General features: G+C 39.6%; 4 non-coding genes across 4 annotated transcripts; 1 reads left to right on the forward strand and 3 right to left on the reverse strand.

The window, feature by feature from the left end:
• Nucleotides 1–7,412: 7,412 nt before the first annotated feature.
• Nucleotides 7,413–7,520, reverse strand: LOC112761268 (small nucleolar RNA R71). Its single transcript, XR_003181670.1, has one exon. It is a non-coding gene; the product is annotated as a small nucleolar RNA R71 (small nucleolar RNA).
• Nucleotides 7,521–16,552: 9,032 nt separating this feature from the next.
• Nucleotides 16,553–16,660, reverse strand: LOC112761269 (small nucleolar RNA R71). Its single transcript, XR_003181671.1, has one exon. It is a non-coding gene; the product is annotated as a small nucleolar RNA R71 (small nucleolar RNA).
• Nucleotides 16,661–33,688: 17,028 nt separating this feature from the next.
• Nucleotides 33,689–33,796, forward strand: LOC112761709 (small nucleolar RNA R71). Its single transcript, XR_003182091.1, has one exon. It is a non-coding gene; the product is annotated as a small nucleolar RNA R71 (small nucleolar RNA).
• A 31,048-nt stretch (nucleotides 33,797–64,844) lies between these two features.
• Nucleotides 64,845–64,951, reverse strand: LOC112761574 (small nucleolar RNA R71). Its single transcript, XR_003181962.1, has one exon. It is a non-coding gene; the product is annotated as a small nucleolar RNA R71 (small nucleolar RNA).
• Between the last annotated feature and the right edge of the window lie 7,138 nt (nucleotides 64,952–72,089).

A 72,089-nucleotide genomic window follows, 5' to 3' on the forward strand; every position in this document is an offset into this window, starting at 1 on the left:
GAACTCAGACCAACTAGAATGTCACTTCAAATGGCTGACAGATCGCTCAAAATACCTAATGGAGTTGTGGAGAATTTGTTAGTGAAAGTAGGATAATTCATATTCCCTGCTAACTTTGTCATTTTAGACATGGAGGAAGAAGGACACAACTCAATCATCTTAGGGAGGTCTTTTCTAGCCACAGCAAGGGCTATAATTGATGTAGAGAAAGGTGAAATGACACTCAGAGTGTATAATGAAAAGATGATCATCAATGTCTTTAAAGCCATGCAATACCCTCCTGAGAAAAATAAGCATATAAGAGTGGAAATGGTGGAAGAAGTAGAGAGGGGATCACTTGAGGCCAATAACCAGGAGGAACAAGAAGTGGAAATAGAAGTGGAACAAGATTTCATGGAAGAGGAAGTGGTAGAAATTTCCTCTGAAGGCAAGACAGAGGAGAAGTCAAAACAAGAGTTAAAGCCTCTTTCCCCTCATCTCAAGTATGTATTTCTTGGAAAAGCAGAGGCCCTACCAGTGATCATAAATTCTTCCTTAAAAATAGAAGAAGAAACAAAGCTGATTGAAGTATTGAAAGCTCACAAGACAGCCTTGGGTTGGACAATTGATGATATCAAGGGCATAAGCCCTGCCATCTATATGCACAAAATTCTATTGGAGGAAGATTCAAGGCCTGTAGTTCAACCCAAAGAAGACTTAACCCAACCATGAAGGAGGTGGTTCAAAAAGAAGTGATGAAGCTACGGAATGCTGGAATCATATACCCAATCTCTGACAGCTCTTGGGTGAGCCCAGTACAAGTAGTGCTAAAGAAAGGTGGCATGACTGTCATCTTCAATGAGAAGAATGAACTCATTCCCATAAAGACCGTGACCGGGTGGAGAATTTGTATCGATTATAGAAGACTGAATGATGCTACAAGGAAAGATCACTTTCCTCTCCCATTCATCGACCAGATGCTGGAAAGATTGGCTGGCCATGCATACTATTGCTTTCTGGATGGATACTCTGGGTACAATCAAATAGTGGTAGATCCCAAGGATCAAGAAAAGACTTCCTTCACCTGTCCATTTGGAGTCTTTGCTTACAGAAGGATGCCCTTTGGGCTATGCAATGCCCCTGCAACTTTTTAAAGGTGTATGTTTTCTATATTTTCTGACATGGTGGAAATATTTTTAGAAGTCTTCATGGATAATTTTTCTGTCTTTGGCAATTCATTTAACACCTGCTTGCATAATTTAACTATTGTTTTGAAAAGATGCCAAGAAACTAATCTGGTATTGAATTGGGAGAAATGCCATTTCATGGTTCCTGAAGGGATAGTTCTTGAGCATAAGGTTTCAAGCAAAGGTATAGAAGTTGACAAAGCAAAAATAGAAATCATTGAAAAGCTTCCTATACCTGTTAATGTGAAAGCAGTGAGAAGTTTTCTTAGACATGCTGGTTTTTACAGGAGATTCATCAAAAATTTTTCAAAAATAGCAAAACCACTAAGCAACATGCTAGTGATTGATAATCCTTTCATCTTTGATGACAATTGCAAGCATGCCTTTGAAACTTTAAAAAGAAAACTCACTACAACACCGATCATCACACCCCCAGATTGGGAATTGCCTTTTGAACTTATGTGTGATGCAAGTGACTTTGCAATTGGTGCTGTATTGGGGCAAAAGAAAGACAAGCTGCATCATGTTATATACTATGCTAGCAAGGTGTTGAATGAAGCACAGAAAAATTATACCACCACCGAGAAAGAGCTCTTGGCAATTGTATATGCATTTGATAAATTTAGACAATACTTGATTGGTTTAAAGGTTATAGTATATACTGATCATGCTGCTCTCAAGTATCTCATGTCTAAACAATTTGACATTAAAGTGAAAGATAGGAAAGGGAATGAGAACCAAGTGGCAGACCATTTGTCAAGACTATCACAAGAAGCTAACCAAGCTCCACATTCAGTGAACGAAAGCTTTCTAGATGAACACCTTTTACAAATCCAACAAGCTCTCTGGTTTGCAGACATTGCAAACTACAAGGTTGGAAGGAAGATTCCCCAAGAATTCACCAAGCAACAAGTGAAGAAGCTGCTCAATGAGGCCAAAAAATTCTTATGGGATGAACCATTATTATTCAAGAGGTGTCCATATGGAATGATTAGGAAATGTGTTTCTGAGAGTGAGATGAGAGACATATTATGGCATTGTCATGGTTCAGCTTATGGTGGACATTTTGGGCAGAAAGAACAGCAGCCAAAGTACTTCAAAGTGGATTTTATTGGCCAACCATATTCAAAGATGCGAGAGAGTTTGTTCATCAATGCAATGAGTGCCAAAGAGCTGGAGGATTAACAAGAAGGAATGAGATGCCTCAGAACTACATCTTGGAGGTAGAACTCTTTGATCTTTGTGGCATAGACTTTATGGGCCCTTTTCCACCTTCATATTCTTTCAAATACATACTTGTAGTAGTAGAGTATGTCTCAAAGTGGGTGGAAGCCATAGCTACAACCACATGTGATGCACAAATTGTCCTTCAATTCCTTAAGAAGCACATTTTTACTAGATATGGAGTGCCTAAGGGTCTTGTCAGTGATGGTGGTAGTCATTTTTGCAATAAACAGATGGAGAAACTACTTCACAAATACGGGGTGATGTATAAAGTAGCTACACCATATCACCCACTGACCAATGGCCAAGCAGAGCTTGCAAATATGGAGTTGAAGCGGATTTTGGAGAAAACAGTGGGGAATACAATAAAGGATTGGGCCAGAAAATTAGAAGATGCTCTCTAGGCATATAGAACAGCATTCAAAACTCCTATTGGAAAGTCTCCTTTTTAGTTATTATATGGCAAGTCTTGTCACCTCCCTGTAGAACTTGAGCATAAAGCCTTCTGGGCCACTAAACTCCTCAACCTTGATTCTCAAGCAGTAGGAGAGAAGAGGCTACTGCAACTAAATGAGTTGGATGAGTTTAGACTGAAAGCCTATGAAAATGCTAAGATCTACAAGGAAAAAGATAAGAGATGGCATGAAAAAAGGATCTCAAAGAAGGAGTTCAAACCAGGACAGCAAGTACTCTTGTATAACTCCAGGCTCAAAGTTTTCCCTTGCAAACTAAAGTCCAAATAGACTGGCCCCTACTTGGTGACAAATGTTCTACCTTATGGAAGCCTTGAACTCCTAGATGAGTGATGAGCGGATAATTTATACGCTTTTTGACATTGTTTTTAGTATGTTTTTAGTAGGATCTAGTTACTTTTAGGGATGTTTTCATTAGTTTTTATGTTAAATTCACATTTCTGGACTTTACTATGAGTTTGTGTGTTTTTCTGTAATTTTAGGTATTTTCTGGCTGAAATTGAGGGACTTGAGCAAAAATCAGATTCAGAGGTTGAAGAAGGACTGCTGATGCTGTTGGATTCTGACCTCCCTGCACTCAAAGTGGAGTTTCTGGAGCTACAGAACTTGAAATGGCGCGCTTCCAATTGCGTTGGAAAGAAGACATCCAGGGATTTTCAGAAATATATAATAGTTCATACTTTGGCCAAGAATTGATGACGTAAACTGGCGTTCAACGCCAGCCTTCTGCCCAAATCTGGCGTCCAGCGCCAGAAAAGGATCCAAAACCAGAGTTGAATGCCCAAACTGGCACAGAAACTGGCGTTCAACTCCACAAATGGCCTCTGCACGTGCAACACTCAGGCTCAGCCCAAACACACACCAAGTGGGCCCTGAAAGTGGATTTATGCATCAATTACTTACTCATGTAAACCCTAGTAGCTAGTTTATTATAAATAGGACCTTTTACTATTGTATTAGGCATCTTTTGATCATCTTAGGATCTTAGGATCATCTTTGAACGCATTGTTCTTAGATCAAGGGGGCTGGCCATCTCGGCCATGCCTGGACCTTTCACTTATGTATTTTCAACGGTAGAGTTTCTGCACTCCATAGATTAAGGTGTGGAGCTCTGCTGTTCCTCAAAGATTAATGCAAAGCACTTCTGTTTTCTATTCAATTCATCTTATTTCACTTATAAGATATCCATTCGCACCAAAGAACGTGATGAAGGTGATGATTATGTGTGACGCTCATCATCCTTCTCCCTTATGAACGCGTGCCTGACAAACACTTCTGTTCTACATGAAATAAGCTAGAATGAGTATCTCTTAGATCTCCTAACCAGAATCTTCGTGGCGTAAGCTAGAATGATGGTGGCATTCAAGAGAATCCGGAAAGTCTAAACCTTGTCTGTGGTATTCCGAGTAGGATTCAATGATTGAATGACTGTGACGAGCTCCTAACTCGCGATTGCAGGGCGTTAGTGACAGACGCAAAAGGATAGTAAATCCTATTCCAGCATGATCGAGAACCGACAGATGAATAGCCGTGCCGTGACAGGGTGCGTGAGCATATTATTCACTGAGAGGATAAGATGAAGCCATTGGCAAGGGTGATGCCTCCAGACGATTAGCCGTGCCATGACAGGGCATTGGATCATTTTCCCGTGAGATGACCGAAAGTAGCCGTTGACAGTGGTGATGTATCACATAAAGCCAGCCATGGAAAGGAGTAAGACTGATTGGATGAAGATAGCAGGAAAGCAGAGGTTCAGAGGAACGAAAAGCATCTCCATTCGCTTATCTGAAATTTCTACCAATGATTTACATAAGTATCTCTATCCCTATTCTATTATTTATTATTCGAAAACATCTTCATTACTTTATATCTGCCTGACTGAGATTTACAAGGTGACCATAGCTTGCTTCATACCAACAATCTCCGTGGGATTCGACCCTTACTCATGTAAGGTATTACTTGGACGACCCAGTGCACTTGCTGGTTAGTTGTATCGAAGTTGTGACAATTATGTATTGAGATCAGCGCACCAAGTTGCTCACGTTGCCAGGGATTGTTTGAGCTTGGACATCACAATTTCGTGCACCAAGTTTTTGGCGCCGTTGCCGGGGATTGTTTGAGTTTGGACAACTGACGGTTCATCTTGTTGCTCAGATTAGGTAATTTTCTTTTTATTTTATTTTCAAAAATTTTCAAAAATATTTCTAAAATTTTCTCATCTGTTTTCGAAAAAAAAAATTATAAAAATGTTTTCAAAAATTTTATTAAAGATTTTTAAGAATGAATTCTAGTGTTTCATGAAGCATGTGAAGCCTGGCTGGCTGTAAAGCCATGTCTAAATTCTTTTGGACTGAGGCTTCCAAACCATCAGAGGTAAGTTACATACTTGATAAATGATGAGCAGCAATTTGTTATCAAGATCAATATACTCTGATGTTAAAATGCTGAAGCTTGGCTGGCCATTGGCCATGTCTAGTGTTTTGGACTGGAGCTTTCTTTGAAAGCTTGGCTGGCTAGTGAGCCATGTCTAATTCCTGGACTGAAGCTTTAGACTAAGAATGCAAGATTCCTGGAATTCATATTAAAAATTTTGGAATCCTTATTTTTCTTTTTTTTCAATTAATTCTTCGAAAAAAAATCCAAAAAATTAGAAAATCATAAAAATCAAAAATATTTCATGTTTCTTGTTTGAGTCTTGAGTCATATCATAAGTTTGGTGTCAATTGCATATGCATCTTGCATTTTTCGAAAATTTCATGCATTCATAGTGTTCTTCATGATCTTCAAGATGTTCTTGGTAAGTCTTCTTGTTTGATCTTGATGATTTTTTGTTTTGTGTCTTTTCATGTTTATCATATGCATTCTTGAATTCTTAGTGCGTAAGCATTAAAGAATTCTAAGTTTGGTGTCTTGCATGTTTTCTTTGCATTAAAGGTTTTTCAAAATTGTGTCTATGATGTTCATCTTGGCATTCAAAGTGTTCTTGGTGTTCATCTTGACATTCATAGCATTCTTGCATGCATCACATGTTTTGATCTAAAAATTTCATGCATTGCATCTTTTTAGTGTTTTTCTCTTGCATCATAAAAATTCAAAAATCAAAAAAATATCTTTCCGTTTTTCTCTCATCAAATTCGAAAATTGAGTTGACTTTTTCAAAAATTTTTAAAAATCAAATTGTTTCTCATAAGTCAAATCAAATTTTCAATTTGAAAATCTTATCTTTTTCAAAATCTTTTTCAAAAATCAAATCTTTTTCAAAATTTTTTGGTTATTTTCGAAAATTTCAAAAAAAAAAATATTTTTCTTATTTTTATATCAAATTTTTGAAAATAACATAATCAATTAATGTTTTGATTCAAAAAATTTGAAGTTTGTTACTTGCTTGTTAAGAAAGATTCAAACTTTAAATTCTAGAATCATATCTTGTGATTTCTTGTGAATCAAGTCATTAATTGAGATTTTAAAAATCAAATCTTTTTCAAAATTAGTTTCTAAAATATCTTCTTATCTTATCTTTTTCAAAAATATCTTTTCAAAATATCTTTTCTAACTTCCTAACTTCTTATCTTTTCAAAATTTGTTTCAACTAACTAACTAACTTTTTGATTGTTTCTTAACTTTTTCAAAACTACCTAACTAACTCTCTCTCTCTAATTTTCGAAAATATCTTCCCTCTTTTTCAAAATTTCTTTTTTAATTAACTAATTGTTTTTATTTTTATTTTTGATTTCAAAAAAATTTTCGAAAAAAATACTAAACATTTTTCAAAAACCATTTTCAAAAATCACTAACTCCTTTTCAAAAATAATTTTCGAAAATTCCCTCCTTCTCTCTCATCTTATTCTATTTATTTATTCATCTACTAACATCTCTTCCTCACATCATCACCAAATTCGAACCCCCTCCTCTATCTGTGTTCGAATTTCTTCTTCTTTTCTTCTACTAACAATAAGGATCCTCTTTACTGTGACATAGAGGATTCCTCTTCTTTTCTTTTTCTCTCCTCTTTCTTATGAGTAGGGACAGAGAAAAAGGCATTCTTGTTGAAGCTGATCTAGAACCTGAAAGGACTCTGAAGAAAAAATTAAGAGAAGCTAAATTACAACAATCCAGAGACAACTTGATTGAAAATTTCGAACAAGTAAAGGAGATGGCAGCCGAACCCAACAACAATGCAAGGAGAATGCTTGGTGACTTCACTGCACCTAATTCCAATTTACATGGAAGAAGCATCTCCATTCCTGCCATTGGAGCAAACAACTTTGAGCTGAAACCTCAGTTAGTTTCTCTGATGCAGCAGAACTGCAAGTTTCATGGACTTCCATCTGAAGATCCTTTTCAGTTCTTAACTGAATTCTTGCAGATATGTGATAGTGTTAAGACTAATGGAGTAGATCCTGAAGTCTACAGGCTCATGCTTTTCCCTTTTGCTGTAAGAGACAGAGCTAGATTATGGTTGGATTCTCAACCCAAAGACAGCCTGAACTCTTGGGATAAGCTGGTCACGGCTTTCTTAGCCAAGTACTTTCCTCCTCAAAAGCTGAGCAAGCTTAGAGCTGATGTTCAAACCTTCAGACAGAAAGAAGGTGAATCCCTCTATGAAGCTTGGGAAAGATATAAACAGTTGACCAAAAAGTGTCCTTCTGACATGCTTTCAGAATGGACCATCCTGGATATATTCTATGATGGTTTATCTGAGCTATCAAAGATGTCACTGGACACTTCTGCAGGTGGATCCATTCACCTAAAGAAAATGCCTGTAGAAGCTCAAGAACTCATTGACATGGTTGCTAATAACCAGTTCATGTACACTTCTGAAAGAAATCCTGTGAATAATGGGACGCCTATGAAGAAGGGAGTTCTTGAAGTTGATACTCTGAATGCCATATTGGCTCAGTATAAAATATTGACTCAGCAAGTCAATATGATCTCTCAGAGTCTGCATGGAATGCAAGCTGCATCCAACAGTACTCAAGAGGCATCTTCTGAAGAAGAAGCCTATGATCCTGAGAACCCTGCAATAGCAGAGGTGAATTACTTAGGTGAACCTTATGGAAACACCTATAACTCAACATGGAGAAATCATCCAAATTTCTCATGGAAGGATCAAAAGCCCCAACAAGGCTTTAATAATGGTGGAAAAAACAGGTTTAGCAATAGCAAGCCTTTTCCATCATCAACTCAGCAACAGACAGAGAACTCTGAACAAAATGCTTCTAATTTAGCAAATCTAGTCTCTGATCTATCTAAGGCCACTGTAAGTTTCATGAATGAAACAAGATCTTCCATTAGAAATCTGGAAGCACAAGTGGGCCAGCTGAGTAAAAGGATCACTGAAATCCCTCCTAGTACTCTCCCAAGCAATACAGAAGAGAATCCAAAAGGAGAGTGCAAGGCCATTGACATAAGCGCCATGGCCGAACCTGTGAGGAGAGGAGAGGACGTGAATCCCAAGGAGGAAGACCTCCTGGGACGTCCAGTGGTCAATAAGGAGCTTCCCTCTGAGGAACCAAAGGACTCTGAGGCTCATCTAGCGACCATAGAGATTCCATTGAACCTCTTTATGCCCTTCATGAGCTCTGATGAGTATTCCTCTTCTGAAGAGAATGAGGATGTTACTGAAGAGCAAACTGCCAAGTTTCTTGGTGCAATCATGAAGCTGAATGCCAAATTATTTGGCATTGATACTTGGGAAGTTGAACCTCCCTTGTTCATCAATGAACTAAGTGATCTGGATCAACTGACATTGCCTCAGAAGAGACAGGATCCTGGAAAGTTCATAATACCCTGCACCATAGGCACCATGATCTTTAAGGCTCTGTGTGACCTTGGTTCAGGAATAAACCTCATGCCCCTCTCTGTAATAGAGAAACTGGGAATCTATGGGGTGCAAGCTGCTAAAATCTCATTAGAGATGGCAGACAGCTCAAGAAAACAGGCATATGGACAAGTAGAGGACGTGTTAGTAAAGGTTGAAGGCCTTTACATCCCTGCTGATTTCATAGTCCTGGATACTGGAAAGGAAGAGGATGAATCCATCATCCTAGGAAGACCTTTCCTGGCCACAGCAAGAGCTGTGATTGATGCTGACAGAGGTGAAATATTCCTTCAATGGAATGAGAAGTCCCTTGTGTTTAAAACTCAAGGATCTCCCTCTGCAACCATGGAGAGGAAGCAGAAAAAGCTTCTCTCCAAGCAGAGTCAACCCGAGCCCCCACAGTCAAACTCTAAGTTTGGTGTTGGGAGGCCACAACCAAACTCTAAGTTTGGTGTTGAACTCCCATATCCAAACTCTAAGTTTGGTGTTGGAGAGTCTCAACAAAGCTCTGCACATCTGTGAGGCTCCATGAGAGCCCACTGTCAAGCTATTGACATTAAAGAAGCGCTTGTTGGGAGGCAACCCAATGTTTATCTAATTCTTATTTTTATTGTTTTTCATGTTTTCTTAGGTTCATGATCATGTGGAGTCACAAAATAAATATAAAAATTGAAAACGGAATCAAAAACAGCAGAAGAAAAATTACACCCTGGAGGAGCATCTGTCTGGCGTTCAGCGCCAGAACAGAGCATGGTTCTGGCGTTCAACGCCAGAAATGGCACACAGATGGGCGTTGAACGCCCAAAATGGCCACCAACCTGGCGCTGAACGCCCAGAGTTGAATACAAAGGCATTTTTACATGCCTAATGGGTGCAGGGATGTAAATCCTTGAACACCTCAGGATCTGTGGACCCCACAGGATCCCCACCTACCTCCACTCACTTCTTCTCACCACTCTCTTTCACACAACCCCATAAACACTCTTACCCAAAAACCCTTCACCAATCACCTCAAACTCTCTTCCCCATCACCTCTTCACCACTCACATCCACCCACTCTTCCCCATAAACCTACCTCATAAACTTCACCTACCTTCAAAATTCAAAACCAATTTCCCACCCAAACCCACCCATATGGCCGAACCTTAACCCCCCTCCCTTCCCTATATAAAGACCTCCAGTCTTCATCAAATTCACACAACACACCCCTCTACACTCCTCTTGGCCGAAACCACATCTCCCTCTCCCTCTCCATATTTCTTCTTCTTCTTCTTCTATTCTTTTGTTTATTGCTCGAGGGCGAGCAATATTCTAAGTTTGGTGTGGTAAAAGCATAAGCTTTTTGTTTTTCCATTACCATTGATGGCACCCAAGACCGGAGAATCCTCTAGAAGAGGGAAAGGGAAGATAAAAGCTTCCACATCCGAGTCATGGGAGATGGAAAGGTTCATCTCCAAAGCCCATCAAGACCACTTCTATGATGTTGTGGCCAAGAAGAAGGTGATCCCTGAGGTCCCTTTCAAACTCAAAAGAAATGAGTATCTGGATATCCCACATGAAATTCAAAGAAGAGGTTGGGAAGTTCTAACAAATCCCATCCAACAAGTCGGCATCCTAATGGTTCAAGAGTTCTATGCCATTGCATGGATCACCAAGAACCATGATCAAAGTAAGAACCCGGATCCAAAGAACTATGTTACAATAGTTCGGGGGAAATACTTAGATTTTAGTCCGGAAAATGTGAGGTTGGCGTTCAATTTGCCATACATGGAAGAGAACGCACGCCCCTACACAAGGAGAGTCAACTTTGATCAAAGGTTGGACCAAGTCCTTATGGACATATGTGTAGAAGGAGCTCAATGGAAGATTGACTCCAAAGGCAAGCCGGTTCAACTAAGAAGATTGGACCTCAAGCCTATAGCTAGAGGATGGTTGGAGTTTATTCAATGCTCAATCATTCCCACTAGCAACCGCTCTGAAGTTACTATAGACCGGGCCATCATGATCCATAGCATCATGATTGGAGAAGAGGTGGAAGTTCATGAGATTATACCTTAAGAACTCTACAAGGTGGCTGACAAGTCATCCACCATGGCAAGGTTAGCCTTTCCTCACCTCATTTGCCACCTATGCAATTCAGCTGGGATTGACATAGAGGGAGATATCCTCATTAAAGAGGAAAAGCCCATCACTAAGAAAAAGATGGAGCAAGCAAGAGAGCCCACTCATGGAGCTCAAGAGGCGTATGAAGCTCATCACCATGAGATCCCAGAAATGCCTCAAATGCACTTTCCTCCACAAAATTATTGGGAGCAAATCAACACCTCCCTAGGAGAATTGAGTTCCAATATGGGACAACTAAGGGTGGAACATCAAGAGCACTCCATCATGCTTCATGAGATAAGAGAAGATCAAAAAGCAATGAGGGAGGAGCAACAAAGACAAGGAAGAGACATAGAAGAGCTCAAGGACATAATTGGTTCCTCAAGAAGGAAACGCCACCATCACTAAGGTGGATTCATTCCTTGTTCTTGTTTCTTCTGTTTTTCGTTTCTATGTTATGTGCTTATCTATGTTTGTGTCTTCATTACATGATCATTAGTAGTTAGTAACTTTGTCTTAAAGTTATGAATGTCCTATGAATCCATCACCTCTCTTAAATGAAAAATGTTTTAATTCAAAAGAACAAGAAGTACACGAGTTTCAAATTTATCCTTGAACTTAGCTTAATTATATTGATGTGGTGACAATGCTTCTTGTTTTCTGAATGTATGCTTGAACAGTGCATATGTCTTTTGAAGTTGTTGTTTAAGAATGTTAAATATGTTGGCTCTTGAAAGAATGATGACTAGGAGACATGTTATTTGATAATCTGAAAAATCATAAAAACGATTCTTGAAGCAAGAAAAAGCAGTGAATACAAAAGCTTGCAGAAAAAAAAAGGGGGCGAAAAAAAATAGAAAAAAAAATAATAACAAAGAAAAAGAAAAAGCAAGCAGAAAAAGCCAATAACCCTTAAAACCAAAAGGCAAGGGCAAATAAAAAAGGGATCCCAAGGCTTTGAGCATCAGTGGATAGGAGGGCCTAAAGGAATAAAATCCTGGTCTAAGCGGCTAAACCAAGCTGTCCCTATCCATGTGCTTGTGGCGTGTAGGTGTCAAGTGAAAACTTGAGACTGAGTGGTTAAAGTCAAGGTCCAAAGCAAAAGAAGAGTGTGCTTAAGAACCCTGGACACCTCTAATTGGGGACTTTAGCAAAGCTGAGTCACAATCTGAAAAGGTTCACCCAATTATGTGTCTGTGGCATTTATGTATCCGGTGGTAATACTGGAAAACAAAGTGCTTAGGGCCACGGCCAAGACTCATATAGAAGCTGTGTTCAAGAATCATCATACTGAACTAGGAGAGTCAATAACACTATTCGAAATCTGAAGTTCCTATAGATGCCAATCATTCTGAACCTCAATGGATAAAGTGAGATGCCAAAACTATTCAAGAGTCAAAAAGCTATAAGTCCCGCTCATATGATTGCAGCTATGTTTCATTGATAGTTTGGAATTTTTAGTATATTCTCTTCTTTTTATCCTATTTGATTTTCAGTTGCTTGGGGACAAGCAACAATTTAAGTTTGGTGTTGTGATGAGTGGATAATTTATACGCTTTTTGACATTGTTTTTAGTATGTTTTTAGTAGGATCTAGTTACTTTTAGGGATGTTTTCATTAGTTTTTATGTTAAATTCACATTTCTGGACTTTACTATGAGTTTGTGTGTTTTTCTGTAATTTCAGGTATTTTCTGGCTGAAATTGAGGGACTTGAGCAAAAATCAGATTCAGAGGTTGAAGAAGGACTGCTGATGCTGTTGGATTCTGACCTCCCTGCACTCAAAGTGGATTTTCTGGAGCTACAGAACTCGAAATGGCGCGCTTCCAATTGCGTTGGAAAGTAGACATCCAGGGCTTTCCAGCAATATATAATAGTCCATACTGTGGCCAAGAACTGACGACGTAAACTGGCGTTCAACGCCAGCCTTCTGCCCAAATCTGGCGTCCAGCGCCAGAAAAGGATCCAAAACCAGAGTTGAACGCCCAAACTGGCACAGAAACTGGCGTTCAACTCCACAAATGGCCTCTTCACGTGCAACACTCAGGCTCAGCCCAAACACACACCAAGTGGGCCCCGGAAGTGGATTTATGCATCAATTACTTACTCATGTAAACCCTAGTAGCTAGTTTATTATAAATAGGACCTTTTACTATTGTATTAGGCATCTTTTGATCATCTTAGGATCTTAGGATCATCTTTGAACGCATTGTTCTTAGATCAAGGGGGCTGGCCATCTTGGCCATGCCTGGACCTTTCACTTATGTATTTTCAACGGTAGAGTTTCTGCACTCCATAGATTAAGGTGTGGAGCTCTGCTGTTCCTCAAAGATTAATGCAAAGCACTTCTGTTTTCTATTCAATTCATCTTATTTCACTTCTAAGATATCCATTCGAACTAAAGAACGTGATGAAGGTGATGATTATGTGTGACGCTCATCATCCTTCTCCCTTATGAACGCGTGCCTGACAAACACTTCTGTTCTACATGAAATAAGCTAGAATGAGTATCTCTTAGATCTCCTAACCAGAATCTTCGTGGCGTAAGCTAGAATGATGGCGGCATTCAAGAGAATCCGGAAAGTCTAAACCTTGTCTGTGGTATTCCGAGTAGGATTCAATGATTGAATGACTGTGACGAGCTCCTAACTCGCGATTGCAGGGCGTTAGTGACAGACGCAAAAGGATAGTAAATCCTATTCCAGCATGATCGAGAACCGACAGATGAATAGCTGTGCCGTGACAGGGTGCGTGAGCATATTATTCACTGAGAGGATAAGATGAAGCCATTGGCAAGGGTGATGCCTCCAGACGATTAGCCGTGCCGTGACAGGGCATTGGATCATTTTCCCGTGAGATGACCGAAAGTAGCCGTTGACAGTGGTGATGTATCACATAAAGCCAGCCATGGAAAGGAGTAAGACTGATTGGATGAAGATAGCAGGAAAGCAGAGGTTCAGAGGAACGAAAAGCATCTCCATTCGCTTATCTGAAATTTCTACCAATGATTTACATAAATATCTCTATCCCTATTCTATTATTTATTATTCGAAAACATCTTCATTACTTTATATCTGCCTGACTGAGATTTACAAGGTGACCATAGCTTGCTTCATACCAACAATCTCCGTGGGATTCGACCCTTACTCACGTAAGGTATTACTTGGACGACCCAGTGCACTTGCTGGTTTGTTGTATCGAAGTTGTGACAATTATGTATTGAGATCAGCGCACCAAGTTGCTCACGTTGCCAGGGATTGTTTGAGCCTGGACATCACAATTTTGTGCACCAAGTTTTTGGCGCCTTTGCCGGGGATTGTTTGAGTTTGGACAACTGACGGTTCATCTTGTTGCTCAGATTATGTAATTTTCTTTTTATTTTATTTTCAAAAATTTTTCAAAAATATTTCTAAAATTTTCTCATCTGTTTTCGAAAAAAAAAAAATTATAAAAATGTTTTCAAAAATTTTATTAAAGATTTTTAAGAATGAATTCTAGTGTTTCATGAAGCATGTGAAGCCTGGCTAGCTGTAAAGCCATGTCTAAATTCTTTTGGACTGAGGCTTCCAAACCATCAGAGGTAAGTTACATACTTGATAAATGATGAGCAGCAATTTGTTATCAAGATCAATATACTCTGATGTTAAAATGCTGAAGCTTGGCTGGCCATTGGCCATGTCTAGTGTTTTGGACTGGAGCTTTCTTTGAAAGCTTGGCTGGCTAGTGAGCCATGTCTAATTCCTGGACTGAAGCTTTAGACTAAGAATGCAAGATTCCTGGAATTCATATTAAAAATTTTGGAATCCTTATTTTTCTTTTTTTCAATTAATTCTTCGAAAAAAAATCCAAAAAAATTAGAAAATCATAAAAATCAAAAATATTTCATGTTTCTTGTTTGAGTCTTGAGTCATATCATAAGTTTGGTGTCAATTGCATATGCATCTTGCATTTTTCGAAAATTTCATGCATTCATAGTGTTCTTCATGATCTTCAAGATGTTCTTGGTAAGTCTTCTTGTTTGATCTTGATGATTTTTTGTTTTGTGTCTTTTCATGTTTATCATATGCATTCTTGAATTCTTAGTGCGTAAGCATTAAAGAATTCTAAGTTTGGTGTCTTGCATGTTTTCTTTGCATTAAAGGTTTTTCAAAATTGTGTCTATGATGTTCATCTTGGCATTCAAAGTGTTCTTGGTGTTCATCTTGACATTCATAGCATTCTTGCATGCATCACATGTTTTGATCTAAAAATTTCATGCATTGCATCTTTTTAGTGTTTTTCTCTTGCATCATAAAAATTCAAAAATCAAAAAAATATCTTTCCGTTTTTCTCTCATCAAATTCGAAAATTGAGTTGACTTTTTCAAAAATTTTTAAAAATCAAATTGTTTCTCATAAGTCAAATCAAATTTTCAATTTGAAAATCTTATCTTTTTCAAAATCTTTTTCAAAAATCAAATCTTTTTCAAAATTTTTTGGTTATTTTCGAAAATTTCAAAAAAAAATATTTTTCAAAAATATTTTTCTTATTTTTATATCAAATTTTTGAAAATAACATAATCAATTAATGTTTTGATTCAAAAATTTGAAGTTTGTTACTTGCTTGTTAAGAAAGATTCAAACTTTAAATTCTAGAATCATATCTTGTGATTTCTTGTGAATCAAGTCATTAATTGAGATTTTAAAAATCAAATCTTTTTCAAAATTAGTTTCTAAAATATCTTCTTATCTTATCTTTTTCAAAAATATCTTTTCAAAATATCTTTTCTAACTTCCTAACTTCTTATCTTTTCAAAATTTGTTTCAACTAACTAACTAACTTTTTGATTGTTTCTTAACTTTTTCAAAACTACCTAACTAACTCTCTCTCTCTAATTTTCGAAAATATCTTCCCTCTTTTTCAAAATTTCTTTTTTAATTAACTAATTGTTTTTATTTTTATTTTTGATTTCAAAAAAATTTTCGAAAAAAATACTAAACATTTTTCAAAAACCATTTTCAAAAATCACTAACTCCTTTTCAAAAATAATTTTCGAAAATTCCCTCCTTCTCTCTCATCTTATTCTATTTATTTATTCATCTACTAACATCTCTTCCTCACATCATCACCAAATTCGAACCCCCTCCTCTATCTGTGTTCGAATTTCTTCTTCTTTTCTTCTACTAACAATAAGGATCCTCTTTACTGTGACATAGAGGATTCCTCTTCTTTTCTTTTTCTCTCCTCTTTCTTATGAGCAGGGACAGAGAAAAAGGTATTCTTGTTGAAGCTGATCCAGAACCTGAAAGGACTCTGAAGAAAAAATTAAGAGAAGCTAAATTACAACAATCCAGAGACAACTTGATTGAAAATTTCGAACAAGTAAAGGAGATGGCAGCCGAACCCAACAACAATGCAAGGAGAATGCTTGGTGACTTCACTGCACCTAATTCCAATTTACATGGAAGAAGCATCTCCATTCCTGCCATTGGAGCAAACAACTTTGAGCTGAAACCTCAGTTAGTTTCTCTGATGCAGCAGAACTGCAAGTTTCATGGACTTCCATCTGAAGATCCTTTTCAGTTCTTAACTGAATTCTTGCAGATATGTGATACTGTTAAGACTAATGGAGTAGATCCTGAAGTCTACAGGCTCATGCTTTTCCCTTTTGCTGTAAGAGACAGAGCTAGATTATGGTTGGATTCTCAACCCAAAGACAGCCTGAACTCTTGGGATAAGCTGGTCACGGCTTTCTTAGCCAAGTACTTTCCTCCTCAAAAGCTGAGCAAGCTTAGAGCTGATGTTCAAACCTTCAGACAGAAAGAAGGTGAATCCCTCTATGAAGCTTGGGAAAGATATAAACAGTTGACCAAAAAGTGTCCTTCTGACATGCTTTCAGAATGGACCATCCTGGATATATTCTATGATGGTTTATCTGAGCTATCAAAGATGTCACTGGACACTTCTGCAGGTGGATCCATTCACCTAAAGAAAACGCCTGCAGAAGCTCAAGAACTCATTAACATGGTTGCTAATAACCAGTTCATGTACACTTCTGAAAGAAATCCTGTGAATAATGGGACGCCTATGAAGAAGGGAGTTCTTGAAGTTGATACTCTGAATGCCATATTGGCTCAGAATAAAATATTGACTCAGCAAGTCAATATGATCTCTCAGAGTCTGCATGGAATGCAAGCTGCATCCAACAGTACTCAAGAGGCATCTTCTGAAGAAGAAGCCTATGATCCTGAGAACCCTGCAATAGCAGAGGTGAATTACTTAGGTGAACCTTATGGAAACACCTATAACTCAACATGGAGAAATCATCCAAATTTCTCATGGAAGGATCAAAAGCCCCAACAAGGCTTTAATAATGGTGGAAGAAACAGGTTTAGCAATAGCAAGCCTTTTCCATCATCAACTCAGCAACAGACAGAGAACTCTGAACAAAATGCTTCTAATTTAGCAAATCTAGTCTCTGATCTATCTAAGGCCACTGTAAGTTTCATGAATGAAACAAGATCTTCCATTAGAAATCTGGAAGCACAAGTGGGCCAGCTGAGTAAAAGGATCACTGAAATCCCTCCTAGTACTCTCCCAAGCAATACAGAAAAGAATCCAAAAGGAGAGTGCAAGGCCATTGACATAAGCGCCATGGCCGAACCTGTGAGGAGAGGAGAGGACGTGAATCCCAAGGAGGAAGACCTCCTGGGACGTCCAGTGGTCAATAAGGAGCTTCCCTCTGAGGAACCAAAGGACTCTGAGGCTCATCTAGCGACCATAGAGATTCCATTGAACCTCTTTATGCCCTTCATGAGCTCTGATGAGTATTCCTCTTCTGAAGAGAATGAGGATGTTACTGAAGAGCAAAATGCCAAGTTTCTTGGTGCAATCATGAAGCTGAATGCCAAATTATTTGGCATTGATACTTGGGAAGTTGAACCTCCCTTGTTCATCAATGAACTAAGTGATCTGGATCAACTGACATTTCCTCAGAAGAGACAGGATCCTGGAAAGTTCATAATACCCTGCACCATAGGCACCATGATCTTTAAGGCTCTGTGTGACCTTGGTTCAGGAATAAACCTCATGCCCCTCTCTGTAATAGAGAAACTGGGAATCTATGGGGTGCAAGCTGCTAAAATCTCATTAGAGATGGCAGACAGCTCAAGAAAACAGGCATATGGACAAGTAGAGGACGTGTTAGTAAAGGTTGAAGGCCTTTACATCCCTGCTGATTTCATAGTCCTGGATACTGGAAAGGAAGAGGATGAATCCATCATCCTAGGAAGACCTTTCCTGGCCACAGCAAGAGCTGTGATTGATGCTGACAGAGGTGAAATATTCCTTCAATGGAATGAGAAGTCCCTTGTGTTTAAAACTCAAGGATCTCCCTCTGCAACCATGGAGAGGAAGCAGAAAAAGCTTCTCTCCAAGCAGAGTCAACCCGAGCCCCCACAGTCAAACTCTAAGTTTGGTGTTGGGAGGCCACAACCAAACTCTAAGTTTGGTGTTGAACTCCCATATCCAAACTCTAAGTTTGGTGTTGGAGAGTCTCAACAAAGCTCTGCACATCTGTGAGGCTCCATGAGAGCCCACTGTCAAGCTATTGACATTAAAGAAGCGCTTGTTGGGAGGCAACCCAATGTTTATCTAATTCTTATTTTTATTGTTTTTCATGTTTTCTTAGGTTCATGATCATGTGGAGTCACAAAATAAATATAAAAATTGAAAACGGAATCAAAAACAGCAGAAGAAAAATTACACCCTGGAGGAGCATCTGTCTGGCGTTCAGCGCCAGAACAGAGCATGGTTCTGGCGTTCAACGCCAGAAATGGCACACAGATGGGCGTTGAACGCCCAAAATGGCCACCAACCTGGCGCTGAACGCCCAGAGTTGAATACAAAGGCATTTTTACATGCCTAATGGGTGCAGGGATGTAAATCCTTGAACACCTCAGGATCTGTGGACCCCACAGGATCACTCAGGATCTGTGGACCCCACAGGACCCACTCAGGATCTGTGGACCCCACAGGATCCCCACCTACCTCCACTCACTTCTTCTCACCACTCTCTTTCACACAACCCCATAAACACTCTTACCCAAAAACCCTTCACCAATCACCTCAAACTCTCTTCCCCATCACCTCTTCACCACTCACATCCACCCACTCTTCCCCATAAACCTACCTCATAAACTTCACCTACCTTCAAAATTCAAAACCAATTTCCCACCCAAACCCACCCATATGGCCGAACCTTAACCCCCCTCCCTTCCCTATATAAAGACCTCCATTCTTCATCAAATTCACACAACACACCCCTCTACACTCCTCTTGGCCGAAACCACATCTCCCTCTCCCTCTCCATATTTCTTCTTCTTCTTCTTCTATTCTTTTGTTTATTGCTCGAGGGCGAGCAATATTCTAAGTTTGGTGTGGTAAAAGCATAAGCTTTTTGTTTTTCCATTACCATTGATGGCACCCAAGACCGGAGAATCCTCTAGAAGAGGGAAAGGGAAGATAAAAGCTTCCACATCCGAGTCATGGGAGATGGAAAGGTTCATCTCCAAAGCCCATCAAGACCACTTTTATGATGTTGTGGCCAAGAAGAAGGTGATCCCTGAGGTCCCTTTCAAACTCAAAAGAAATGAGTATCTGGATATCCGACATGAAATTCAAAGAAGAGGTTGGGAAGTTCTAACAAATCCCATCCAACAAGTCGGCATCCTAATGGTTCAAGAGTTCTATGCCATTGCATGGATCACCAAGAACCATGATCAAAGTAAGAACCCGGATCCAAAGAACTATGTTACAATGGTTCGGGGGAAATACTTAGATTTTAGTCCGGAAAATGTGAGGTTGGCGTTCAATTTGCCATACATGGAAGAGAACGCACGCCCCTACACAAGGAGAGTCAACTTTGATCAAAGGTTGGACCAAGTCCTTATGGACATATGTGTAGAAGGAGCTCAATGGAAGATTGACTCCAAAGGCAAGCCGGTTCAACTAAGAAGATTGGACCTCAAGCCTATAGCTAGAGGATGGTTGGAGTTTATTCAATGCTCAATCATTCCCACTAGCAACCGCTCTGAAGTTACTATAGACCGGGCCATCATGATCCATAGCATCATGATTGGAGAAGAGGTGGAAGTTCATGAGATTATACCTTAAGAACTCTACAAGGTGGCTGACAAGTCATCCACCATGGCAAGGTTAGCCTTTCCTCACCTCATTTGCCACCTATGCAATTCAGCTGGGATTGACATAGAGGGAGATATCCTCATTAAAGAGGAAAAGCCCATCACTAAGAAAAAGATGGAGCAAGCAAGAGAGCCCACTCATGGAGCTCAAGAGGCGTATGAAGCTCATCACCATGAGATCCCAGAAATGCCTCAAATGCACTTTCCTCCACAAAATTATTGGGAGCAAATCAACACCTCCCTAGGAGAATTGAGTTCCAATATGGGACAACTAAGGGTGGAACATCAAGAGCACTCCATCATGCTTCATGAGATAAGAGAAGATCAAAAAGCAATGAGGGAGGAGCAACAAAGACAAGGAAGAGACATAGAAGAGCTCAAGGACATAATTGGTTCCTCAAGAAGGAAACGCCACCATCACTAAGGTGGATTCATTCCTTGTTCTTGTTTCTTCTGTTTTTCGTTTCTATGTTATGTGCTTATCTATGTTTGTGTCTTCATTACATGATCATTAGTAGTTAGTAACTTTGTCTTAAAGTTATGAATGTCCTATGAATCCATCACCTCTCTTAAATGAAAAATGTTTTAATTCAAAAGAACAAGAAGTACATGAGTTTCAAATTTATCCTTGAACTTAGCTTAATTATATTGATGTGGTGACAATGCTTCTTGTTTTCTGAATGTATGCTTGAACAGTGCATATGTCTTTTGAAGTTGTTGTTTAAGAATGTTAAATATGTTGGCTCTTGAAAGAATGATGACTAGGAGACATGTTATTTGATAATCTGAAAAATCATAAAAACGATTCTTGAAGCAAGAAAAAGCAGTGAATACAAAAGCTTCCAGAAAAAAAAAGGGGGCGAAAAAAAATAGAAAAAAAAATAATAATAAAGAAAAAGAAAAAGCAAGCAGAAAAAGCCAATAACCCTTAAAACCAAAAGGCAAGGGCAAATAAAAAAGGGATCCCAAGGCTTTGAGCATCAGTGGATAGGAGGGCCTAAAGGAATAAAATCCTGGTCTAAGCGGCTAAACCAAGTTGTCCCTATCCATGTGCTTGTGGCGTGTAGGTGTCAAGTGAAAACTTGAGACTGAGCGGTTAAAGTCAAGGTCCAAAGCAAAAGAAGAGTGTGCTTAAGAACCCTGGACACCTCTAATTGGGGACTTTAGCAAAGCTGAGTCACAATCTGAAAAGGTTCACCCAATTATGTGTCTGTGGCATTTATGTATCCGGTGGTAATACTGAAAAACAAAGTGCTTAGGGCCACGGCCAAGACTCATAAAGAAGCTGTGTTCAAGAATCATCATACTGAACTAGGAGAGTCAATAACACTATTCGAAATCTGAAGTTCCTATAGATGCCAATCATTCTGAACCTCAATGGATAAAGTGAGATGCCAAAACTATTCAAGAGGCAAAAAGCTATAAGTTCCGCTCATATGATTGCAGCTATGTTTCATTGATAGTTTGGAATTTATAGTATATTCTCTTCTTTTTATCCTATTTGATTTTCAGTTGCTTGGGGACAAGCAACAATTTAAGTTTGGTGTTGTGATGAGCGGATAATTTATATGCTTTTTGACATTGTTTTTAGTATGTTTTTAGTAGGATCTAGTTACTTTTAGGGATGTTTACATTAGTTTTTATGTTAAATTCATATTTCTGGACTTTACTATGAGTTTGTGTGTTTTTCTGTAATTTTAGGTATTTTCTGGCTGAAATTGAGGGACTTGAGCAAAAATCAGATTCAGAGGTTGAAGAAGGACTGCTGATGCTGTTGGATTCTGACCTCCCTGCACTCAAAGTGGATTTTCTAGAGCTACAGAACTCAAAATGGCACGCTTCCAATTGCGTTGGAAATTAGACATCCAGGGCTTTCCAGCAATATATAATAGTTTATACTTTGGCCAAGAATTGACGACGTAAACCGGCGTTCAACGCCAGCCTTCTACCCAAATCTGGTGTCCAGCGCCAGAAAAGGATCCAAAACCAGAGTTGAACGCCCAAACTGGCACAGAAACTGGCGTTCAACTCCACAAATGGCCTCTTCACGTGCAACACTCAGGCTCAGCCCAAACACACACCAAGTGGGCCCCGGAAGTGGATTTATGCATCAATTACTTACTCATGTAAACCCTAGTAGCTAGTTTATTATAAATAGGACCTTTTACTGTTGTATTAGGCATCTTTTGATCATCTTAGGATCTTAGGATCATCTTTGAATGCATTGTTCTTAGATCAAGGGGGCTGGCCATCTCGGCCATGCCTGGACCTTTCACTTATGTATTTTCAACGGTAGAGTTTCTGCACTCTATAGATTAAGGTGTGGAGCTCTGCTGTTCCTCAAAGATTAATGCAAAGCACTTCTATTTTCTATTCAATTCATCTTATTTCACTTCTAAGATATCCATTCGCACCAAAGAACGTGATGAAGGTGATGATTATGTGTGACGCTCATCATCCTTCTCCCTTATGAACGCGTGCCTGACAAACACTTCTGTTCTACATGAAATAAGCTAGAATGAGTATCTCTTAGATCTCCTAACCAGAATCTTCGTGGCGTAAGCTAGAATGATGGCGGCATTCAAGAGAATCCGGAAAGTCTAAACCTTGTCTGTGGTATTCCGAGTAGGATTCAATGATTGAATGACTGTGACGAGCTCCTAACTCGCGATTGCAGGGCGTTAGTGACAGACGCAAAAGGATAGTAAATCCTATTCCAGCATGATCGAGAACCGACAGATGAATAGCCGTGCCGTGACAGGGTGCGTGAGCATATTATTCACAGAGAGGATAAGATGAAGCCATTGGCAAGGGTGATGCCTCCAGACGATTAGCCGTGCCGTGACAGGGCATTGGATCATTTTCCCGTGAGATGAACGAAAGTAGCCGTTGACAGTGGTGATGTATCACATAAAGCCAGCCATGGAAAGGAGTAAGACTGATTGGATGAAGATAGCAGGAAAGCAGAGGTTCAGAGGAACGAAAAGCATCTCCATTCGCTTATCTGAAATTTCTACCAATGATTTACATAAGTATCTCTATCCCTATTCTATTATTTATTATTCGAAAACATCTTCATTACTTTATATCTGCCTGACTGAGATTTACAAGGTGACCATAGCTTGCTTCATACCAACAATCTCCGTGGGATTCGACCCTTACTCACGTAAGGTATTACTTGGACGACCCAGTGCACTTGCTGGTTAGTTGTATTGAAGTTGTGACAATTATGTATTGAGATCAGCGCACCAAGTTGCTCACGTTGCCAGGGATTGTTTGAGCCTGGACATCACAATTTCGTGCACCAATGAGGCAACAAAGAACAACTTCAGAGCAAATGGTCAAAGGGCAAAGCATTATCTGGGAGGCCCTTGGGACAAAGAGAAGGAGATTCAGAAATTAAGTTGAGCAAGAATGAAGGATGTCAAGCTAGTGACATTAAAAGAGCGCTTGTTGGGAGGCAACCCAACCAGAGGTAGTTTTTTTTCCCAAACTATTTCAATAAAAAGGTTAAGTAGACTTATCTGTATTGCAAGGAGCTAAGTTTGATGTTGCACACCAAAATAATTTAAGGGTGAATGAAGGATGCTAAGTTTGGTGTTCAACCAAAAATCTCATTTAAAAACACATTTCAACCCTCTGCATAACTGGTTACTAGCTCCAAGCAATTAGGGAAATCACCAAACCATTGTCTGTCTTCTAGTTTTTAGTTTTATTACTTCTTCTAGTTGTTAGTTTTATTACTTTTAGCAAAAGCACATGGTTTCATGTAACTGATGCATCTTAGACAGTAGGAAGGGACTAAGTTTGGTGTTTCCTCAGCAAAGTAAGTTCAAGAATCTACAATAATTCATGCATGCTAACCATCTGCCTAAGTTCTTGAAAAAAAAAGAACAAGCAACTTCCCATAATTATGCAGAAAAAGATACTCAATCTCTTGAAAGAATCATCACCAAGGGAAATACAAAAGTAAAAGATGATGATGACTGATAAATCTCAATTTTGTGGTTTATCTTGTGCTTAATTTGGGGAATTTTATCACCTTTTCCCACATTTATTCAATGAAATAGCATGGTTTTGCAATTCTCCTTTGATTTGTGCTTAAATGTGAAAACTTGCTTTTTAGGTCTTAAAATAGCTAAATTTAACTCACTTTAATTCTATTCGATGCCTTGATATGTTTGTTAAGTGGTTTTAGGTTTAGAAGGAAAAGATTGGATTGAAGGAATGAAGAAAAAGCATGCAAAGTAAGAGAACTCATGAAGAAATGAAGGAACTGCAAAGCTGTCAAGCTTGACCTCTTCACACTCAATTGATCATAACTTGAGCTAGAGAGGTCCAAATGAGGTGGTTCTAGTTGCATTGGAAAGCTGACATCCGGGGTTTCAAAATGATATAAAATTTGATACAGTTGCTTTGCGTTTAGAGATGCTCATGTGCACTGTATGCGTACATGCTTATGTTGCACGTGGGTCCATTTTAGGCAACTCATTGGGGGCAATTTCTGAAGCATTTTAGGCCCAATCCAACTCATTTATGATGCTATTGAACCCAAAGATTGAAGGGAGAATGAGCCAAGTAGCCATAGTTTAGTTTTCATCATGTTTTAGGATAAAATTCTAGAGAGAGAGGCTCTCTCCTCTCTCTAGATTTAGGATAGAAATTAGGATAAAGTTAGTTTAATCACTCTCCAATTTCTCTTTCAATTCTTGTTTTGATTTTAATTCTCATTCTATTTTAATGTTCTACTGTCTTAATCTTCTTAGTTTCTCTTGTTAATTTCTTATTTTTCCTCTTTTATGTTGATGAACATTGTTGGATCTTGATTTCTTTGAATGCAATCTTATGTTTCCATGCTCTTTTATGTTTATCTTAGTCGTTATTGTTTATTTCTTGCTTGTGGTAGTCATGGGTTTCCCTAATTCTAGCATTTTGTGATGTTTACTTTTATTGCACTCCAGGTGTTTGTTAAAATATTTACACTAGTTTTGAGTAGTTTTCTTGACTCTTGGCCTAGGCTAAGGGAATTGAGTGACCTTGAGTCATTGGGTCTCATTGAATTGGTGATTTGAGAACCCTTGGTGATCAATTTGATACCCATTGACACTAACCCACTACTAATCTAATTAGTAGATAGGTTGGGACTTATGGGTTGATGTTGATTAAGCCATTTGATATACTTCAAGTATAGAAGTACACTTAATGAGCTTGGTTCCTCATAATTATCAATATTTGGTTTGTAGACAAGGATGGTGATCTCAATTACCTATGTCTAGCCAAGTGTACCTTTCCTTTATTTCATTAGTTTGTGTCATTTTTTCTTTCTTGTCATTTTATTTTTCTTGCCATATACTTTTCTTGCAAAAATATAAAATCAAACCCCTTGCATCCTCATAGCCAATAATTGAGCACTTCATTGTAATTCCTTGTGAGATGACCCGATGTCTAAATACTTCGGTTAATTCTTGTTCTGAGGGTTACCTGAAACTGTAGGTCGATATCGGATGATATCTTCTGTACTGAACGGATGAGATCTTCGGATGACGTGTCCGGTTCGCTGGTAGCGGCCGGAGCTGTTATGTCCGACTTGTTGGACTGGCTGCACTTCTGATCCTTGGTCACCGGAGGGTGGGGGGTACCTGCAAGAGACTCCGATACTTAAGTTAGCACGGGTATTAAGCAGGTTTATTGTAGAATCAGAGTATGAGTTATACTTGGGTGCTCTAGTGTATTTATAGTAGTGTGGGCTGACCTTTCTAATAAGATAAGTTAGTTATCTTATCTTATCTTATCTTATTTTGGGTGAAGTCAGCTTATCTTCAAGGGAACCGCCTTTATCTCTATAGGCTTGGATTGCCTTTGGATTTGGGTCGTGTTCCTCTATTTGGGCCCTTTACTGGGCTTTCCTGTTGATTTAGCCGATCTCTTTAAGAAGAGATCGGGTAGTCGGACCTGAAGAGGTCGGTCGCCATGTCGCTAAACATCCCGGGTCAAACAGCTCGACCCAGGGTATGAACAATGCCCCCACTTGAGCTCGGTCTTCTGCTTTGAGGTCGAGTTTTTTGACTTCAAACTTTTTATAGCGAAGCCGAACTCGAGCATTTTTGTCGATTCCTTTCTTTGTAGAGCTTTTTGAATGTAGAACGTTTTTCCTCTAAAAACGCGTGCCTTTGTATTAGCGCTTCGTTCTAGGTAACGTGCGAGGGTTTAATACCTTCATTAATTGGTATTAATTGCCCCGTTTCTCTTGGCTTTATTTTGAATTTTGCTTCCTCATAAAAACGGTTTCTCTTATTCCTTTTTCTTTGTAACTCCTTCGTTCTCTCTATCTCTGTCTTTTCTTGCGTTGCGGTGCCTTCAAGTGGTCCAGCGATTCTTTTCTTTCTACTTCTTCTGGAACTTCTCATTTCTCCAGGTTAGTTCCATTTTGCAATTACTTTTCTCTTTCGTTGCTTTGGCTTTGGTTTTGTGGTGAAGTTTTGATTTTGCTTGGAGAAAGTTTGGATCTTTCTGTTTTTGTTGCGGCTAATTGCTGTTGTATTGTGTGTTCTGGGAGTTTCTTCGTCTTTCGTATGAACTTTTTTGCTTTTCCTGTCGCTTTTTAGGGCTTTTGCATGTTGTCACCGTTTCTACTTGTGCTTTTGATGATGGTTTTTGTTTGATTCTGAAAAAGATTGTGTCTTTGATGATTTTCTGCTTGGCATTTTTGATGTCGACGATGCTTTTTGTTGATAGATTGTAGAAAGATAGTGGCTTAGATGACTTCTGTGTTTTTACTTCTCTTTTTCAAAATGTTTGTCTACTTGAAATCTTCTTTTCTTGTTTGGGAAATGCCGGGACGTAAGCTGTGGATTTTTCCTGAAATCTTGCTTTGTCACTGCCTCCAAAGGATGCCCCAGGACTTAGGTTTGAGTCTTGGGGTTTTCCTTTTATGTCTGTATCATATTAGTTGAGTTGCTTTGCCCTTCCTCCGAGATGTTTTTTAGTGATCCAATCTTCTTTTCTTTTTGTAGGATTAGTTGGCCTCATGTCTTCTCGCAATAACGTTGTAGAGATGTCTTCCAAAGTTCCCGAGGAGATGTCCGATTGGCTGGACTCCCTTGTCCTAATGTGTGTCTCTGTCGTGGATGCTGAATTTTGTGTAGAGCTGAGGAAACGTGGTGCTCTAATCTCAATTCATGATTTGTCACAACTTCGATACAACTAACCAGCAAGTGCACTGGGTCGTCCAAGTAATAAACCTTACGTGAGTAAGGGTCGATCCTACGAAGATTGTTGGTATGAAGCAAGCTATGGTCACCTTGTAAATCTCAGTCAGGCGGATAATAATTGATTATGGAGTTTTCGAACATAAATAATAATTAAACAGAAAATAAGGATAGAAACACTTATGAAATTCATTGGTGAGAATTTCAGATAAGCGTGTAGAGATGCTTTCGTTCCTCTGAATCTCTGCTTTCCCGCTGTCTTCATCCAATCAGTCTTACTCCTTTCCATGGCTGGCTTTATGCAAGGGCATCACCGTTGTCAATGGTTACATCCCCTCCTCTTGTGAAAATGGTCCAAATGCTCTGTCACAGCACGGCTAATCATCTGAGGTTCTCGATCATGCTGGAATAGGATTCACCCTCCTTTTGCGTCTGTTACTACGCCCAGAACTCGTGAGTTTGAAGCTCGTCACAGTCATTCAATCCCTGAATCCTACTCAGAATACCATAGACAAGGTTTAGACTTTTCGGATTCTCATAAATGCCGCCATCAATCTAGCTTACACCACGAAGATTCTGATTAAGAGATCTAAGAGATACTCATTCAATCTAAGGTAGAACGGAAGTGGTTGTCAGGCACGCGTTCATAAGGAATGATGATGATTGTCACATTCATCACATTCAGGTTGAAGTGCGAATGAATATCTTAGAAGTGGAACAAGTTGAATTGAATAGAAAAACAGTAGTACTTTGCATTAATCTTTGAGGAACAGCAGAGCTCCACACCTTAATCTATGGAGTGTAGAAACTCTACCGTTGAAAATACATACGTGATAATGGAGTTCATTGGTCTCGGCCGCAGAGGGGAACCGGAGTAACCAAGACTCTATGATCTGTTGATAAAACTCAGGATGTCTAATACAATAATAAAAAGTTCTATTTATAATAAACTAGTCACTAGGGTTTACAGAAGTAAGTAATTGATGCATAAATCCACTTCTGGGGGCCGCTTGGTTTGTGCTTGGGCTGAGCTTGAATGTTACACGTGCAGAGGCTCTTTCTGGAGTTGAACGCCAGGTCGTAACATATTTCTGGCGTTCAACTCTGGTTTGTGACTTGTTTCTGGCGTTTAACTCCAGACAGCAGCGTAGAACTGGCTTTCAACGCCATTTTATGTCGTCTGAACTCGGCCAAAGTATAGACTATTATACATTGCTGGAAAGCTCCGGATGTCTATGTTTCAACGCAATTGGAAGCGCGCCATTTTGAGTTTTGTAGCTCCAGAAAATCCACTTTGAGTGCAGGGAGGTCAGAATCCAACAACATCAACAGTCCTTCTTCAACCTCTGAATCTGATTTTTGCTCAAGTCCCTCAATTTCAGCCAGAAAATACCTAAAATCACAGAAAAACACACAAAATCATAGTAAAGTCCAGAAATGTGAATTTAACATAAAAACTAATAAAAACATCCCTAAAAGTAACTAGATTCTACTAAAAACATACTAAAAACAATGCCAAAAAGCGTATAAATTATCCGCTCATCACAACACCAAATTTAAATTGTTGCTTGTCCCCAAGCAACTGAAAATCAAATAGGATAAAAAGAAGAGAATATACTATAAATTCCAAACTATCAATGAAATATAGCTCCAATTAAATGAGCGGGACTTGTAGCTTTTTGCCTCTTGAATAGTTTTGGCATCTCACTTTATCCATTGAAGTTCAGAATGATTGGCATCTATAGGAACTCAGAGTTCAGATAGTGTTATTGATTCTCCTAGTTCAGTATGATGATTCTTGAACACAGCTATTTTATGAGTCTTGGCTGTGGCCCTAAGCACTTTGTTTCCCAGTATTACCACCGGATACATAAATGCCACAGACACATAACTGGGTAAACCTTTTCAGATTGTGACTCAGCTTTGCTAAAGTCCCCAATTAGAGGTGTCCAGGGTTCTTAAGCACACTCTTTTTTTTTTGCTTTGAACCTTGACTTTAACCGCTCAGTCTCAAGTTTTCACTTGACACCTTCACGCCACAAGCACATGGTTAGGGACAGCTTGGTTTAGCCGCTCAGGCCAGGATTTTATTCCTTTAGGCCCTCCTATCTACTGATGCTCAAAGCCTTGGGATCCTTTTTATTTATCCTTGCCTTTTGGTTTTAAGGGTTATTGGATTTTTTCTCTTGCCTCTTGGTTTTAAGAGCTTTTGGCTTTTTCTGCTTGCTTTTTCTTTTTCTTTTTTTTTTGCCTATTTTTTTTTTCTGCAAGCTTTGTTCTTTGCTGCTTTTTCTTGCTTCAAGAATCATTTTTATGATTTTTCAGATTATCAAATAACATGTCTCCTAGTCATCATTCTTTCAAGAGCCAACATATTTAACATTCTTAAACAACAACTTCAAAAGACATATGCACTGTTCAAGCATTCATTCAGAAAACAAGAAGCATTGTCACCACATCAATATAATTAAACTAAGTTCAAGGATAAATTTGAAACTCATGTACTTCTTGTTCTTTTGAATTAAAACAGTTTTCATTTAAGAGAGGTGATGGATTCATAGGACATTCATAACTTTAAGACAAAGTTACTAACTACTAATGATCATGTAATGAAGACACAAACATAGATAAGCACTTAACATAGAGAAAACGAAAAACAGAAAGTGAGAACAAGGAATGAGTCCACCTTAGTGATGGTGGTGTTTTCTTCTTGAGGAACCAATGATGTCCTTGAGCTCTTGTATGTCTCTTCCTTGTCTTTGTTGCTCCTCCCTCATTGCTTTTTGATCTTCTCTAATTTCATGAAGGATGATGGAGTGCTCTTGATGTTCCATCCTTAGTTGTCCCATGTTGGAACTTAATTCTCCTAGGGAGGTGTTGATTTGCTCCCAATAGTTTTGTGGAGAAAAATGCATTTGACGCATCTCCAGGATCTCATGGTGATGAGCTTCTTGTGCCTCTTGAGCTCCATGAATGGGCTCTCTTGCTTGCTCCATCTTTTTCTTAGTGATGGGCTTCTCTTCCTTAATGTGAATGTCTTCTTCTATGAATGCTCCAGCTGAGTAACATAGATAGCAAATAAGATGAGGAAAAGCTAGCCTTGCCCCAGGGGAGGGCTTTTCGGCTATTTTGTAGAGTTCAAGGGAGATGACTTCATGAACTTCTACTTCCTCTCCAATCATGATGCTATGGATCATGATGGCCCGATCCACAGTAACTTCAGATCAGTTGCTAGTGGGGATGATGGAGCGTTGGATGAACTCCAACCATCCTCTAGCCACAGGCTTGAGGTCCAGTCTTCTTAGTTGAATCGGCTTGCCTTTGGAGTCAATCTTCCATTGAGCTCCTTCCACACATATGTCCATGAGGACTTGGTCCAACCTTTGATTAAAGTTGACCCTTCTGGTATAGGGGGCTCATCTCCTTGCATCATAGGCAAGTTAAACGCCAGCCTCACATTCTCCGGACTAAAATCTAAGTATTTCCCCCGAACCATTGTAACATAATTCTTTGGATTCAGGTTCTTACTTTGATCATGGTTCCTAGTGATCCATGCATTGACATAGAACTCTTGAACCATTTGGATGCTGACTTGTTGGATAGGATTTGTTAGAACTTCCCAACCTCTTCTTTGGATTTCATGTCGGATCTCCGGATACTCATTTTTCTTGAGTTTGAAAGGGACCTCGGGGATCACCTTCTTCTTGGCCACAACATCATAGAAGTGGTCTTGATGAGCTTTGGAGATGAACCTTTCCATCTCCCATGACTCAGAGGTGGAAGCTTTTGTCTTCCCTTTCCCTTTTCTAGAGGATTCTCCGGTCTTGGGTGCCATCAATGGTAATGGAAAAACAAAAAGCTTATGCTTTTACCACACCAAACTTAGAATTTTGCTCGCCCTCGAGCAAGAGAAGAAAGAATAGATGAAGAAGAAGAAGAAAATATGGAGAGGAGGGGGGAGGTGTGTTTCGGCCAAGAAGAGAAAAGAGGGTTGTGTTGTGTGAAAATGAGGAAGAATGGAGGGTTATATATAGGGAAGGGAGGGGGGGTAAGTTCGGCCATTTAGGGTGGGTTTGGGTGGGAAATTGATTTTGAATTTTGAAGGTAGGTGGAGTTTATGAGGTAGGTTTATGGGGAAGAGTGGATGGATGTGAGTGGTGAAGAGGTGATGGGGAAGAGAGATTGAGGTGATTGGTGAAGGGTTTTGGGGAAGAGTGTTTATGGGATTGTGTGAAAGAGGGATGAGAAGAAGTGAGTGGAGGTAGGTGGGGATCCTGTGGGGTCCACAGATCCTGAGGTGATCCTGTAGGGTCCACAGATCCTGAGGTGCTTAAGGATTTACAACCTTGCACCCAATTAGGCATGCAAAATGCCTTTGCAGACAACTCTGGGCGTTTAGCGCCAGATTGGTGCTTGTTTTGGGCGTTGAACGCCCATTTGTAGCCTATTTCTGGCGTTGAACGCTAGAACCATGCTTGTTCTGGGCGTTCAGCGCCAGCTCTTCTCCAGGGTGCATTTCTGGTGTTCAAACGCCCAGATGCTGCCCATTTCTGGCGTTCAGCGCCAGAACCATGCTCTGTTCTGGCGTTGAACGCCCAAAACATGCTTCTTACTGGCGTTTAAACGCCAGTGAGGTCTTCCTCCAGGGTGTGATTTTTCTTCTGCTGTTTTTGATTCCGTTTTTAATTTTTATATTTATTTTGTGACTCCACATGATCATGAACCTAATAAAACATGAAAAACAATGAAAATTAGATAAATAAACATTGGGTTGCCTCCCAACAAGTGCTTCTTTAATGTCAATAGCTTGACAGTGGGCTCTCATGGAGCCTCACAAATGTGCAGAGCTTTGTTGAGACACCAAACTTAGAGTTTGGATATGGGAGTTCAACACCAAACTTAGAGTTTGGTTGTGGCCTCCCAACACCAAACTTAGAGTTTGACTGTGGGGGCTTTGTTTGACTCTGCTTTGAGAGAAGCTTTTTATGCTTCCTCTCCATGGATGTTGAGAGAGATCCTTGAGTTGTAAACACAAGGTTGTCCTAATTTATTTGAAGGATCAATTCTCCTCTGTCTACATCAATCACAGCTCTTGCTGTGGCTAGGAAAGGTCTTCCAAGGATGATAAATTCATCCTCATCCTTCCCAGTATCTAGGACTATGAAATCAGTAGGGATGTAAAGGCCTTCAACCTTTACTAACACGTCCTCTACTTGTCCATAAGCCTGTTTTCTTGAATTATCTGCCATCTCTAATGAGATTTTAGTGGCTTGCACTCCAATGATTCCCAGTTTCTCTATTACAGAAAGGGGCATGAGGTTTATTCCTGAACCAAGGTCACACAGAGCCTTAAAGATCATGGTGCCTATGGTACAAGGTATTAAGAACTTTCCAGGATCCTGTTTCTTCTGAGGCAATGTCAGTTGATCCAGATCACTTAGTTCATTGGTGAACAAGGGAGGTTCATCTTCCCAGGTTTCAATGCCAAATAATTTGGCATTCAGCTTCATGATTGCACCAAGGTACTTAGTAACTTGCTCTTCAGTAACATCCTCATTCTCTTCAGAAGAGAAATACTCATCAGAGCTCATGAATGGCATAAGGAGGTTTAATGGAATCTCAATGGTCTCTAGATGAGTCTCAGATTCCTTTGGTTCCTCAGAGGGAAGCTCCTTATTGATCACTGGACGTCCCAGGAGGTCTTCCTCACTGGGATTCACGTCCTCTCCCTCCCTTACAGGTTCGGCCATGGTAATTAATTCAATGGCCTTGCACTCTCCTTTTGGATTTTCTTCTGTATTGCTTGGGAGAGTACTAGGAGGGATTTCAGTGATCCTTTTACTCAGCTGGCCCACTTGTGCCTCCAAATTTCTAATGGAGGACCTTGTTTCATTCATGAAACTTATAGTGGCCTTAGATAGATCAGAGACTAAGTTTGCTAGATTAGAAGTATTTTGTTCAGAGTTCTCTGTCAGTTGCTGAGTGGATGATGGAAAAGGTTTACTATTGTTAAACCTGTATCTTCCACTATTATTAAAGCCTTGTTGAGGCTTTTGTTGATCCTTCCATGAGAGATTTGGATGATTTCTCCATGATGGATTATAGGTGTTTCCATAAGGTTCACCTAAGTAATTCACCTCTGCTATTGCAGGGTTCTCAGGATCATAAGCTTCTTCTTCAGAAGATGCCTCTTGAGTACTGTTGGATGCAGCTTGCATTCCATTCAGACTCTGAGAAATCATATTGACTTGCTGAGTCAATATTTTGTTCTGAGCCAATATGGCATTCAGAGTATCAATTTCAAGAACTCCCTTCTTCATAGGCGTCCCATTATTCACAGGATTCCTCTCAGAAGTGTACATGAACTGGTTATTAGCAACCATGTCAATGAGTTCTTGAGCTTCTGCAGGTGTTTTCTTTAGGTGAATAGATCCACCTGCAGAAGTATCCAATGACATCTTTGATAGCTCAGATAAACCATCATAGAATATATCCAGGATGGTCCATTCTGAAAGCATGTCAGAAGGACACTTTTTGGTCAGCTGCTTGTATCTTTCCCAAGCTTCATAGAGGGATTCACCTTCTTTCTGTCTGAAGGTTTGAACATCCACTCTAAGCTTGCTCAACTTTTGAGGAGGAAAGAACTTGGCTAAGAAAGCCGTGACCAGCTTATCCCAAGAGTTCAGGCTGTCTTTGGGTTGAGAGTCCAACCACACTCTAGCCTGTCTCTTACAGCAAAAGGGAAAAGCATGAGCCTGTAGACTTCAGGATTTACTCCATTAGTCTTAACAGTATCACAGATCTGCAAGAATTCAGTTAAGAACTGAAAAGGATCTTCAGATGGAAGTCCATGACACTTGCAGTTCTGTTGCATCAGAGAAACTAGCTGAGGTTTCAGCTCAAAGTTGTTTGCTCCAATGGCAGGAATGGAGATGCTTCTTCCATGTAAATTGGAATTAGGTGCAGTAAAGTCACCAAGCATTCTCCTTGCATTATTATTATTTTCGGCTGCCATCTCCTCTTCCTATTCGAAAATTTCTGAAAGGTTCTCTCTGGATTGTTGTAATTTAGCTTCTCTTATTTTCCTCTTCAGAGTCCTTTCAGGTTCTGGATCTGCTTTAACAAGAATATTCTTGTCCTTGCTCCTGCTCATATGACAAAGAAGAGGGCACAGAAATAATAATAATAATAATAATAGGGATCCTTTATACCACAGTATAGAAGTCCCTGTGTGAGTGGAAGAAAGGAAGGGGACAAATAAATAAATAGAATAAGATGAGAGAGGGAAAATTTTGAAAATAATTTTTGAAAAGGAGTTAGTGATTTTCGAAAATAATTTTTGAAAAAGGTTAGTAATTTTTGAAAATTAAAATCAAAAATTAAAATAATTAGTTAATTTAAAAAGAATTTTTGAAAAAGAGGGAAGATATTTTCGAAAATTAGAGAGAGAGAGAGAGAGAGTTAGTTAAGTAGTTTTGAAAAAGATAAGACACAAACAAAAAGTTAGTTAGTTAGTTGAAACAAATTTGAAAATCAATTTTGAAAAGATAAGAAGATAAGAAGTTAGAAAAGATATTTTAAAATCAAATTTTGAAAAAGATAAAATAAGAAGATATTTTTGAAAAGATATGATTGAAATTAGTTTTGAAAAAGATTTGATTTTAAAAATCACAATTAATGACTTGATTCACAAGAAATCACAAGATATGATTCTAGAACTCAAAGTTTGAATCTTTCTTAACAAGTAAGTAACAAACTTGAAATTTTTGAATCAAAACATTAATTGATGATGTTATTTTCGAAAATTATGATATAAAATTAAGAAAAAGATTTTTAAAAAATATTTTTATAATTTTCGACAATAACTAAGAAAAATAAAAAAGATTTGATTTTTGAAAAAGATTTTGAAAAAGATAAGATTTTTAAATTGAAAATTTGATTTGACTCATAAAAACAACCTGATTTTAAAAAATTTTAAAAAAAGTCAAATTTAATTTTCGAAATTTTAAGAGAGAAAAAGGGAAAGATATTTTTTTGATTTTTGAATTTTTAATGATGAGAGAGAAAAACATGAAAAAGACTTAATGCATGAAAATTTTGGATCAAAGTATGTGATGAATGCAAGAACACTATGAATGTCAAAATGAACACCAAGAACACTTTAAATGTCAAGATGAACATCAAGAACATATTTTTTGAAAAATTTTTAATGCAAAGAAAACATGCAAGACACCAAACTTAGAAATCTTTCATGTTTAGACTCTATGGATGCAAAAATGCACATGAAAAACAAGAAAAGATGCAAAACAAGAAAACATCAAGATCAAACAAGAAGACTTACCAAGAACAACTTGAAGATCATGAAGAACACTATGAATGCATGAATTTTTCGAAAAAATGCAATATGAATATGCAATTGACACCAAACTTATAACATGACACATGACTCAAACAAGAACCACAAAAAAATATTTTTTTTATTTTTATGATTTTCTAAAATTTATTTTTTTTTGGTTTTTTTCGAAAATTATATGAAAAAGAAAAATAAGGATTCCAAAATTTTTAATATGAATTTCAGGAATCTTATGCTTTTTAGTCTAAAGCTCCAATCGAAGGGTCAGACATGGCTTAATAGGCAGCCAAGCTTTAGTATGTAACTCAGACATGACAAGCCTAACATGCCCTACAGAGGAATTAGACATGGCTTTACAGCCAGCCAGGCTTCAATATGCTTCATGAAACACTAGAATTCATTCTTAAAAATTCTGAAGAAAAATATATTTTTGAAAACATTTTTTTTAAAATTTTTTTTTCGAAAACAAATGAGAGATTTTTGAAAGATTTTTTTGAAAAATTTTTTAAAACAAAACAAAAAGAAAATTACCTAATCTGAGCAACAAGACGAACCGTCAGTTGTCCAAACTCGAACAATCCCCGGCAACGGCACCAAAAACTTGGTGCTCTAATCTCAATTCATGATTTGTCACAACTTCGATACAACTAACCAGCAAGTGCACTGGGTCGTCCAAGTAATAAACCTTACGTGAGTAAGGGTCGATCCCACGGAGATTGTTGGTATGAAGCAAGCTATGGTCACCTTGTAAATCTCAGTCAGGCGGATAATAATTGATTATGGAGTTTTCGAACATAAATAATAATTAAACAGAAAATAAGGATAGAAACACTTATGTAATTCATTGGTGAGAATTTCAGATAAGCGTGTAGAGATACTTTCGTTCCTCTGAATCTCTGCTTTCCCGCTATCTTCATCCAATCAGTCTTACTCCTTTCCATGGCTGGCTTTATGCAAGGGCATCACCGTTGTCAATGGTTACATCCCCTCCTCTTGTGAAAATGGTCCAAATGCTCTGTCACAGCACGGCTAATCATCTGAGGTTCTTGATCATGCTGGAATAGGATTCACCCTCCTTTTGCGTCTATCACTACGCCCAGCACTCGCGAGTTTGAAGCTCGTCACAGTCATTCAATCCCTGAATCCTACTCGGAATACCACAGACAAGGTTTAGACTTTCCGGATTCTCATAAATGACGCCATCAATCTAGCTTACACCACGAAGATTCTGATTAAGAGATCTAAGAGATACTCATTCAATCTAAGGTAGAACGGAAGTGGTTGTCAGGCACGCGTTCATAAGGAATGATGATGATTGTCACGTTCATCACATTCAGGTTGAAGTGCAAATGAATATCTTAGAAGTGGAACAAGTTGAATTGAATAGAAAAACAGTAGTACTTTGCATTAATCTTTGAGGAACAGCAGAGCTCCACACCTTAATCTATGGAGTGTAGAAACTCTACCGTTGAAAATACATACGTGATAATGGAGTTCATTGGTCTCGGCCGCAGAGGGGAACCGGAGTAATCAAGACTCTATGATCCGTTGATAAAACTCAGGATGTCTAATACAATAATAAAAAGTTCTATTTATAATAAACTAGTAACTAGGGTTTACAGAAGTAAGTAATTGATGCATAAATCCACTTTCGGGGCCCACTTGGTGTGTGCTTGGGCTGAGCTTGAATGTTACACGTGCAGAGGCTCTTTCTGGAGTTGAACGCCAGGTTGTAACGTATTTCTGGCGTTCAACTCTGGTTTGTGACTTGTTTCTGGCGTTTAACTCTAGACAGCAGCATAGAACTGGCGTTCAACGCCCTCTTACGTCGTCTAAACGCGGCCAAAGTATGGACTATTATACATTGCTGGAAAGCCCTGGATGTCTACTTTCCAACACAATTGGAAGCGCTCCATTTTAAGTTCTGTAGCTCCAGAAAATCCACTTTGAGTGCAGGGAGGTCAGAATCCAACAGCATCAGCAGTCCTTCTTCAACCTCTGAATCTAATTTTTGCTCAGGTCCCTCAATTTCAGCCAGAAAATATCTGAAATCACAGAAAAACACAAAAACTCATAGTAAAGTCCAGAAATGTGAATTTAACATAAAAACTAATAAAAACATCCCTAAAAGTAACTAGATTCTACTAAAAACAATGCCAAAAAGCGTATAAATTATCCGCTCATCAAAACATCATAGGAATTGTGATAACAGTGCTCGGGAGAGGGATTATGAGCTTGTAGCTCCTGACTCTAATGAGAGGGCTTGTTTTCCTACTTCGGTCGAGGGGGAGCGTCCCTTCTTCTATGCCTATGAATATTTCTTCAGCCAGTTGGATGTTATTTTTCCTTTTACTGCTTTCGAGACCGACTTGTTGTGGTCATGTAACATTGCTCCATCCCAGCTTCATCCGAATTCGTGGGGTTTTATCAAGATATTTCAACTGCTTTGCCAAGAGTTAGGCATAACACCTTCTCAAAATCTTTTCCTCTATCTTTTTGTCTTGGCCATGCCCGGAGATTCTTCCAAAAAGAAAGCTTCCTGGGTTTCTTTCAGATCGGCCCAGGGGCATAAAGTTTTTGCCATGTATGATGAGTCTTTTAAAGATTTTAAGAATTATTTCTTCCGAGTCCGTGCTGTTGAGGGGGTCTGCCCCTTTTTTCTTGATGAGAATGACGAGCCTGCTTTTCCTCTAGAGTGGTAAAAGAATGTGAGAGTGCCTCGTTATACATGGGAGATGCTTAATGAGGTTGAGCGGGCTTTTGTAGTTGTTCTTGAAGATTTGTGGGGGGAACCACCCCATCTGGATACAAAAAGATTTTTGAGTGATCCACCTTTAGTTCGAACTGCTTTGGGTACTGTTTGACTTGTTTCTTAGTTTTGCTTCTCCTAGGTTGTAACTCATCCTTATGGTTGATTCTGTATTTTCAGAGATGTCAAAAAACAATGATTCCATGAAGGCCTACAAGAAGGTGAAGAAGGCTGCTGCTGCTCAAAACATCTCGGCCAAGGCGGCCGGAGAGGGATCTTCTCAAGTTCCAGTGAAGCCGCCTGTGCCGAGTTCTCCTGGGCCGAGGAAGGTGATCTCCACTCCTCGAGTTCGTCTGACTGATCCTCCACAGACTTTTGCCACCACTTCTGGTGCTCCTTCCAACAAAAAACAAAAAACAATTGAGCCTTTCAACCTTGACGCTGCTGATTTTAATGCAATCGAGTTCGTAGATCAGCAAATCTGTCCCTACGGTGCCCTCACCATGGATGATGTATCAATCCTTCGCCATCTGGATTTTATGACCCAAAATAGTGTTAAAATAGCATATACGGGGGCTGCCCTGTTCCGAACTGCTCAGAATCTTCCTCTCCATGCCACCAAAGAATTTATGGAGGAGGCTAAACAGGAGTTCGACCGGATGAAGGGCCTGAAGGAAGAGCTTGAGGTAAAGGTAGCCAAGTTGGAGAAGGATCTGGAGAACGAAAAGGCGAGTTCCCTTGTTCCGGCGGCTTCTGTGCGGTTGGCCGAGGACACGGCATTGAGGCATAAGGACAGTTATGTTACATCTTATTGGGAGGTGGTGCGTCTGAGGGAGGAGCTGGAGTCTGCCCGAGTAGACTATTTCGAGCTTCAAGGTCACCTCGTCGGCAGCGTGAATGCTGCCTATGATAATCTAAAAGAGCAAGTTCAAGTTCTTGCTCCTGAGGTTGACCTTACTCTCTTTAGCTTGGACAATGTTGTGAGGGATGGTAAGATTGTCCCCGATGACCAAGATGATGATGATACTGATCCTCCCCCTGTGCTTTCTGCCAAGGTGCCCGCTTCTACGATTCCTCCGGTTGAGGTTGGTCATTCTATTTCTAATCCGGACTGTCAGATCTTGAACCAGGACGATGGTACCATGGATGCTGTGCCTCTCCAGGCCCGCCCTCCTTCACCCCAGACTGATGCTGCTAAAAAGTCTTCTAATCTTTAGTTGAGTTTTCTTTGGATATTTGTGTAGTTGGCCCGGCTTGTGGGCTGATGAGCGGATATTTTATACGCTTTTTGGGGTTAATTTCATATAGTTTTGGGTATGTTCTAGTTAGTTTTTAGTCTATTTCATATAGTTTTCTTTCTGATTCAGGCTGAAAAAAGACTGCTGATGCTGTTGGATTCTGACCTCCCTGCACTCAAAATAGATTTTCTGGAGCTACAGAACTCGAAATGGCATGCTTCCAATTGCATTGGAAAGTAGACATCCAGGGCTTTCTAGAAATATATAATATTCCATACTTTGCACAAGGATAGACGACGTAAACTGGCGTTCAACGCCACTTCTCTGCCCAATTCTAGCGTCCAGCGCCAGAAAAGGATCAAAAGCTGGAGTTGAACGCCCAAACTGGCACAAAAACTGGCGTTCAACTCCACAAATGGCCTCTGCACGTGACTTAGTTAAATCTCAGCCCCAGCACACACCAAGTGGGCCCCAGAAGTGGATCTCTGCATCATCCATCATAGTCCACTTATTTTTTGTAAACCTAGGCTACTAGTTTAGTATTTAAACAACTTTTAGAGACTTATTTTGTATCTCATGACATTTTAGATCAAACCCTTGTATTCTCTGACGGCATGAGTCTCTAAACCCCATTGTTGGGGGTGAGGAGCTCTGCTGTGTCTCGATGAATTAATGCAAGTATTTCTGTTTTCCATTCAAACACGCTTGTTCCCATCTCTGACATTCATCACCTTCCTCAAACTATGAACGTGTGCCCGACAACCATCTCCGTTCTATATCCGATTGAATGAGTATCTCTGAGATCTCTTAATCAGAATCTCCGTGGTATAAGCTAGAACTGATGGCGGCATTCATGAGAATCCGGAAAGTCTAAACCTTGTCTGTGGTATTCCGAGTAGGATTCAAGGATTGAATGACTGTGACGAGCTTCAAACTCCTGAAGGCTGGGCGTTAGTGACAGATGCAAAAGGATAGTAAATCCTATTCCAACCGGATCGAGAACCAACCGGTGATTAGCCGTGCTGTGACAGAGCACGTGAGCGTAGTTTTCACTGGAAGGATGGAAGGTAGCCATTGACAATGGTGATCCACCAACACACAGCTTGCCATAGGAGGACGTGCGTGCGTGAATCAGAAGACAGAGGAAAGCAGAGATTCAGAAGACAAAGCATCTCCAAAACTCCAACATATTCTCTATTACTGCACAACAAGTAACCTTTAATTTATACTCTCTTGGTTATTCGCAATTCAACTGATAAACATAATTGACTTCCTGACTAAGATTTACAAGATAACCATAGATTGCTTCAAACCAACAATCTCCGTGGGATTCGACCCTTACTCACTTAAAGTATTACTTGGACGACCCAGTGCACTTGCTGGTTAGTGGTACGCGTTGTGAAAAGTGTGATTCACAATTCGTGCATTAAGTTTTTGGCGCCGTTGCCGGGGATTGTTCGTGTTTGAACAACTGACAGATTATTTTGTTGCTTAGATTAGGAAAAATTTCTTTTTTTGTTTAGAGTCTCTCATTATTGTCGTGTTAAAATTTTAGAATCCTTATTTTCTTTTTTAAAAAAAAAATATAGTTTTCAAAAATAATTTCTCTATTAGATCCTGTGCCAAACTTTATGTTTGGTGTTTTCTTGTTGATTTTCCTTAAAATTTTTGAAAATTTTGGTTTGGTTTTCTAAAAATTTTAAGTTTGGTGTTCTTTCTTCGTGTTCTTGAGCTTTCCTTGTGACTTGATCTTAAAATTTTTAAGTTTGGTGTTCCTTGGTGTTTTCCCTCCAAAATTTTCAAAAATAGGGAGCATTAGATCTAAAAATTTTAAAATCTTGTGATATCTTATTGTTTTTCTCTTTCCTCTTAAAAATCAAAAATATCTTTTCTGTCTTTTTTAAAAACAAATTTTCGAAGTATATTTCTAAAATTCAGATTTTTTATTTCAAAAATTAAAACTTTTTTTTCAAAATCATCATATCCTTTTCAAAACTTCCTAACCACTTTCTCTCTCCTCAGTTTTTCAAAAATCTTCACTCAATTTTTATTTATTCTATTTTAATTTATTTCATTTTCGAAATAAATAAATAAAAATATTTTTTCTATTTTACATCATCTCCCTTTCTTCATCATGGATCTAAGTGGAAATGAACAGTCCAGGAGGACTCTGGGGTCATATTCTAACCCCTCTACTGCTTCATATAGGAGTAGTATCTGCATACCCTCCATTGGAGTCAGTAGCTTTGAGTTGAATCCTCAGCTCATTATCATGGTGCAGCAAAGTTGCCAGTATTCCGGTCTTCCACAGGAAGAACCTACAGAGTTTCTGGCACAGTTTTTACAAATTGCTGACACAGTACATGATAAGGAAATAGATCAGGATGTCTACAGACTATTACTGTTTCCATTTGCTGTAAAAGATCAAGCTAAGAGGTGGTTAAATAACCAACCTAAGGCCAGCATAAGGACATGGAAACAGCTGACAGAAAAATTCCTGAATCAATATTTCCCTCCAAAAAGGATGACACAGCTAAGGCTGGACATCCAAGGCTTTAAACAAGGAGATAATGAATCTCTTTATGATGCCTGGGAGAGATACAGATAGATGCTACGAAAATGCCCCTCTGAAATGTTTTCAGAGTGAGTTCAGTTAGACATCTTCTACTATGGGCTTGCAGAAGGAGCTCAGATGTCTCTAGATTACTCAGCTGGTGGATCTATCCACATGAGAAAGACAATTGAAGAGGCTCAAGAGCTCATTGATACAGTAGCCAAGAATCAGCATCTGTACCTAAGCAGCAACCCTTCCATGAATGAAGAGGTTAAAACAGTAACTGCTGAACTCAGTCCTGTAAAACAAGCTGCTGAATTCAATCAGCAATTGGACTTTCTAACAAAGCAACTAGCCGAATTTAAAGACAGGTTACAAGAGACAAGGATGGCTAATATACATATGGACGAACAGTTTAAGCAAACAAAGCAGCAGCTGTCAAAGCAAATAGCAGAGGAATGCCAAGCAGTTCAACTAGGAAGTGGGAAAACATTAAATACCCCACCTCAAGGCAGCAAAAAGCTAAGAAATGAGCAAACCACCTAAAATTCACCTGAGGACAGTAAGAGCCCAGGGAAAAATAATTCTGGCGCTAAAACACCAGAAATTGGTGGAAGACTGGCGCTGAACGCCCAGACCATGGCCAAAACTGGCGTTCAACGCCAGAAATGGGCAAGGATCTGGCGTTGAACGCCCAAAATGGGCAGGATCAGGCGCTGAACGCCCAGAAAGAGCACAGTTCTGGCGTTCAGACGCCAGGAGCAGACAAGGAGCTGGCATCCAGTTTCACTCCAGCTTCTAACTCTAGCACTCAAGTGCCAGTGGGGGATCAGACACACACAAATGCTGATAACAACCCCTCTAAAAAGGCTTCTTCAACCACTTCTGTAGGCAATAAACCTGCAGCAACTAAGGTTGAAGAATATAAAGCCAAGATACCTTATCCTCAAAAACTCCGGAAAGAGGAGCAGGATAAGCAATTTGCTCGCTTTGCAGATTACCTCAGGACTCTTGAAATAAAGATTCCATTTGCAGAAGCACTTTAGCAAATACCTTCTTATGCCAAGTTCATGAAAGAGATCTTGAGTCATAAGAAGGATTGGAGAGAAACAGAAAGAGTTCTCCTCACTGAAGAATGCAGTGCAGTCATTTTGAAGAGCTTTCCTGAAAAGCTTAAAGACCCTGGGAGCTTTCTAATACCATGCATATTAGAAGATAATTGCACCAAGACAGCTTTATGCGATCTTGGGGCAAGCATCAACCTAATACCTGCATCCACTATCAGGAAGCTTGGCTTAACTGAAGAAGTTAAACCAACCCGGATATGTCTCCAACTTGCTGATGGTTCCACTAAATACCCATCAGGCGTGATTGAGGACATGATTGTCAGAGTTGGGCCATTCGCCTTTCCTACTGACTTTGTTGTGCTGGAAATGGAGGAGCACAAGAGTGCTACTCTCATTCTAGGAAGACCCTTCCTAGCAACTGGACGATCCCTCATTGACGTCCAACAAGGGGAAATAACCCTGAGAGTCAACGATGATGAGTTCAAGTTGAATGCTGTCAAAGCCATGCAGCATCCAGACACATCAACAGACTGCATGAAAGTTGATCTTATTGACTCTTTGGTAGAAGAGATCAACATTGCTGAGAGTCTCGAATCAGAGTTGGAAGACATCTTTAAAGATGTTCAGCCTAATTTGGAGGATTCAGGGGACATGAAAGAGCCTCTGAACTTTCTTCTGAAAGAGGAAAAACCTCCTAAACCCGAGCTCAAGCCACTACCACCATCCTTGAAATATGCATTTCTGGGAGAAGGTGACACTTTTCCAGTGATCATAAGCTCTGCTTTAAATTCACAGGAAGAGGAAGCACTTATTCAAGTGCTAAGGACACACAAGACAGCTCTTGGGTGGTCCATAGGTGACCTTAAGGGCATAAGCCCAGCTAGATGCATGCACAAAATCCTATTGGAGGATAATGCCAAACCAGTGGTTCAACCACAGAGGCGGCTAAATCCAGCCATGAAGGAAGTGGTGCAGAAAGAGGTCACAAAATTACTAGAGGCTGGGATTATTTATCCTATTTCTGATAGCCCCTGGGTGAGCCCTGTTCAAGTCGTCCCAAAAAAGGGAGGCATAACAGTGATTCATAATGAAAAAAATGAACTGGTTCCTACAAGAACAGTTACGGGGTGGCGCATGTGTATTGACTACAGAAGGCTCAATACAGCCACCAGAAAGGATCATTTTTCTTTACCATTCATAGACCAGATGCTAGAAAGACTAGCAGGTCATGATTATTACTGCTTTTTGGATGGCTACTCAGGTTATAACCAGATTGTAGTAGATCCCCAGGATCAAGAGAAAACAGCATTCACATGTCCATCCGGAGTGTTTGCTTATAGAAGGATGCCATTTGGGCTATGTAATGCGCCTGCAACCTTCCAGAGATGCATGCTCTCTATTTTCTCTGACATGGTGGAAAAATTTCTAGAAGTCTTCATGGATGACTTCTCAGTATACGGAGACTCATTTAGCTCCTGTCTTGATCACCTGAAACTTGTTCTGAAAAGATACCAAGAAACCAACCTAGTTTTAAACTGGGAAAAGTGTCACTTCATGGTGACTGAAGGAATTGTTCTTGGGCATAAAATCTCAAACAAGGGAATAGAGGTGGATCAAGCAAAAATAGAGGTAATTGAAAAATTACCACCACCTGCCAATGTTAAGGCAATCAGAAGCTTTCTGGGGCATGCAGGATTCTATTTGAGGTTTATAAAGGATTTTTCAAAAATCACAAAACCTGTAAGCAATCTGCTAGCTGCTGACACGCCATTTGTGTTTGACACAAAGTGTCTGCAGGCGTTTGAAACGTTGAAAGCTAAGCTGGTCACAGCACCAGTCATTTCTGCACCAGACTGGACATTACCATTTGAGCTAATGTGTGATGCCAGTGATCATGCCATTGGCGCAGTATTGGGACAGAGGCATGACAAGCTTCTGCATGTCATTTATTATGCCAGTCGCGTTCTAAATGATGCCCAAAAAAATTACACAACCACAGAAAAAGAACTACTTGCAGTGGTTTACGCCATTAACAAGTTCAGATCATACTTAGTAGGATCAAAAGTGATTGTGTATACTGACCATGCTGCTCTTAAATATCTACTCACAAAGCAGGATTCAAAACCCAGGCTCATCAGATGGGTATTGCTTCTGCAAGAGTTTGATATAGAAATAAGAGACAGAAAAGGGACAGAGAACCAAGTGGCTGATCATCTGTCCCGGATAGAGCCAGTGGAAGGGACGTTCCTCCCTTCTCTTGAGATCTCTGAGACGTTTCCTGATGAGCATTTATTCGCCATTCAGGAAGCACCATGGTTTGCCGATATTGCAAACTATAAAGCTGCAAGGTTCATACCCAAGGAGTACAACAGGATACAAAAGAAGAAATTAATTACTGATGCAAAGTACTACTTGTGGGATGAACCTTATCTCTTTAAGAGTTGTGCAGACAGAATTATCCGTAGGTGTGTGCCTAGAGAAGAAGCACAGAGGATCCTGTGGCATTGCCACGGATCTCAATATGGAGGCCATTTTGGAGGTGAGTGAACAGCCACCAAGGTCCTCCAATGTGGCTTCTATTGGCCCACACTCTATAAAGATTCCCGAGAGTTTGTACGTAATTGTGACAGTTGCCAAAGAGCTGGTAACCTGCCTCATGGTTACGCCATGCCTCAACAAGGAATCTTGGAAATTGAGTTGTTTGACGTATGGGGAATTGACTTCATTTGACCTTTCCCACCATCATACTCAAACACTTATATTCTGGTGGCAGTTGACTATGTATCAAAATGGGTTGAGGCTATTGCCACACCCACCAATGATACTAAAACAGTGCTGAAGTTCCTCCAGAAACATATCTTTAGCAGGTTTGGTGTCCCTAGAGTACTAATCAGTGATGGGGGCACTCACTTCTGTAATAAACAGCTTTACTCTGCCATGGTTCGGTATGGAATTCGCCACAAGGTGGCCACTCCATATCATCCACAAACCAATGGGCAAGCTGAAGTCTCTAACAGAGAATTAAAGAGAATCCTGGAACGGACAGTAAACACCCGTAGAAAGGATTGGGCACGGAGCCTGGATGATGCTCTGTGGGCTTACAGGACAGCATTCAAGACCCCCATAGGGACATCTCCATACCAACTCGTGTATGGTAAGGCATGTCACCTGCCCATGGAACTGGAACATAAGGCCTACTGGGCAACCAGATTCCTAAACTTTGATGCCAAATTAGCAGGAGAAAAACGATTGCTCCAGCTAAATGAGCTAGAGGAATTCAGATTCATAGCTTTCAAAAATGCCAAGCTTTATAAAGAAAAATAAAAAAAATGGCATGACAGAAAGCTGTCATCTAGAATTTTTGAACCAGGACAGAAGGTCCTGTTGTTTAACTCTAGATTCAGGCTATTCCCCGGGAAACTGAAATCCCGGTGGAGGGGACCATACGTGATTACAAGTGTGTCACCATATGGTTATGTGGAGCTTCAAGATATTGATTTTGATAAGAAGTTCATTGTCAATGGACAGAGAATCAAGCATTATCTTGAAGGCAACATTGAGCAAGAATGCTCAAGGCTGAAGCTAGATTAAAAGCTCAGCAAGGTCCAGCTAAAGACAATAAAGAAGCGCTTGCTGGAAGGCAACCCAGCCATGGGGCAACAATCCTCTAAGCATTTTTGCCCTATTTCTATTTTTATTTTTATTTGTTTATATAGAGTTCATTGATAACAAGGTAAATAATCATTTACAGAAGACCTCGGCACACAAAACAGAGAAAAAGAGCTCACTGGCAAGAAAACGCCAGTAAAAGTATATTTTGGGCGTTCAACGCCCAAAATGGGCATCCACTGGGCGTTGAATGCCAGTAATGGTAGCAATCTGGGCGTTCAACGCCAGAAAGGGGCACCCACTGGGCGTTGAACGCCAGTAATGGCAGCAGCTGGGCGTTGAACGCCCAGGAGAGCAGCATTTGGGCGCTGAACGCCCAAAACAGGCAGTGTTTGGGCGTTCAAACGCCAGGACAGCAGGGAGGAGCCAAATTCATTTTTTCCACACGTACTTCCATTTTAATTTCAAATTTTATGTTTCAATGCATGATTTTTACATGAACATGTTAAGAACCCTGATTTCTAAAATCCTTAATTTCTAAAATCCTTAATTTCTAAAAATCCCTCTTTCCAAATTCAATCCAAACTCTTTTCAAAACTTTTTTGAAAACAAATCTATCTTTTTCACTCAAAAATCTTTTCAACTAATCCATATCTTTTTCAAATCTCCATATTATCTTTTTCAAAATTCAGATTTATCTTTTTCAAAAATCTATCATATCTTTTCAAAATTAAACTATATCTTCTATCTTATCTTTTTCAACTCAATCTTTTTATCTTATCTTTTCCAATTTTTCGAAAACCCACCCCCCCATCCCTTTAAATTTGGGTTCGGCCTCCCTCCTCCTCCATCAACAATTGCACCTAGCTCTCTTTCTATCCCTCTCCTTTCTTTTCTTTTGCTTGAGGACAAGCAAACCTCTAAGTTTGGTGTGTTTATCCGAGATCACTAAGATCATGGCCCCTAAAGGAAAACAACCCACTCCAAGAGGCAAGAAAGAGAGCGTTCCAAAACCACTTTGGAATCAAGGGAAGTTCTTATCTAAAGAACATTCAGATCATTATCTTAAAGTAATGGGTCTGAGATCAGTGATCCCGGAAGTTAGATTCGATCTGAAAGAAGATGAATATCCGGAGATCCAAGAGCAAATTCAAATCAGGAACTGGGAAGTCCTAGCTAATCCTGAAACGAAAGTAGGAAGGAACATGGTCCAGGAGTTCTATGCTAATATGTGGCAGACTGACAAGCAAAAACTATCTGGAACTGCCTTCTATGAATTTCGGACCATGGTCAGAGGGAAGATTGTTCATACCACCCCTGACAAGATCAGAGAGATCTTAAAGCTACCTTAGCTAAAGGATGATCCAGACTCCTTCAACAGGAGGATGATGAGAGTAGACATTGACCTGGATAAGATTCTAGAGGACATATGTATCCATGGAGCCAGGTGGACCACCAACACAAAGGGTGTCCCAAATCAACTCAAGAGAGAGGATCTCAAACCAGTCGCCAGAGGATGGCTGGACATCATTGGGCGTTCTCTGTTGCCCACTAGCAACTGTTCTGAAGTCACAGTTAAAAGAGCAGTGATGATCCATTGCATCATGATGGGGAAGGAAGTGGAGGTTCATCAGCTGATTTCAACTGAACTCTACAAGATTGCTAACAAAAATTCAAAAGAGGCCAGGTTGGCTTATCCAAACGTGATTTATCTGCTCTGCAAGGACGCTGGAGTAAGGATGGGAATAACTGAGTATATCCTAATTGAAAAGCCAATCACCAAAGCATCAATGGAAAAACAACAAGCACAGGAGGATCCCATCAAAAAGAGAGCACAGGAATTCCTCCCAGAGATCCCTCAAGCTGAATACTGGGAGTATCTTGAGACGTCCGTTACCAAGATACGGGAAGCTATGGAGCAAATAATAAAAGAACAGAAGGAACACAGTCAAATGCTGACCTATATGTTTAAAGAACAAGAGGAGCAAGGGCGTGACTTAAGGGAATTGAAGCGCCAAAAATCTTCTCTTGTAGGACCAAGCACCCCAAGGATCAGAGGAACCCCTGTTCCCCCAGAATAAAGGTTGTTAATTTCCAATTTCTGCCTTAACTCTGTGACAGTGTCCTTATAGAAGTTTACCTTAGGAGTCATATAGTAGTAATTAGTATCTATTTTGATTTTATCTCCAATTAAGCTATAGTTTATTTTTCTCATCATCAGCAAACATGAATAAAGTAGTAGATCTTTTGAATAGGAGGCAATAAAATTTCGAGTTTTAATAAGAGAAATTCTAATTAGTTAAATGTGGTGGCAATGCTTTCTGTCTTCTGAATGAATGCTTGAACAGTGCATATGTCTTTTGAATTTGTTGCTTAAGACTGTTAAATATGTTGGCTCTTGAAAGAATGATGAACATGAGACATGTTATTGATAATCTGAAAAATCATAAAAATGATTCTTGGAGCAAGAAAAAGCAGCAAAGAACAAAGCTTGCAGAAAAAAAAAAGCGAAAAAAAATATAGAAAGAACAAGAAAAAGCAAGCAGAAAAAGCCAAAAGCTCTTAAAACCAAGAGGCAAGAGCAAAAAGCCAATAACCCTTAAAACCAAAAGGCAAGGGCAAATAAAAAGGATCCCAAGGCTTTGAGCATCAGTGGATAGGAGGGCCTAAAGGAATAAAATCCTGGTCTAAGCGGCTAAACCAAGCTGTCCCTAACCATGTGCTTGTGGCGTGTAGGTGTCAAGTGAAAACTTGAGACTGAGCGGTTAAAGTCAAGGTCCAAGGCAAAAAGAAGAGTGTGCTTAAGAACTCTGGACAACTCTAATTGGGGACTTTAGCAAAGCTGAGTCACAATCTAAAAAGGTTCACCCAGTTATGTGTCTGTGGCATTTATGTATCGAGTGGTAATACTGGAAAACAAAGTGCTTAGGGCCACGACCAAGACTCATAAAAAAGTTGTGTTCAAGAATCATCACACTGAACTAAGAGAATCAATAACACTATCTGAATTCTGAGTTCCTATAGATGCCAATCACTCTGAGCTTCAATGGGTAAAGTGAGATGCCAAAACTGTTCAGAAGCAAAAAGCTACTAGTCCCGCTCATCTAATTAGAATCTGAGCTTCACTCAAAAACTCTGAGATATTATTGCTTCTCAACCTATTAGTCTTCTATTTTATTTGTCTAGTTGCTTGAGGACAAGCAACAGTTTAAGTTTGGTGTTGTGATGAGCGGATATTTTATACGCTTTTTGGGGTTAATTTCATATAGTTTTGGGTATGTTCTAGTTAGTTTTTAGTCTATTTTCATTAGTTTTTAGGAAAAATTTATATTTCTGGACTTTACTATGAGTTGTGTGTTTTTCTGAAATTTCAGGTATTTTTCTGGCTGAAATTGAAGGAGCTGAGCAAAAATCTGATTCAGGCTGAAAAAAGACTGCTGATGCTATTGGATTCTGACCTCCCTGCACTCAAAATGGATTTTCTGGAGCTACAGAACTCGAAATGGCATGCTTCCAATTGCGTTGGAAAGTAGACATCCAGGCCTTTCCAGAAATATATAATAGTCCATATTTTGCACAAGGATAGATGACGTAAACTGGCGTTCAACGCCAGTTCTCTGCCCAATTCTGGCGTCCAGCGCCAGAAAAGGATCAAAAGCTGGAGTTGAACGCCCAAACTGGCACAAAAACTGGCGTTCAACTCCACAAATGGCCTCTGCACGTGACTTACTTAAATCTCAGTCCCAGCACACACCAAGTGGGCCCCAGAAGTGGATCTCTGCATCATCCATCATAGTCCACTTATTTTTTATAAACCTAGGCTACTAGTTTAGTATTTAAACAACTTTTAGAGACTTATTTTGTATCTCATGACATTTTAGATCAAACCCTTGTATTCTCTGACGGCATGAGTCTCTAAACCCCATTGTTGGGGGTGAGGAGCTCTGCTGTGTCTCGATGAATTAATGCAAGTATTTCTGTTTTCCATTCAAACACGCTTGTTCCTATCTAAGATGTTCATTCGCGCTTAAATGTAATGAAGGTGATGATCTGTGACATTCATCACCTTCCTCAAAACATGAACGTGTGCCTGACAACCACCTCTGTTCTATATCCGATTGAATGAGTATCTCTGAGATCTCTTAATCAGAATCTCCGTGGTATAAGCTAGAACTGATGGCGGCATTCAAGAGAATCCGGAAAGTCTAAACCTTGTCTGTGGTATTCTGAGTAGGATTCAAGGATTGAACGACTGTGACGAGCTTCAAACTCCTGAAGGCTGGGCGTTAGTGACAGACGCAAAAGGATAGTAAATCCTATTCCAACCGGATCGAGAACCAACCGGTGATTAGCCGTGCTGTGACAGAGCGCGTGTGTAGTTTTCACTGGAAGGATGGAAGGTAGCCATTGACAACGGTGATCCACCAACACACAGCTTGCCATAGGAGGACGTGCGTGCGTGAATTAGAAGACAGAGGAAAGCAGAGATTCAGAAGACAAAGCATCTCCAAAACTCCAACATATTCTCCATTACTGCACAACAAGTAACCTTTAATTTATACTCTCTTGGTTATTCGCAATTCAACTGATAAACATAATTGACTTCCTGACTAAGATTTACAAGATAACCATAGATTGCTTCAAACCAACAATCTCCGTGGGATTCGACCCTTACTCACGTAAGGTATTACTTGGATGACCCAGTGCACTTGCTGGTTAGTGGTACGCGTTGTGAAAAGTGTGATTCACAATTCGTGCATTATGGGCCCCTAAAGCTTTATAATATTGTATTCTATAGCATGCTTGTTTGCACTTGTCTTGGCACCCTTCCGGGTTTTAGAATACTGGAGCCTTGCTGCTCGGCCTCTTTGAACTGCTTTGTACTTGGAGGTCGTAGATTCTTGGATCCAATTCGTATTTGCTTGCTCTTACTTGTATTTTATCCATAACCGATTTCTTTGCATCCTCCTTTTCCAAGTTATTTTTGTAGTGGACCGGCTTCGTCATGTCGATCTCTTCTAAGTTATTTCGTAATCCACTTTCTTGGGCCTTTGTTAGGTCTCTTTCAGGGGCTACTTTTATAACTTTTCGTAGGAGGTCGACATCTTTACGTCGTCCTCTTTTTAAGTTATTTTTGTAATCCTCTTTCTTGGACCTTTGTCAGGTGTCTTTCAGGGATTACTTCTATAACTTTTCGTAGGAGGTCGACTTCTTTACGTCGTCTTCTTTCTAAGTTATTTTTGTAATCCTCTTTCTTGGACCTTTGTCAGGTCTCTTTCAAGGATTACTTTTATAACTTTTCGTAGGAGGTCGACTTCTTTACGTCGTCCTCTTTCTAACTTATTTTTGTAATCCTCTTTCTTGGACCCTTGTCAGGTCTCTTTCAGGGATTAATTCTATAACTTTTTGTAGGAGGTCGACTTCTTTACGTCGTCCTCTTTCTAAGTTATTTTTGTAATCCTCTTTCTTGGACCTTTGTCAGGTCTCTTTCAGGGATTACTTTTATAACTTTTTTCTTGTAGGAGACCGACTTATTTATGTCAATCTCTTCTAAGTTATTTTGTAATCCTCTTTCTTGGACCTTTGTCAGGTCTCTTTCAGGGATTACTTTTATAACTTGTTTTTCGTAGGAGACCGACTTCTTTATGTCGATCTATTCTAAGTTATTTTGTAATCCTCTTTCTTGGACCTTTGTCAGGTCTCTTTCAGGGATTACTTTTATAACTTGTTTTTCATAGGAGACCGACTTCTTTATGTCGATCTCTTCTAAGTTATTTTGTAATCCTCTTTCTTGGACCTTTGTCAGGTCTCTTTCAGGGATTACTTTTATAACTTGTTTTTCGTGGGAGACCGACTTCTTTATGTCGATCTCTTCTAAGTTATAGAAATTCCTCTTTTATAGGGTTGGCCAGACCTCTTTCTAGGGATTTGCTAATAACTTGGGTTGACTTGGTCCGACTTCTCAACGTCGGCCAATCTTTAAGTTATTATTTAGCAATCCATAAGACCTCGTCAGGTTCTTTTTTTTGGATCACTTTCGATAACTTCTTGCATTATTCTGTGTTCATCTTTGCCGATTTGTAGAAGGTCGTTTCTGTCTTTCTTTGGTCGACCTTTAGATGAATCGCGTTTTCATCTTTATTGGTCTTTTACCGTGATCGTGCAGTGAATCTGTTTTTCACTTTCTGCCGATCTGTTGCTTTATAATCGGACGATGAATGCTTCAAATTAATGCGTTTTGAGATTTGTAGAATATCTAAAATATTTTTTATTCAAAAGAAAGTACAAATATATACATGTTGGAGTTTTTCATTCTTTTAAGTCGGATAATATCTGGATCTCAACTTGGTGCCTCATTAAAAAACCTTTTCAGGAAAAAGAGTGCATTCTATGATGAGATCTTTTACCTTTTCTAGCTATAGTACCTTCTTAGGTTGCAGGTGTGCCACGATCTGGGAAGCTCTCGTCCATCGAGTTCGGACAGTCTGTAGTAGCCCTTCCCAAGTACTTCTATGACTCGGTAGGGTCCTTTCCAGTTTGCTGCCAACTTTGCTTCTCCGGGTCGAGTTTTTCCAATATCATTTCGGATTAGGATGAGATCATTCTCTGCGAAACCTCTTGGCACTACCTTTTGATTATATCTTGAAGCCATTCGGCGCTTTAGCACTTCTTCCCTTATCCGAGCTCTTTCTTGGATTTCCGGAAGTAGGTCGAGTTCTTCTCTTTGAAGTTGAGAGTTGGCTTCTTCATTGTAGTGGACTACTCTAGGCGACCCTTCCTCGACCTCTACTAGGATTATTGCCTCCACGCCGTACGCTAATCGGAACGGTGATTCGTTTGTGGTGGAATGTGGCGTAGTTCGATATGCCCATAGGACCTGTGGAAGTTCTTCAGCCCAAGCTCCCTTCGCATCTTACAGTCTCCGTTTCAACCCAGCCAATATGACTTTGTTGGCAGCTTCGGCTTGCCCATTGGCTTGAGGATGTTCGATGGAGGTGAACTGGTGCTTTATGTTCAAGTCGGCTACTAATTTCCTGAAGCCTGCATCTGTGAATTGAGTGCCATTGTCTGTGGTGATGGAGTATGGAACCCCGAACCTCGTGACAATGTTCCTATATAGAAATTTCTGACTTCTTTGAGCAGTGGCGTTGGCTAGGGGATCTGCCTCAATCCACTTTGTGAAATAGTCTACTCCGACTATGAGGAATTTGACTTGTCCTGATCCCTGGGGAAAGGGTCCGAGAAGATCGAGTCCCCATTTTGCAAATGGCCAAGGCGAAGTTACGCTGATGAGCTCTTCTGGCGGGGCGATGTGAAAGTTGGCATGTTTCTGGCATGGGGGACATGTCTTTACAAATTCTGTAGCTTCCTTTTGTAGAGTTGGCCAGTAAAATCCCACCCGAAGTACCTTTTTGGTGAGGGCTTGTGTCCCGAGATGATTGCCACAAATACCACTGTGTACTTCCTCTAAAACGTCCCTTGTGTTAGAAGTCGGCACACATTTTAACAATGGTATTGAAATTCCTCTTTTGTATAGGGTGTTGTTTATGATGGTGTAGTACTGAGCCTCCCGTTTTAACCTCTTTGCTTCCTTCTCATTTGTGGGGAGTGTTTCTTTTTTGAGGTAATTAATTATGGGGGTTATCCATCCTTGATCCTGACTTGTTATAGCTAGGACTTTTTCTGCTTCCGAGATTGACAGGTTTTGTAGCATTTCCTGGATGAGGCTTCTATTGTTGCCCCCTGGTTTGGGGCTGGCTAGCTTTGAGAGTGCATCAGCTCGGGCATTTTGTTCACGGGGTATGTGGCAGATCTTATATTCCCCGAGTTGTCCGAGCTGTTCCTTGGTTATATCCAAATACTTTTTCATGGTGGGATCTTTGGCTTGGTAACTCCCTGTTATCTGTAAGGTGACTACTTGTGAGTCGCTGAAGATGTTGAGTTTTTGAGCTCCAACCTCCTTAGCCAGCTTCAAACCAGCTAGTAACACTTCATATTCTGCCTGGTTGTTTGAGGCCAGGAACCCAAATTTGAGGGAAAGCTCAACTTGGGTTCCTTGGTTGCTTTCTATTATCACACCTACGCTTCCACTCTTATTTGAAGACCCGTCCATGTAGAGATTCCATTCTGTGGGGGTTTCCAGGGTATCTGTGAATTCTGCAATGAAGTCGGCCAAGTATTGTGATTTGATGGCTGTCCGAGCTTCATATTGGAGGTCGAACTCGGATAACTCGACTGCCCATTGTAAAATTCTGCCTGCTAGATCTATTTTCTGCAGTATCCCTTTTATGGGCTGGTCGGTCCGAACCTTAATGGTGTGAGTCTGGAAGTACAGGCGTAGTCGTCGAGATGTCAGTATGAGAGCATAGGCAAAATTTTCTATTTTTTGGTAGTTCAGCTCGGATCCCTGCAGTGCTTTACTAATGAAGTATACAGGTTGTTGCTCTTTGTCATCCTCACGAACTAGTGCTGAGGCTACTGCCTGACTTCCTACCGCAAGGTACAATACGAGTGGCTCTTCCTTTCGTGGTCGAGTTAGGATAGGTGGTCGTCCCAGGAAACTTTTGAAATCCTGGAAGGCTTGCTCGCATTCCATTGTCCACTCGAAGCTCTTTCCTTTCCTTAGAGTGGCATAGAAAGGAAGGGATCTTATCGCTGATCCCGCTAGGAACCTGGACAAGGCCGCTAACCTCTCGTTGAGTTGTTGTACTTCTTTGACACAAGTTGGGCTTTTCATGTTGAGTATGGCCTGGCATTTATCCAGATTTGCCTCAATTCCTCTTTGTGTGAGCATAAAACTCAAGAACTTGCCTGCTTCTACTGCAAAAGTGCATTTTGCGGGATTGAGGCGCATGTCATGCTTCCTTATAGTGTCGAACACTTGGGCCAGGTTGGACAATAGTGTCTCTTCACTTTGTGTCTTTATTAACATGTCGTCCATGTAGACTTCCATGATCTTTCCGATATCATCTGAAAAGACTTTATTCATTAGCCTTTGATACGTAGCTCCCGCATTCTTGAGACTGAAAGGCATTACAATGTAGCAGTAATTTGCTTTTGGCATAAAAAACGAGGTCTTTTCTTGATCTGGTGGATACATGGGAATTTGGTTGTATCTGGAATATGCATCCATAAACGAGAGGTATCTATATCCGGATGAAGCATCTACCAGAGCGTCGATACTTGGGAGTCGGTAAGGATCTTTTGGGCAGGTTTTGTTGAGGTCAGTGTAGTCGGTGCACATTCGCCATTTTCCATTTAATTTTTTCACCAAGACAACGTTAGCTAGCCATAGTGGGTACTTGACTTCTCTTATGAATCCTGCCTCCAGTAGTGCTTGTACCTATTCTTCCACAGCTTGGGATCGTTCTGGCCCAAGTTTTCTTCGTCTCTGCTGTACCGACTGAGATCCTGGATAGACTGCCAACTTGTGACTCATTAGCTTGGGGTCTATGCCTGGCATGTCTGCGGCTTTCCATGCGAAGAGATCGACATTATCTCGTAAGAACTGTACTAGTAATTCTTTTGCTTCTCCCTTCAGGATCGTGCCAATATTAGTTGTTTTGTCCGAGGTATCTCCGATCTGAACTTTCTCTATTTCTCCTTCAGGTTGTGAACGGAGTTCTTCACGTCTCTGAACTGCACCAAGCTCAATTGTATGAAATTCTTCTCCTCTACCTCTGAGGTTTAAACTTTCGTTATAACAGCGGCGTGCCATCTTTTGATCTGCTTTTATCGTGGCTATCCCTTCTGTAGTTGGGAATTTCATGCATAGATGTGGAGTCGAGACTATTGCGCCGAGTTGATTTAGTGTTGTCCGACCTATTAGGGCATTGTAGGCTGAACTCACGTCAACCACAATGTAGTCTATCTTGAGTGTTCTGGATTGGTTCCCTTTTCCGAAGGTTGTATGTAGCGACACATATCCCAGTGGTTGTACTGGGTATCTCCCAGTCCGAACAGGCTGTTCGGGTATGCTCTAAGCTCCTTTTCTTCTAAGCCAAGTTTGTCGAAGGTAGTTTTGAATAAGATGTCGAAAAAACTCCCTTGGTCTATTAATGTGCGGTAGAGATTGGCGTTTGCCAGTATGATAGTGATGACCATGGGATCATCCTGTCCGGAGATGATACCGGATGCGTCTTCTTTGGTGAACGTGATTACAGGGATGTCGGGTGCTTTCTTCTTCCCTTTGACATGATATACTTCTTTGAGGTATCTTTTGCGGGATGAATTGGAGATTCCACCTCCTGCAAATCCTCCATGTATCATATGGACATGTCTTTCTAGCGTACGAGATGATCGCTCAGCTCGTCCGACATCTTCATCTCTTCGTCTTTTTCTTTGTTCATCATCTCGGTTGGCTAGATACTGATTTAGTTTTCCTTCCCTTACTAACTTTTCTATGATGTTTTTTAAGTCGAAGCACTCGTTGGTGGAATGTCCTCGGACCCGATGATATTCACAGTATTCGTTCCGATTTCCTCCTCCTCTTTTGCCTTTGAGTGGTCGAGTTGGAGGTATCTTTTCTGTGTTACAGACTTCTTTGTAAATATCCACAAGGGACACCCGAAGAGGGGTGTAATTATGATACTTTTTGATTTTTTCGACCATTCGATCTTCCTTCTTCTTGGATTCTTTATCTTTATCTCGGTAGGTGAAACCGAATTTCGAGGCTTCTCCAAGTCGGGAATTTTCTTCCATGTTGATGTTCTTCTCTGCCCGCTCTTGTACCTCATCTAGGGATGTGGGATATTTCTTTGATATAGATTGGCTAAAAGGTCCTTCTCGTAGGCCCATGATGAGGCCCATGACGGCAGCCTCTGTTGGTAAGCTTTGTATGTCTAGGCACATTTTGTTGAATCTTTCCATGTAGTTGCGAAGACTTTTCCGATCTCCTTGCTTGATACCTAGTAGACTGCGGGCGTGCTTAGCCTTGTCTTTTTTGATGGAGAATCTGGCCAGGAATTTTTTGGCCAGATCGTCAAAATTGGAGATGGACTTTGGAGGTAGGTTGTCAAACCATGTAATTGCTGTCTTCGTGAGAGTCGTTGGAAAAGCTTTGCAGCGAACGGCGTCTGAGGCGTTGGTGAGGTACATTCTGCTTCTGAAGTTGTTGAGGTGATGGTTGGGATCTGTAGTACCATCATACAAAGTCATATCCGGAAGTTTGAAGTCTTTAGGGATTTTAGTCTTCATGATTTCCCTAGTGAATGGATCTTGATCTTTGCGAGAGTTGTCTTCAGGGGTGGTCCGGGTAGTCTTTGCTTTGAGATCGGCTTCAAGTTGTAGAAGTTTATCTTCTAATTCTTGACGTCGCCTTACCACTCTTTGTAGATCCTTGCCGACTTCTTGCTAGTACTGGCTTTCTTTTTCGAGTTGCTTTAGGCGATCTTGAAGTGCTTCTATTACTCCCGGATGTGATGAGTTTTTGTCTCCGTTAGATTCCGGAGTGTCCTTTGGTGTGGCACCCGTGTTTTTGTGCGGTGTTCTGTCCTCTAAATCTGAGTTGTGGTCGTTATCCTGTTCGTCCGCCATGGTGATGGGATGACTTCCAGGTCCTCGGCAACAGCGCCAATGTTCCGAGGGTTACCTGAAACTGTAGGTCGATCTCGGACGAGATCTTTTGTACTGGTCGGAGATGACGTGTCCGGCTGGCTGGTAGCGGCCGGAGCTGTTGTGTTTGACTTGTTGGACAGGCTGCACTTCTGATCCTTGGTCACCGGAGGGTGGGAGGTACCTGCAAGAGACTCCGATGCTTAAGTTAGCACGGGTATTAAGCAGGTTTATTGTAGAATCAGAGTATGAGTTATACCTGGGTGCTCCAGTGTATTTATAGTAGTGTGGGCTGACCTTTCTGATAAGATTAGTTAGTTATCTTATCTTATCTTATCTTATTTTGGGTGAAGTCAGCTTATCTTCAAGGGAACCGCCTTTATCTCTATAGGCTTGGATTGCCTTTGGATTTGGGTCGTGTTCCTCTATTTGGGCCCTTTACTGGGCTTTCCTGTTGATTTGGCCGATCCCTTTAAGAAGAGATCGGGTAGTCGGAACTAAAGAGGTCAGTCGCCATGTCGCTAAACATCCCGGGTCGGACAGCTCGACCCAGGGTATGAACAATTCTTATTTGGGGTTTGTTACTTGTGACAACTCAAATTTTTTATGTGAGAATTGTTTGTTGGTTTGGGGCTATGCTCTCAACGAAGTTTCTATTTCTATAAGAAGAAAATCTAGACCATCAACTAATTCTCTTCATCAATGACAAAAGGAAAGCTGCAAGACACTCCTGAGAGGTTGTATTGTCACAAAATTTACTCTACTTTGAAATATTCTGAATGAGAAGCTGCTGTTTACCTTGATATTTAGTGCAAATAGTGCAAATTTTGATGTCTATTAAATACACTAGCTGTATTATGCTTGTTATCATTCATCTGCTTAAATTCTATCTTGTTTCCCTTTTGCATCAATAAGAGAAAATATTCAAAATAGAAAGTGTTTGTCTAATGTTGTAGGAATTAGAATAAATACTTGTGGTGGTAATTGCTTGATTAGATGATAAGCTCAATAATAAAAGCTGCAGAATAGAATGATCTTTGTAGTGTGAACTCATTTGCTGTTATAAAACCTTTTACTAATGAACATCCCTAGAAAATTATGAAAAGTAAGAAAGAAAAAGAAAAGAAAAACAAAGGATTGGCAACAAGAATGAAAGAAACAAATAATAAGGCTAGACACCAATAGCTTGGACCTTAGGACATATGCCTGTGGTGCTTCTTGTACTAGGATATGCTTGGACAATTAGGTTCTGAGGAGTCTTTTAAAACTTGGTAACTTAGATTAACTAATCCGGGATTACCAACCGAAAGTCCATTATCAAGAGCAACCTAGTTACAAAGCATTTAGTAACCCAAAGAGGTACTGGGCAACAATGTTCCTAAGAAGAATTGTGAGCCAAGTGTCTGTAGTAAAGAGGTGTTGAGAAAAATTGAGCCAAAAGGCTGCTGCAACACTTGACACTAAGCTATCAGTGAGAAATGAGTTTCTAAGCAAAAGAAAGAAGAAAAAAGCTAACAGGGATCAATAAAAGAACAAGGCATCATAACAGCAACTCTAATGGACCCTTAAAGAGACAATTCATATCTATCAGCAAAGAATAATTGAGCTGCATTTTTGTCTGCATAAAACCCCATGGTCCTAATTCAATTACCTGCTAAATAAGGACATATATACTTCTCTGTTTTGTTTCATTTCTTCTCATGTTTAGTGCTTGCATGGGGACAAGCAAGGTTTAAGTTTGGTGTTGTGATGACAAGTCATCTTATGCTAGTTTTACAAGCATTTTCACTTGTTTCATTAAGTTTTATGTACTTTCTTGCACAATAAGTAAGTGATTGGAGAGGATTTTCATGATCATTTCGAATCAATCAAACATCATTTATTTTACACAAAATCATAAGGTTTATGCTAGAATTAATTGATTTTATGAATGATGAAAAGATCTTGTGATTTTGGTGAGACTTTGATTTGTTGTTTGATTGCTTGTAGGTAAAGAAATAAAGAGAAAGGGGAAGCAATCAGGGTAGCGTTAAGTTCACAAATAGAACGCCACGCTCAGCAACATTAAGGCTAGCGTTCACTTTGGAAGTGAGCGTGACGCTCACTAAGTCACCTTTTTCGTGACTTGCAAGCCTGGGCAAGGGAGAGCACTCAACCAAAAGAGCCAGTGCTCAATAAGTGAACTTAGAGTTCACTAAGTCAGCCCTAATGAAGGCCACGAAAGTATGGAGCAGCGCTCAAATTTGGAATGCAGCGCTAAAAAAGAGAGCGCTAGTGGGGGAAAAAGCGCACCAAGCAGTGCTGTGCACAAAAGAAGCCAAGGGAGAGCACTCAAGAAGTGAACTTAGCGTTCACTAAGGGAACGTGATGAGCGGATAATTTATACGCTTTTTGGCATTGTTTTTACATAGTTTTTAGTATGATTTAGTTAGTTTTTAATATAATTTTATTAGTTTTTAAATAAAAATTAAATTTTTGGACTTTACTAGGAGTTTGTGTGTTTTTCTGTGATTTCAGGTAATTTCTGGCTGAAATTGAGGAACTTGAGCAAAAATCTGATTCAGAGGCTGAAGAAGGACTACAGATGCTGTTGGATTCTGACCTCCCTGCACTCGAAGTGGATTTTCTGGAGCTACAAAAACCCAATTGGCACGCTCTTAATTGAGATGGAAAGTAGACATCCAGGGCTTTCCAGCAATATATAATAGTCTATACTTTGCCCGAGTTTAGATGACGCAAACTGGCGTTTAACGCCAGCTCTCTGCCCTATTCTGGCGTTAAACGCCAGAAACAAGTTGCAAAGCAGCGTTAAACGCTAGAAATAAGTTACAAACTGGCGTTTAACTCCAAGTAAGACCTCTACACGTGAAGGCTTCAATTCTCAGCCCAAGCACACACCAAGTGGGTCCGGAAGTGAATTTCTGCATCATTTACTTATCTCTGTAAACCCTAGTAACTAGTTTAGTATAAATAGGACTTTTTACTATTGTATTTGCATCTTTTTTATCATCCTTGATCAGGGATTGTTCTTTTTCCCTATTTTCACATTCATATGCCATTTGGGAAGGCTGGCCATCCGGCCATGCATAGACCTTATTCTTATGTATTTTCAATGGTAGAGTTTCTACACACCATAGATTAAGGTGTGGAGCTCTGTTGTTCCTCATGAATTAATGCAAAGTACTATTGTTTTTCTATTCAACTCAAGCCTATTTCTTTTCTAAGATATTCATTCGCACACAAGAACATGATGAATGTGATGATTATGTGACGCTCATCACCATTCTCACTTATGAACGCGTGCCTGACAAACACTTCCATTCTACATGAAAGCAAGCTTGAATGCATATCTCTTAGCCTCCTGATTTACGATCAGAGTCTTCGTGGTATAGGCTAGAATTATTGGTGGCCATTCTTGAGATCCGGAAAGTCTAAACGTTGTCTGTGGTATTCCGAGTAGGATCTGGGAAGGGATGGCTGTGACGAGCTTCAAACTCGCGAGTGCTGGGCGTAGTGACAGACGCAAAAGTATCACTGGATCCTATTCCAGCATGATCGAGAACCGACAGATGATTAGCCATGTGGTGACAGTGCATTTGGATCATTTTCACTGAGAGGGCAGGATGTAGCCATTGACAACGGTGATGTCCAACATACAGCTTGCCATGGAAAGGAGTATGAATGATTGGATGAAGATAGTAGGAAAGTAGAGATTCAGAGGGAGCAAAGCATCTCCATACGCTTATCTGAAACTCTCACCAATGAATTACATAAGTATCTCTATCTTATTCTATATTTTATTTATAATTCAATTATCTTAAATCCCAAAATCATTTGAATCTTCCTGACGGAGATTTACAAGATGACCATAGCTTGCTTCAAGCCGACAATCTCTGTGGGATCGACCCTTACTCACGTAAGGTTTATTACTTGGATGACCCAGTGTACTTGCTGGTTAGTTGTGCGAAGTTGTGAAAAAGAACTAAGATTATGAACGTGCGTATTAAGTTTTTGGCACTGTTACCAAGGAATGAACAATCACGATTTCGTGCACCAAGTTTTTGGTGCCGTTGCCGGGGATTGTTCGAGTTTGGACAACTGACGGTTCATCTTGTTGCTCAGATTAGGTAATTTTATTTTAATTTTAAGCTTTTTATTTTTGTTTTTATTTTCAAAAAAAAAACTTAAAAAAAAAACAAAACAATTTTGAAAATAAATTATTCTATGACTTCAGAATTTTTAAGAATGAATTCTAGAGTTTCATGATGATCTGTTGAAGTCTGGCTGGCTGTGAAGCCATGTCTAATCTTTTGGATCGAGGTTTCAACTCATCAGCACAAGAGCTTTTTTTATTCTCATCAATTCAGCTGTTGTATGCCTGATTTGTATCTTAAAGCTTGGCTGGCCATTGGCCATGTCTACTGTTTTGGACCGGAGCTTTCACTGAAAGCTTGGTTGGCTAATAAGTCATGTCTAATTCCTGGACCGGAGCTTTAGACTAACATTGCATGATTCCTGGAATTCTCATTAGAAATTTTGAAATCCTTATTTTTCTTTTTCAAATTAATTTTTGAAAAAAAATACAAAAAAATTATAATAAAATCATAAAAAAACCAAAAATTTGATGTTTCTTGTTTGAGTCTAGTGTCAATTTTTAAGTTTGGTGTCAATTTCATTCTTTTATTTTTCTAAAAAGATTTTCGAAAAATTGATGCATAATGTCCTTCATGATCTTCAGGTTGTTCTTGATGATCTTCTTTGTTTGATCTTTGCATTTTCTTGTTTTGTGTCTTTTCTTGTTTTTCCTATGCATTTTTAATTTGTTAGTGTCTAATTATTGAAAATTTCTAAGTTTGGTGTCTTGCATGTGTTTCTTTTCTTAAAAATTTTCAAAAACATGTTCTTGATGTTCATCTTGACCTTCAAAGTGTTCTTGGTGTTCATCTTGACATTCAAAGTGTTCTTGCATGCATTGTATATTTTGATTCATAAATTCCATGTTTTGAGTCTTTTTATTGTTTTTCTCTCTCTTTACTAAAAAAATTCAAAAATCAAAAAAATATCTTTCCCTTATTCTTCTCATAAAATGTCGAATATTTGAGTTGACATTTTCAAAAAAAATTTTTTAAATTTAGTTGTTTCTTATTAGTAAAGTCAAATTTTCAATTTAAAAATTCTATCTTTTTCAAATCTTTTTTTTAAAATCAAATCTTTTTCATTTTTCTTTCATATTCTCGAAAACTTCAAATTGATTTTTAAAATCTTTTTCTTATTTTGTTTCATAATCTCAAAATCTTTACTAACAATTAATGTGATAGATTCAAAAATTTTAAAGTTTGTTACTTGCCTATTAAGAAAGGTTCTATCTTTAAATTTTAGAATCATATCTTTTAGTTTCTTGTTAGTCAAGTAATCAACTTTAATTTTTAAAATCAAATCTTTTTAATCTCCTTTTCAAATTTTTTCAATTTCAATCACGTCTTTTTCAAAACTTAATTTCAAAATATTTTCTAACTTCCTATCTTTTCAAATTTGATTTTCAAATCTTTTTCAATTAACTACTTGAATTTTTTATTTTAAAAGTTTTCTATTTCAATCATATCTTTTTCAAAACCACCTAACTAATTTTCCCTCTCTAATTTTCGAAAACTCTTCCCCACTTTTTCAAAATTCCTTTTTAATTAACTATTTGTTTTAAATTCTAATTTAATTTAATTTTATTTTTCTTTAAATTTCGAATTATAACTAATAGTCAAAATAAAAACAAATTTTTTTTATTTATTTTATTTAATTTTCAAATTCTTCCCCCTCTCATCTCTTTCTATTTATTTAATTATCTACTAACACCCCTCTTCCATTCAAAAATTCGAACCCATTCTTCTCCTCTGTGTTCGAATTCTTATCTTCTCCTTCTTCTATTCTTCTCTTCTTCTACTCACATAAAGGAATCTCTATACTGTGACATAGAGGATTTCATATTTTCTTTTCTGTTCTCTTCTTTTTCATATGAGCAGGAACAAGGATAAGAATATTCTTGTTGAAGCTAACCCTGAACCTGAAAGGACTCTGAAGAGGAAGCTAAAAGAAGCTAAAGCACAACCCTCTGGAGAGGACCTGACAGAAATTTTCGAAAAAAAACAGACATGGCCGAACCGAATAACAATGGTGGAGATGCAAGGAAGATGCTTGGTGACTTTATTGCACCTTCTTCTAACTTCTATGGAAGAAGCATCTCACTTCCTGCAATTAGAGCAAACAATTTTGAGCTTAAACCTCAATTGGTTTCTCTAATGCAGCAGAATTGCAAGTGTCATGGACTTTCAATGGAAGATCCTCATCAGTTTTTAGCTAAATTCCTGCAAATCTGTGACATTGTCAAGACCAATGGAGTTGATCCCGAGGTCTACAGGCTTATGCTTTTCCCTTTTGCTGTAAGAGACAGAGCTAGAACATGGTTGGATTCACAACCTAAGGATAGTCTGAACTCTTGGGATAAGCTGGTCAGTGCTTTCCTGGCCAAATTCTTTCCACATCAAAAGATGAGCAACCTTAGAGTGGAAATCAAAACCTTCAGACAGAAGGAAGGAGAATTCCTCTATGAAGCTTGGGAAAGATATAAGCAACTGATCAAAAAGTGTCCTACTGACATGCTTCCAGAATGGAGAATCATAAGTATATTCTATGATGGTCTGTCTGAGTTGTCAAAAATGTCATTGGACCATTCTGCAGGAGGATCTCTTCACGTAAATACCCCTGCAGAAGCTCAGGAACTCATTGAAATAGTTGCAAATAACCAGTTCATGTACACCTGATGACAAGTCATCTTAGCCTAGTTTCACTAGTCTTTTTCCTCTGTTTTCATTTGGTTTTATGCACTTTCTTAAGCCATAAGTAAGCCAATTGGGTTGAATTTCATGTTTCCTTTGATTCAATCAACCATGGATAAATTGATGCATTTTCATGAGTTTTTGTGCCATAATTGCTCATGTGACAAGAAGAAGAACAACTCTCATGATTATGGCATAGCTTTGATACAATTGTTGATTGATGATAGGTGGAATAAAGCTTGGAAGAAGGTTGCAAGAATGGGCTTGAAAAGAGGGATTCACGTTTGAGCTAACGTTTGCCTCAAACGTTAACTCAAACGTGAGAAGCAGATGAAGAACACACTGGAGAAGAGCCAACGTTTGCGCCAACGTTTGACCTCAAACGTTGAGGCAAACGTTGGCTGAAGAAGAAGCAAGGGAAGGCAACGTTTGCGCCAACGTTTGCCTCAAACGTGAGGTCAAACGTTGGTGCCAAAAAGAAGAGAAAAAGCACCCCTGGAGCAAACCAACGTTTGCGCCAACGTTTGCCTCAAACGTGAGGTCAAACGTTGGCGCCATAAAAGCAAAGAAGAGCACCTCTGTTTGATGCATTGATTGAGCCACGTTTGCGCCAACGTTTGCGTCAAACGTTGGGCCAAACGTTGGCCAAAGGAGTAGCATGGGGGAACCACGTTTGAGCTCACGTTTGACCTCAAACGTTGGCTCAAACGTGGATGACAGCAAGTGGCCGAGCTGCATAATTGGTTTCACGAAGACGTTTGAGTCAAGGTTTGCCTCAAACGTTGACTCAAACGTGAATGGTTCATGGCCCGGTTCACTAATGGATTTCTTCCCAACACCAAGAGCAATCAACGGAGGCTATTATCAACCCAATTTCATCAAGACTAAAGGCCCAATTCAAGGCTTAATGATCATTTGAAGAAAGTGTATAAATAGTTTAGGATTTGAAGTTTTAGAGGAGCTTTTCTTTTTAGAGTTTTCTTGAAGAATTTTCATAGTATTCACAGTAGGGAGCTTTTCCTTTTTAGTTTTGCTGAGTTGTTTTTGGAGAGCTTTTGGGTTTTGAGCTATTTGGAGATTTTGAGTCTTGGGTGTTGAAGAATTGAGGAAATTCTGTCTCAATCTCACCTTGAGATCTCTCTGTTTTCTTTACTACAATTTTTGAGAAATCAATATTTGAATTCCTTTCTTCTACTGCTGGATCTTTACTTTTCTTGCAATTGAATTCTCAATTTGGATCTAGGAAGGCATTGAGATCTAGACTTGGTTATCTAGTCTCTTGGGTCCTGAGATCTACATTTTTCAATTTCAATTTTCTTGTTTCGTTGCTACACCAAGCTTATTTTCATTTTCATTTGAGATCCGGTTTAATTGAATCCATCTTTTACATTTCTGTTTGTTGAATTTTACTTTTCCTTGTTTAATTTCTGCAAATCCACTTCCCAATTCCCTTTATAATTCAAGCAATTTACATTTCTTGCACTTTAAGATTCTGTAATTTACATTTCTTGCGTTCTAAGTTTCTGCCATTTAATTTCTTGTTCTTTAAGATTCAGCACTTTCTCTTTGTTCCTTTTAATTTCCTGTAAATCACCCACTCCCCTTTACATTCTATGCAATTTAATTCCTGTCAACACAATTTCACACAATCAACACTTGTTTGGTTGACTAATTCAACCACTAAACTAAAGTTGCTCAATCCTTCAATCCTTGTGGGATCGACCTCACTCCCGTGAGTTTTATTACTTGATGCGACCCGGTACACTTGCCGGTGAGTTTTGTGTCGGATCATTTTCCGCACATCAAATTTTTGGCGCCGTTGCCGGGGATTGAATAGATTGACAATGATTAAGTGAGGTGGTAGTTTAGATCAAGCACTTTTTCTTTAATTTTGACTAACCTACTAACTGTTTGAATTTTTGCTTAAGCTAACTAAAACTTCATTCTAGCAATAGATTGAAGTATCACTGGTTGTGTGTTTCTTGTTTTGTTTGTATGTCAGGTACAGGGAGAGGTACTCCTATCTTATCCGAAGCTGACCAGAGGACTCTCAGGAGATTAAGAAGAGCTGAAAGAGGGAAAAGTATTGTTGGAGAGGAAGAATCTGAGGAAGAATATCACGAGATGGAAGGAGATCCATCTAATCCCAATCCACCACAGAGGAGAGTGTTGGCCTCCTACACTTTTGCAAATCCCAGACACTGTGAAAGCAGCATCTTAACCCCCAATGTCAATGCAAACAATTTTGAGCTAAAACCACAACTCATTACACTTGTCCAGAACAATTGTTCCTATAGAGGCAGCCCATTGGAAGATCCCAACCAGCATTTATCTACCTTCTTAAGGATTTGTGACACTGTCAAATCCAATGGCGTGAATCCTGAAACTTACAAGCTTCTGCTGTTCCCGTTCTCATTAAGGGACAAGGCCGCACAATGGCTTGAAACTTTTCCCCAAGGAAGTATCACTAGTTGGTATGATTTGGTGACTACATTTCTAGCCAAATTCTATCCACCCCAAAGGATCATCAGGCTGAAAACCGAGGTGCAGACATTCACACAATTAGATGTCGAATCCTTGTATGAAGCATGGGAGAGGTACAAAGCCTTAATCAGAAAGTGTCCTCCGGAGATGTTCAATGAATGGGACGTGCTGCAGAATTTCTATGAAGGCCTAACATTGAAATCTCAAGAGGCATTAGATCATTCTATTGGAGGTTCATTACAACTGATGAAAACTGCTGAGGAAGCCCAGAATCTTGTGGACATGGTGGCCAATAATCAATATTTCTTTGCTCATCAAAGAACCCGCCAACTATCATAGAGAAAGGGGTACTAGAACTGGAAGGAGTAGATTCCATTTTGGCTCAAAACAAGATGATGCAACAACAAATTCAACAACAGTTTGAACAAATGGCCAAAAGGATTGACAGCCTTCAAGTAGCAGCTGTGAACACAAGCCACTCATCAACTGTATGTGTGCAGAATGAAGAAAGCCAAGAAGAGCAACAACAGGAGCAAGTGCAGTACATGTATAACCAAAACTCTGGATAGAATGAAGTTTATGGTGATACCTACAATCCATCCTGGAAGAACCACCCAAACCTCAGATGGGGAGACAATCACAACCAGAACCAACAACCATGGCAGAGAAACTCAAACCAAAACACTTCAAGGAACAACCAAAACCACAACCAGCAGCAAACTAACCAAAACCCTTACAGAAAACCTTAAAACAACTACCCTAACCCCAACCATTATCAATTCAATAACCAACACACCAACCAAAATGCCTACCATCCACTATCCACATCTCACAACCCACCACAAGCATCACCAGAATCTCAAAGAATCACTAACTTGGAAACCTTGATAGACAAAATGTGGAAACACCAAGAAATGACAACCAAGAACCATGAAGCCTCCATGAAGAGCCTAGAGAGGCAGATTGGGCAAATCTCCAAGTAGATTTCTGTTGAGAGAACTTCAAGCTCACTACCAAGTGACACCATTCCTAATCCAAAAGAAGAGTGCAAAGCTGTACAACTACGGAGTGGAAAGACATTGGTAGACAACAACAAGGAGGTAACCAAGAAGCCTTTGGATAGCAACAAAGAATCATCAGAGAAAGGGGAAGCTAGCAATGAAGACATGACAACAAGAAGAAATGCCCCAAAGAAGCTCAAAGAGAAAGACAACCAGCCACATAGTTCAAAGGAAGCAATTCCGGGACAGCAGCAAGTGGAGAAGAGCATTACACCTCCACTACCATACCCTCAGAGGTTCAATAAAGAAACCAAGGATCAACACTTCTGCAAATTCCTGGAAACTTTCAAGAAGCTGGAAATCAACATTCCCCTGGCTGAAGCATTGGAACAGATGCCCTTATACGCCAAGTTCTTGAAGGAACTCATTAACAAGAAAAGAAGCTGGTTGGAGAAGGAAACTATACTTCTCACTGAAGAATGTAGCGCGGTGCTTCAAAAGGGAATCCCACCAAAGCTTAAAGATCCAGGAAGTTTTGTAGTTGCTTGCACCATAGGCAACATGACATTAGACAAGGCTCTTTGTGATCTCGGAGCTAGTATCAACCTAATGCCCCTGTCTATGATGAAGAAGCTTGCTATAGAAGAACTCAAACCCACCAGGATGTCACTAGTCATGGCTGATAGATCGATCAAGACACCCAATGGAATTGTGGAAAACCTGTTGGTGAAGGTTGGGGAGTTTATTTTTCCAGCAGATTTTGTGATTTTGGATACTGAAGAGGAAGGAAACAATTCAATCATTTTGGGAAGGCCATTTTTAGCTACCGCCAGAGCCATCATAGATGTAGAGCAAGGAGAACTAACTCTCAGGATGCATGAGGAAAGCATTACTCTGAAAGTGTTTCCAGAACAACAAAATTCTGAAGAAAGAAGCCAAGTAAGCAATGACTGTTTCCCAAGGCAAGCAATCAACAATTCAGTAAAGCAGAAGAATGAACATATGCAAGAAAAAGAAGGTACTCAAAAAGAAACTTGGAAGATAAACAAGAAGAAAAGTGCCACAACTAAAGCTACTGTCAAGGAAGAAAGGTTAACAAGAAAAAGGAAGAAAAATAAGAAGAAGGCTAACAAAGGGTGGAAGAATAAAAGAACCCCAACTGAAGGATTCTTCGAAGGTGACAAGGTGCAATTAGTATATCAACAGCTGGGAGCAAAAGATAACTACACTGTTAACCAAGTACTCTCTCTGGAGCACGTTGAAATTGAGCACCAAGGCACACAAAGAAGGCTCACAGTGAGGGGGGATAAGCTGCGACATTTCAACCATCAACCACCCTAAGAGGATCAATGTCAAGCTAGTGACATTAAAAGAGCGCTTGTTGGGAGGCAACCCAACCTGGGGTAGTCCTTTTCTTTCAATGCTAGTTCAATAAAAAGATTAAGTGGATTCACCTGCATTGCAAGGAGCTAAGTTTGGTGTCACACACCAAAACAATTTAAAGGAGAATGAAGGATTTTAAGTTTGGTGTTCCACCAAAAATCTAATCTAAAAATACATTCTCACCTTCTGCATAAAGGGTTGCTAGCTCCAAGCAATCAGATGAATCATTTAATCATTGTCTGCTTCTACTTTGTAGTTTTATTACTTTTAGCTAAGACACTAGGAATTCACATATGATCAACTCGATGCATCAAAGGTAGCGGCAAGGGACTAAGTTTGGTGTTCACACACCAAAGTAAGTTCAAAAGCCAACAAGAAGGTCCCGCACACTAACTAGTTATCTAAGGGCTTGAGAAACAAGCAACTTCCATTAACTCTGCAGGGATTCAAACACTTTCTTGGGAGGGCTTCACACCATCAGTTGAGAGTAAGAAGCCACCAAAAGGTTATATTGTCACTTAACCCCATCAGCATGCAATCTTTTTAAATTTGAAGTTTGAATATGCCCATCTTAGCAGTAACTGTTAGTTCAGTAGTTATGCATCTTGAATATTATTGTCAGTAAGAATGCTAGTCTAAGTGTACTTGTGTGTTTACTTTCACTTAACTAATGCATGCTTTGTCCCCTGCATCTTTTCAATTCAATAAAAGAAATGTTTGAAACATGAAGTAAGATGGTTCATTGTTAGCTAGAAGTCAAATAATAGTAAGTGGTGGCATGTATGTGTGATTGTGTGGCAACTCACTATTAGTGAATAAAAGGAATAGACTGTTCTCTTTTTAAGAAGAAAGTAGTTCACTGTCTATGGATCTCAACAAAATAAAAGTCCTTGAATGAAAAGTAAAACAAAAAGAGAAAAGAAATAGCCAAAGAGTGGCAACAGAACAAAAGAAAAATAAAAAGAAACAAAGCTAGACACCAATAGCTTGAACTTTAGAATATATGCCTGTGGTGTCTTTGTACTAGGATCTGCTTGGATTATTAAGTTCTTTGGAGTGCATTAACACTTGGTAACTTGGGTTAACTAACCCGGGATTATCAACTGAAAGTCCACTATCAAGAGCAACCTAGCTACAAGACATTTAGTAACCCAAAGAGGTGCTGGGCATCAATGCTCTAAGAGGGGATGTGAGCCAAGTGTCTAAAGTGAATAATGTGTCAAGCATAAATAAAGAAAAGAGCTTGTTACACATAACACTGAACTAAAGTTTATAAAGAAAAGAATTCAATAAACAAGGACAAAGGAATAATGAGAGGTCATAGCAGTGTGTTGCTTGATGCTTAGAGAGAACTTTCTAGGCCTACTTGTCAATAAGAAGTGAGTAGTTACATATCTGCATAAAACCCCATGAGCTACCAATAATACTCTGCTAACATGAGCATTCTCTTTTGTTTTCATTCTTTCTTCTTAATAATTCTGTTCTTGCTTGGGGACAAGCAAGTTTTAAGTTTGGTGTTGTGATGACAAGTCATCTTAGCCTAGTTTCACTAGTCTTTTTCCTCTGTTTTCATTTGGTTTTATGCACTTTCTTAAGCCATAAGTAAGCCAATTGGGTTGAATTTCATGTTCCCTTTGATTCAATTAACCATGGATAAATTGATGCATTTTCGTGAGTTTTTGTGCCATAATTGCTCATGTGACAAGAAGAAGAACAACTCTCATGATTATGGCATAGCTTTGATACAATTGTTGATTGATGATAGGTGGAATAAAGCTTGGAAGAAGGTTGCAAGAATAGGCTTGAAAAGAGGGATTCACGTTTGAGCTAACGTTTACCTCAAACGTTAACTCAAACGTGAGAAGCAGATGAAGAACACCCTGGAGAAGAGCCAACGTTTGCCTCAAACGTGAGGTCAAACGTTGGCGCCAAAAAGAAGAGAAAAAGCACCCCTGGAGCAAACCAATGTTTGTGCCAATGTTTGCCTCAAACGTGAGGTCAAACGTTGGCGCCATAAAAGCAAAGAAGAGCACCTCTGTTTGATGCATTGATTGAGCCACGTTTGCGCCAACGTTTGCATCAAACGTTGGGCCAA

This window comes from Arachis hypogaea, chromosome 16 (genome assembly GCF_003086295.3).
Source record: "Arachis hypogaea cultivar Tifrunner chromosome 16, arahy.Tifrunner.gnm2.J5K5, whole genome shotgun sequence".
NCBI classification, from domain to species: Eukaryota; Viridiplantae; Streptophyta; class Magnoliopsida; order Fabales; family Fabaceae; genus Arachis; species Arachis hypogaea.